Genomic DNA, 54,506 nt, shown 5'->3' with positions numbered 1-54,506 from the left:
AGAGCCCCAGAGACGCTTTCAACCTCTGGGGTGTGGAGGGGACGTCGCTTGCTTAATGGTGGTTGTGCTTAAAGTAATGCTCATCTCGCAGAGAGCTGTTGTTGGTTGTGCCCAGACCCATGGGGGACTGTTCCCTTTTGCATGTGGCAGAGGTCGCCTTGAGGGTGGTCTGTACCTCGGCCCCTCAGGCAGGAGCAGCTCCCGGGCCCTGACCAAACACAGTGCTAAAGTGATGGGAAGGAGCCGAGGCTGAGCAAGTAGCGTCTCGGTAATGTGGCATCAGGACTGTCCCTTACAAGCAAGATCAGGAGCTGCCGGGGGATGCAATGACCCCCTGGAGCTGCAGAGTGAAGAAACTGGGCTATCCGTGAGGAGTAAAGCAGAAGGTGATGAGATGCGGTGGCTGAGTTTGCTTCTTGGGCATAACGATTGGAAAACAGCTCCTGGCTGGGCAGGAGAGAGGGGAGAGAGGAGTCAGAGTTGGTTGGGATCCTGCCTGCAAAGTGAACTCCCCCTGGTGACTTTGGGACTGGGCTGCTTCTACTTGTTGTAGAAGACAACACTGTTGTGAGGGGATTGATAAACAGAGCAGTGTTTTCTTGTTCCAAACCTTCTGCGCAGTGGAGTAATTCTGGCTCTTTTAGGATCCGATCTCCTGTAAACAGATATCACCTCCTGTGACCGTGCCAATGAGTCATATGTTATGAAAAAGAGAGATATTAACTACAGGTGCAAAATAAGGAGCAGATGGAAAGCTTAAAAGATGCTGTTCTTATGCAAATGACCCTGGGTGCAGAAGAAAGAAAGAAATGCTGTAAAGAAATCTTATGTTAAGCCTTATTGTAAATCTCTGATAAATGGTTTTTGGCTTCAAGGCGTAGGAAGGAGACAGGCATGAGAACAGTGTCTGCACACAGTGATTCTAGAGCAAGGAGGCGTTTATAAATAGTGGCTTCTGCCTGCAACACCTACTCCACATAATCTCGTATATGAATATTCATATGCTTAATTACAGTAGTAATTTCTTGAAACAAAATGGGCACTGGGACTTGTGGACAGCATGCAGGTGTTTGTGTGAGGGGAGACTGGAAAGAAATCATCACTGGGGCTGAAAAGCACGTTCTGAAATGTAATTACGGGCGGGATTTGGCCTGTTTGGGCTGTCCCCATGGAGTCCTGGTGTGGGTGAGCACTGCCCTGTCTCCACCAAGAGCCACAACCGACAGCTGAGGTCTGTGGTTGGCCATAAGGTTTGGGTTTGTAGCACTCTTCAGCACAGCAGATCTTCCAGCAGGGGAATAAGACCTGCCTAGAATAAGCTCCCTTTTCGGTGGCATTGACGATGTTTTCTTCAGCTCCAGGCATTTAACAAAGCGATGTTTTACTGGAACCGCAGCGACTGGGAGATAAATGGACTGGCCATTATGTGCTGTGCTGCTCAGACAGCATTAGCTCCTGCTGTCTGGCTGAGATGTCTGACCAACACACAAGAGCTGAACTCCAAGTGGATGAAGGGCTGTAGCGTTGCTCAGCGAGGGGGAAAGGATGGTCAGCACACCACCTCTGGGGTGGCTTCCCTGAGGCTGAGGGCAGGAGCAGGCCTGGTTTGAAACCTGTCAAATACAATCTAATGTAGGTTCTGGAGAAAGGATTTTGGACAAGGTTTGACCTCTCTCATGCCAAAAAAAAACAACTCGACCCTCGCCACTGCTGTCTTTATATGGCTATTCCAAGCTCGGGCACCAGTTAGCAGGACACCTACCTGAGGAGAAGCTAGGCAGCTCGAAGGGCTTATGTGCTCCTGGGTGGGCAATCCTGTACCCATCTCCAGAGGTGGCTGTGGCAAAGAGCTGTGCAGTATTTCCCCAAAGCTGTATAAGCACTATCTTAACAGGCTCCTGTATGCAGCCCCCTGACCAGGCAGTGTCCTGTGGGTATCATGGCATCTCTTAGGATCTCCTTCAGCAAAGCAAAGCAGAGAGTAGAAGCTGGGGCAGGAAGGTGGTGGTCAGCTCTGCTACCCTGGGAATAGGGAACAAGCTTCTAGGCTTGGGCAACTGCAAGGATATAGAGTTCTTGTAGGATTCAGCATCTCCCTTGAGGTTGTAACTGTACTGACACTTGCACCGCCAGTCACAGGCATCAAGTTGAATCCTCAGATGGGATGCAGCACCTGCAGACAGGCTTCAAACAGGTCATTCTCTTCATCTCCACTGAAGAGGAATAAGGCCTTTCTCTTTGACCAGATGCACCTTCCAGTTACCAGTAAGTGGTCTGATCCCAAACCTCTGCAGGGGAGCCTGTGCCAACAGCTCCAGCTTCCCTACAGAATTGGCATCCCTCCTTCCAAAGGTAACACACTGGATGTCTCTGTTCTAGACAGGCTGCAAGCCAGGCTCTCTCAGGGATGTCTGGAAATAATTGTAGGTGTCTGTCTTTTGTCATTTCTGATATAAACTGGCTCTGGGTGAAATTGCCCAAGCGTGAGCACAGCTTTTGGGTGCTTATCCCACTGCTAATGTAATTAGTACTAGCAGCTAGAGGGTGACTTATTCTATCTCGAAGCTGCTGCAGACAGACTCCCCCATCTCCCTGAACTCTGGTGATAAAATAGACTTTAATATCTATAATACATAAAATAGTCTCTGTTTGCTGACCTTACTGGGGTTGATACCTTGGTTGCTGAACACGTTAAGAGAATATGAGGTGACTTAAGTAGAGGGGTTTTAAGGCAAAAGGTACAAGACAGAGCACGTTTCCACCTGAAACACACCTATGAATCTGTCCGGGCACTTGTATTGGATCTGGCTGAGATGATGGGGAAGATTAACTTCCCCATAGCAGCCCTCATAGTGCTGTGTGTTGGTAGCTAGAAGGGTGTTGATAACAGCAGTGTTTTGGCTACAGCTGAGCAGTGCTGGCACAGCATCAAGGCAGCCTCTCCAACATTCCCCCTCACCAGTAGCCTGGAGGCAGGCAAGATCTTGGGGAAGGGCAGAGCCAGGACAGCAGACCCCAGCTAACCAAAGGGATATTCCATACCATATCTGCTCAGCAATCAAAGCTAAGAGGAAAGAGGGGCATTGGTTGCTTATGATGTTTGTCTTCTGAAGCAACTACCCTGTGTCCCAGGAAGTGGCTGGACATCGCCTGTTGATGGGAAGTAGATAATAAAATCTCATTTTCCGTTACTTCTGCACATGACCTTTGCTTTTGCTTTCTCAAACTCCCTTTATCTTGATCTATGAGGGTTTTTTCCATCTTCTTTTCTTTCCCCCCTGCCCTGCTGAGGAGGGGAGTGAGAGGGCAGCTTGGTGGGCGCCTTGCATCCCAACAAGGTCAACCCACCGCAGCAGTATCTCTTTCCTCTTCTAAATGCCTTGCTCGTGAGTTAACCAAGCTGGCCTGTTTACAGCTTCCTTCTGTCCTCTAGCACAGTTTCGCTTGGCTCACAGCCTAGCCCTCCTGACTCCTGGTGACCAGACTTGAAGCATGCCCTGTATCCTGTGCAGAGCTGCTGAAATTCAGGTAGTTTTTAGATGCTGACTGATGCTGGCTATGGCTTCTATGCAAGGTGGGTGGTAGATTTGCCTCAACCAATTCTGTCATGCGTCTGATCACCCAAAGAACTGATGTTACCATAGCCTGGGCATTCTGAGCTGTTTGGGGGTTCACAAAATCCAACTGCCCAAATCTGCTGGCAAGTGCAGGAGACTCTTCCTGGTCTGAGACTCCTGGCCCTGGTTTGATCTTTGAGCTTTAAGGTAGAAAGCCATAAGTAATGTCCACCTGGAACATAACTAAGGACCCTGCAAGTGGTACAAGGGCCTGAACTCTGCCACCAGACCCTCTGCAAGGGGGCTGCAGCTACCCTGTGAGAGGTCACATAGAGCCTGGGCCAGCTGGAGGGGACAGGGATGACAAAAAATCACATAAGCCTGGAAGAGACACAAGTCAATTTGTGCTGCATTGTGTGAAGCAGCTGTGGTGTTGGCATAGCTCAGTGGGAGCACTGGGGTTTTATTCCATTCACTTTTAAAGGGGTTTCAGCAAAGAAAACAATGCGTGTGCTATTCTGAAGCCTAACCTTGATGGCCTCAAGTCACTAGGGCTGCAGGCACAGCTTTTTTGACGCTGTAGCTGTAGTGCAGGGGACCCATCCAGCTCAGCTCTACTTGCTGACCCTCCTGATGTGCCACCAGTGTTTCTAACAACTCTCTTGGGGAAAGGGGAGTTGTGAACGCAGGCAGCTGCCCTTACTGTAGCTCAGCACAGTCTTCTTTCTTTTGGGCCTGTCACCCAAGTGCTGCTCAGCCTGCTTGCCCTCATGGGCCCTGATAATGCTTAGCCAAGCCTCCCAGAGGAAACCCAACCTTTGGCTGAATTATTGATGCCCTGGAATGCAGCACTTCTCTTCCTGGAGAGCCAGAGTGGCACTTGACAAAAGGCTGCTCTGCATTATTAATCATGTCACCAGCTTCCCTGCAGAGCCGCGGGGCTGGTGCTCAGCTGGGTCAGCTGCAGGGACACTTCCTGCAGGTCAGGATCACTGGAGCCTCTTGGCACTGGCATGTGATCCCAGGATGCAGATCCTGGAATAGGTTCAGGGCAGGGCTGGGGATCTGTCAGGTTTTAGAAAACAAATGTAGTAGCTCTGCCACAGCAGGATGGAGGAGCTCAATGTTCTCCCCAGACATTGCAGTTGGATGTGCTCTGCCTGCCTCCATCCCAGGTGGATATGCACCAAGCCAATGGGATAAAGCCAAATAACACTCCCATTTGTAGCAGTCTGGACTATTTGATGCTGCAAAAGACAGCAATGCCTCTAGAAAATACTTTTAATCTGTCTTTCTACAGTCAGGAGGCGTGACTGTGTGTGAGATCAGTTCATCTGTCCTCCTGCACCTCTTGGCCTCACAGTGAAATCTTTTGTCTGTTCAATGGGAGGGAAAAACAATGAAATCTCTGTAAGAGTTATGAAAACAAGTTCCTGGGAATAGAAATCCTTCATGGGGGAGTTCTGCTGGAAGTGTTTGAGTAGCCAGACTTCATAAACTGCTGTTCTTCTACCCTGCCTTGCACTGAGAACACCGACTTGGGCAGCCAGTTAAGAGGGGATCAGCAGCTGAGACCTGTTGCTGCCTGAAAGCTCAGATCTCCACTTGCATCAGACAAGAACTAGCTCATAACAAGGTGGTGTGACTTACCCATAATCTCCTTTGCTGGCTCTGTTTTCATCAGAAGCTTCATCTGATCTCACTGCACGCTGCTCCTGCAAGAGGTGGTCCTGCTCTCCCCTGCATCTGATGCCGTATTCCCAGTAGTGATGCGAAGTTGGGAGAGTTCTCTGATCCGTCTAAAAGTCACAGTAGAGACCAAGTTCAGCTGGATCAGTGGCTCGCTGTGCACAGACAAGGAGGTAGAAGTATGCTGCAGGGGAGGAAAAGAGCATCCTCTGCAGCACCCTGCAATGAGAGGTACCAACTGCCCCAGGCTGTGCCTGGGCTCCGCAGCAGAGCTGATTTCTGGGCAGGGGTCAGGAGATACACACTAAGGGAATTAAGAGCAAATGGAGTAACAGCCTCCCATGCCCTTGCACCCACTTCATGACATTCATGCCCTGCTTTCCAACTCTGAAAGCAAGCCTGAATAAGAGACTGTTTTCTGGCCTTACCCTTTGGAGCCATGGGCTGTGGCTGAGACTCCTGCCCATCCTCCCCTTCTGGCATAGCCCCCAGGCTTGCAGTGATGGTGGTGCATGTCCTCAGCATTGCAAGACAAACACATTTATTGCCTATCTTGAGATAAGAACTGAGTTCGAGCCCTAGCTGCTCTCTGGCCAAGTGCTGTGCAAGTTGTTCCACTGCACTGGGTGAAGGGGCAGGTTACAGAAAAGAGTCACAAAGGACATTGATGCTTGGAGATGCTGCTTGTGAATAGAGCAAAGGACCCCAGAGCTGGACTGATTCAAGAGGCTGGCAGTAGCACTGGAAATGCTGGAGGGCTTCAGCAGTGATCTGACTCTGCAGTAATGCTGTAAGAAGCTGACTAAATTCAGCTGATAAGAAACTAGGTTTAGGCTTGACAGCTCCAGGGCAGATGCTGGTGCAGGATGATGCTGAACTGCAGGAAGAAGAGCTGGACTTGAAAGTGAGATGAGATCTGAGAAAGCTGTCTGGGAAAGGGGGGCAAAGAGAGACTGTTATGCCGGCATCAGAGAGTTATAGCTCTTAAACAGATGACTCAAGAATTGATGCCAAATACCTGGGAAGCCCCAGTTTGCTGCATGGCAGTGACTCAGCCCAGCCTGGCAGAGTCTGAAAACAGCCCTGGGCTTCCAGCAGCGACAGAGGGAGAGAGCCCCAGCCGCTCACACATGTCTGGTAGTTGTGTGTGTCCCTCAAAGACAATCACAGACATTAGGTGCAAAGCAATACAAACACCCTCTCACCTTGAATCTGCTTTTAGCCCTGTCCAGCAATAACCAGGGGGGCAAGACTGAGCTGAAATGAAGTGCCAGGAACCAGGGGCTGCTGGTGCTGAGGAAGAGAGCAGTAAAGCAATGCCTGATCATGCATGGCTGCGACTCCTCCATCCCCACTGGGCTGCAGGAGGGAGCGTGACTGTCCTTGCACTTTAGTATGTGTCACCACAGACATCTGGCAAAGCAGTTCGGTGGCTCTAGCTCGATTCTCGCCCAAACAGGTCACTGTGTAAACATACCTGCAGGGCTTGTGTATCTCTGACATCTAGGAACATTTGCACAGGACTGGTAACAGGACTCCTAAAGGCTCTTTGCCTGCCTCCCGTGCTGGTTCCCAGCTTGCTCCTTATCTCACTTTGTTCCCAGCATTGTACTGGATGTGAACAGGGCTGTTGGGCAGCCAGAGCTTGCCAGAAAGCCTGTCAGGAGAGGCAGCAGTCACCAGACTGAGACCCCATGAAGAGGGCATCTCCCCTGAGCTGTGGGATAGGGGAGGGGAGAGAAGGTGCAAGTGGCAGCTCAGACAGGAGTTGTATTTCATCCCAGCCAGGCTTTAATCTCTTGGCACCTGAGTGTACCAACTATTGTACAGCAACTCAACAGTGGTACCAGAAGCCCTCGGGCTAAAAGGACAACTGCATCCTCAGCTGTCCGAAGGGGTCTTTTAGTATGATCCAACAAGATGCTGGTTCTGCCAAGAGCAGGAAATTATGCTTAAAAAATACACTGAAGTTGGCAACTTCACTGAGAGGAGCAAGTAGAAAGTGGGGCTGGGATGAGAGGGAGTGGGCTCTTCTCTCAGACATCCCCCAAGGAAGCAATGGGGGTGTTCAGGCTATCCAGACTGACAAAGCTGCTTGCGTCCAGGATGAGAACACTGAAGCCTTGCTTTTCCCTGCTCTTGGTGTTAAACTTAAAAGGAATCACAGAGGGAAGGAGAGTCTGTTGCCAGTATGAATCAGATTGCTGAGAGAAGCCAGACACTGTTATATTCCTCTCAATACCCTGCTTCAGAGCATGTCCAAGAGGAAGAGTCACTTGCTGGAAATATCTTTACCTAAATCCTGAGTTTGAGCCTCTTTAACCATCAGATGCTGAGGTGGCAGCTCACTGCCAGCGAGGCAGGAGGTGAGCTGGGACACAGTGCTCACACCCTGGCAGTGTGATGGCTGGCAGAAGGCACTCACAAGCCCTGTAGCAAAACCAGTGTGTACATGCTTGTCCAGTAAGGTGAGAAGAAAGCTTGACTCCTGAGGTGTTAGTGGCATTCCCAATCCTGCTGGGTTTGCAGGACGTAGCGGTGGTCAGGAGGAGGTGAAGGCAGATGGCACCTTCCCTCACGTCAAGGATGTCTGCTGCTCTTCTGCATGAAGTTCTGCACACTTAAATGGATCCCTCACAACTAGAGTATTTTCGTACCAGACCTTATTAGAAGTTACTTATTCTGGAACACTTCTCAAACCTGGACTCTATTTTTAGCTCAATGCTTGTTCCATTCTTGGGCAAAATTTGTTCTCTTCCCATGAAAGAGGCCTGGGAACAAAGAATGACACCTTGAAGGCCTTTTAGGTCTACGCTAAGGTGAATGCATGAGGCAGAAGAAGCTTCAGTGTCCCTTAATAGTCCTGTAGCACACTGCAATTTTGCTTTGGTAGAACAGACCTTCTAATGACTGCCTCCTTCTTGCAGTTCACTGAAGAAAAGCTGGGCCAGGCTGAGAAGACTGAACTAGATGCCCACTTTGAAAACCTTATGGCCAGGGCAGACTGCACAAAGAACTGGACGGAGAAGATCTTGCGTCAGACTGAAGTCCTGCTACAGCCAAACCTTAGTAAGTTCAGCTTCTTCTAGTGCTTGAAGGACAACTACCACTTGCAGCTAAGTGTTAAAGACATGCCCTCTGGCAGATAGCCCTGCTGCATTGAGTTTGGGGGGGGTTGGAAGGGACACCTTCTCCTGGTGCTTGCTATTCAGTGCATTACTAAGGCTTGCATGGAGTGGGTCCAGCTCCAGGGGCCTCTCCTTCATCCTCCATCCTGTAACCACCAGTGGTAACCTCATTCCAGGTGCCAGAGTAGAGGAATTCCTCTATGAGAAGCTTGACCGGAAGGTGCCTTCCCGGGTCACCAACGGGGAGCTGCTGGCACAGTACATGACAGAAGCAGCTAATGACTTTGGGCCAGGGACACCTTATGGTAAGTGAGCCCTGGGAATCCATCCCCTCCTGAGAGAGCATCCCCTTGACTGTTTTGGGGTAAGACACATGCAGGATGCCTCTTGAAGGGGGCACAGTGGCCTGCTCCCCCTGTGGCAACCTGCCTATTAGTGTGTCAAAGCTGAGGCAAGAGAAGGTCTTCTCCAGCACAGAAGCAAACAGCCCACCTGGAGCAGGAAGTCAAGACTTACTCCACAGCAAAGCACGCTCCATGCTGTGTGGGGATGGGTCTCCCCATTCCCAGTACTCAAGTCTGGCAGAGCTAGGAAAGAAATAAAGACACATGGATCCAGGGTAGGTAATGGAACTGCTTACAGGACACACAAACTATTCCGTGCTATTTCTGTGGCTTTCTAAACTAGCCTGGACAGAGAGTTGCAGTGAATGGCTCTAGCTTTGAGCAGTTTAAACATATCTTTAATCTAAGGTGATACCCAGTTGCACAGTTTCTCTAGACTCTGAACAAGAGAAGCAGCCTTTAAGTGTGTCCTGCAAACAGAAAAACAGACTTGGAAAGGTTGGTGCTTGTCTACAAGTCTCAACAAGGCCCTTCCTGACCACACAGAGCATCTTTCTGCTCTTAAATCCTAACAGTTGCCCCTTCCGGGGGGAATTTGCAGCCGACCTACAGAGAAGGTCTTAACTTGCATCTGTCCTTGCCTCTGCCATCAGCTTTGTTACTGCTCTCCAAATCAATAGCTGTTCAATAGCCAGTCCTGTTCCAGGCAGACCAGCTGTAACTGCACCTACAGCCAGCACTGCCTCATCAACTCATTCTTTCTGCTCTGGTGCTTTTTAATTTGCTGCTCTGTTCCTGGGCCTCTCTTATGAGGCAAACAACATTCATTCTGTGCAAGCAGGTGGAGCAGTAAAAGGACATCAGTGGAGCAAGTGCCTCGGCAGATAGATAAGATCAAAGCTGCCCTGGGAGCAGCTGGGAAGAGGCCTCAAGCAGACTGTAGTTAGGTCTGAAGCTGGTGTGGTGCAGGCATGGTCACCTTGCCTGGGCAGGGTACACTGTGCCTTTGACCCCCAACACTGGAAACTGGTGGCTCGGGATGAGTTGGCTGAAGCCAACACAGTGTTAATTGCGTTCTCATGGAGTTTAAGCATTCCCAAAACATGTAGATGAGGCCCCCAGTGCCATGGGTTAGTGGTGGCCCTGGCAGTGCTGGGGTAGTGGTTGGATTTGATATCTTAAAGGTCTTTTCCAATCTAGTTGATTCTGTAATTCCTGTTATTGCAGGGAAGACCTTGATAAAAGTTGGGGAGACTCAGAGGCGCTTAGGTGCAGCAGAACGGGACTTCATCCAGTCTGCTGCCATCAACTTCCTGACCCCGCTGCGCAACTTCCTGGAAGGGGACTGGCGAACCATATCTGTGAGTGTGGCAGCAGGGAAGGGGAAGCTTTCACCTTGCTGGGCATGAGGAGGGTGGGGGGAGAGGGAAGCGGCACTGGAAGAACTCATTTTCCTTCCCTATGAGAAAGGACTCTCCACCTCTCCCCTCAAAGAATGCAAGGATGGGGGAATAACAGTGCTGGATCTCCTCAGGGTTCCTCTGTGCAGGGAAGGATTGTCAGTTGATGTGCATGAGGAAGGCAATTCCTTTCCTGGCTCCTGCACCTTGGTGGGCATCACCCACCCATAGACTGCCCTATTCCCAGAAGGTGAGCCTGTATCCCTGGCAGCCAGGCTCAGAACTCTTGCTAATGAGATGAATGTAGCAAATGCTGCTTTCTCCCTAGCACTTTTTATAAGGGAATAGATTTGATTCCTAGATGTTACCTTGTCCCTTTCCTTCTCCAAAAGCTCCTAAGGCTGCTCTTGCCCATTTTCTGTCCCTTCCAGAAAGAGAGGAGGACCCTGCAGAACTGCCGCCTGGATCTGGATGCCTGCAAGGCCAGGTTGAAGAAAGCCAAAGCTGCCGAGGCAAAAGCAGCGGTAACTGTCTCCCTCACTCCCCTCTCTGTCCTTCTGGCCCCAGGGCTTGGCTCACATGGACAAAAATTAGGCTGCCCTTTCATGTCCTGGCTCTGCAGGCATGGGTGGGGGAGTTCCTTGTCTGGTGTGCAAGGGAGGTGGGAGCAGGAGCCATGGACCTGTCCCTGAGATGTCCTTCCTGCTGGAACAAATAGTGAGCTTCCAGGGTCTGGAAACTTCTGCTTGACACAGGTTTCTGCCTCCTGACTGATAGTGGTTGATGTGGTTGATTTGTGCTAGTAACTAAGGGCTGCATCTTCTGAGGACTAAGTTTCCCTGGGGACCTTAAAGCAAGCCAAGAGAGTGCTGAGCTGGGAGGTGTGCACGGGAAACGCATGCTGAGGCTCTGCAGCAGCCCCAGGCTTTCACACGAGTTAGGATTCTGCCAACTCAGTCTTCCCCAGGCACAGTGCTGCAGGAGCCTGTAAGGCATGGCCAAGGGTCAGACTGGCCACCAAGAGGTCCTTCCTTCAGCCTCTATTCAATTCATTGTGTGGTTGAGTTCCAGGCTAGTCCTGTCCTCTACCCTTGGGGAGACCATGGCAAGTAAACTACCAAAGGTCTCAGGTCAGAGCAGTGCAGAAGGGGCTGGTAAATCAATCAGTGCCTCTATCTGCAGGCCTGAGCGATGGGGACAAGCACTTCAAAGTGCATGTCTGAGGCTGACACCACCTCAGGGTGTTCCTGGCTTGGCTCTCCCTGGTCAGAGGCGGTGTAGCAGGAGGCAGAGAGGATGTAGCTGGGCACTGATGGGTTCCCTGGAGGACCTGGTTGAAGCAGATTGCCATCCTATAGTGCTCTGGCTGTTGGCACAAGGATTTGCCAAGTTCTGCTTCTAGCCTGGGGCCAGGAGCTCAACTACCAAATGTGTGCAATCAGAGCAGGCAGGAATCCTTGTCAGTCAGTCTCTGGGACAGCAGCCTAGGAGCCCTGCCATGAACCTGTTTTCCAGCCATCTGCTCAGCTGGGCCTCTTGCCTTGCAGCTCCCTGGGTGACCAACTCCCAGGTGTTTTCCCCCTTCTCCAGCTCTAACTGCATATGTGCCATATGGGGAAGCTGTGCTAAGCTCAGCAGCCTCCTCCAGCAGGTCTAACAGAGTGCTCAGACCCGTGTGGGAAAGCCCTGAACAAAGCTCTGGGTGAATAAAAGTGATAGCTGCTCTTTTAAAAGAAGAAAAGCTTCCCCTCATCAATCAGGTCACCCAGATACATTGAAGGTAACTTCAGGGATCACAGATTCCCTTCTGAAGTGCTCCCAGTCTCAGTGGAAGTGGTGGCCATTGCTTTATCTTAAGCTCAAATCAGAGCAGGAATTCAGACACCTCCTGTTCTTCCTCTATTTTCACCCTCTTTGCTTCCTACATGAAGTGGTCCCAAGGCCTCTCAGCTGCACCCAGGCCCTTGGGTGAGGGACTTCCCTGTTGCTGGAAAAGAAAGACTTGGTTTCCCACTGGACCTGCAGTGCTGGGGCGGGATCAGAGCCAGTCCAGGCTTCCCAGGGCGCTCCCCCCGAGCCATGTTTCAGCCACTCTACTTTGAAACAGAGATCACACAACAGAAGAGCAACCTCAGCTGCTGTTGTGGGCACCCATCTCATACTCAGCCTCGCTTAAAGGTGGGGTCCCTGGCTGCCTCACTAGCTACTACAGGACAAGGCACAGGTAGAAGCTCCCAGCACAGCAGGGACCAACTGCTGCCTCTGCTCCAGGCACATTAACTCATCATTAGACCACGAAAGTACCCTGTGGCAGGCCTGGAGCCCTGTGTCGCACCTCTCCATCCAAGCTGGCCTCAAGTATGGCCCCTCTCCCAGCTCACAACTCTCTTGCTGCTCTTCCCCTCTGTAGTGCAAACTTGTGTTCTCCAACAGCTTCTGTCTCGTGACTGACCCTCCACGTGTGCTGCTGCCCAGGCCTGTGAGCTGCTGTTTGCGTGTCTGGGCTTGTGCATTTCCCTTGGACGTTGTGCTCTGTCCTTCCTGTTGATGCTGTTTTGTTTACTAACCTTTTTGTTTTGTTTCTTTGTGATTTGCTCAGTGTGAGGGAGATGTGAGTATTGACTGTGCTAACAGTGCCGTGGTGGGTTGTTTTCTTTGCCACCTCTCATTGTCTCTTTCCTATTTTAAATGAAAATTCATACCTCCCTTGTCTCATTGGGACTGGCCCTGGAGCATGTATTGAGCGTGATCAGGGCTGTGGCTGCCTGGGGAGGATGCTCCAGAAAGGTGGGAGCATCCACAGCTGCTTGCAGCCCCTCTGGAGCATGCACTGGTTCCATCACCACTGCTTGCAAGCAGTGCTCAAGAGAGGCAGGAGCTCCCATAAAGACTCACTCAGGCTCCTCTGGCTGCAGGCAGGAGGAGGTTGGGTTGGGTGGCGAGTCCCTCTCCTGGGAGGGAGGCAGCCAGAGACAATGACAGGCAGGTTGATCTGGTTGTGGTGCTGTTCTGTCCTCCTGGCTCTAGGGCTCTGCCCATTTTCCCCATTACAAGAGTGAAAAGGGGAGGGAGGTGGGTCCCTTTTGACCACTGCTTGCAAATACAACTTCTCCATGCACAGGTGTCCAAGAGCAGCTTGCCTCCTTCATCCCATGTGCTATGACTAGTTGTGGGACTCCCTGGAGACCAGGGAATGGGAGGAGGTGGCTCTTAAACTTAAAGAAACGAAGCATGAGAAGCTATTTCTGTGAAACATCTCTTCTCCCCACAGGGAGGAGTCAAGCCTAGTTGCTGTGCTGGCCTCAAATCTCACTGGTGCATTTTTCTCCCTGTATTCAGGTTTGACTTGTAATAGGAATCCTCCTTATTCCTTCCTCCAGCCATCCCCAAACCTCTTAGATGGTTTATAAGAGCTCTCTTCTTGTTGGGACTGCCTGACTGCTCTGCCCACACTGCTCACTCATCCCAGCAAGCTGCTTGGGACCCAGCAAAGTGGGTATAAGTAGATGTGGGTGAGCTGCAAAGAGATTAACCTGAGAGAGGAAATGTGGGGCCTGAGAGGATTAACCACGTAGCTGGGTTCCAGCTGGATTATGTGCCAGCCTTGCACCCAACCGCTGCCCAAGGAGGGTACCCTGACCCACAGAACCAGGGTGATGGTTCTGATGTGAGCTAATTTGCTGGCTTATAGTTTTGGGTAATGCTACAGCCAAAGGCCATCCTAGGAGGAGGCCTAGTCTTAGCTCAGCTGAATAGAGACCATGTTATGTGGTGGTTAGTGAGCACACACCTGAGTGCGGGTGGACTCAATCCCTTACATTCCCAATGAGGAAAAACTCCAGAGTGCTTAAGTAGTCTTGCCCCAGGTTTAGCTATGGAGAAGGTGGCTTGAAGGTTTTCCTACCTCTGGGATGAAAACTCTTGCACTGCCTTTGACAGCAGCAAGGCTTTGGGCTAGATCTGCTTTGGCTAAGCCATGCCCCTTACTGAAAACAGCAGATCTGTCTGTTAGGACGAAACATGCCCAGAGGCTTGACAAGAGTGAGAACAAGATGTTTCTTTAAAAGGCACTGTGGAAAGGATGCTCTGGCACTAGTAAACATGCTCACCTTAAGGACAAGGCCCTGCATGGAACACTTCTAGGGCTGTAGGCAGGAAGCAAGGGGAAGGAAGGTCCTGCCCACTGGACTGAGCCAACATGACACGAGCAGCTGCTGGCTGCAGGGGAAGGGGAAATGCATCTGGGGTTGTGCTGTCTCATCTCCACTCCAACTGGCTGCTGTACGAGCAGATAGCTCCAAGTACAGGCAGAGTTTCTAACAGCAGAAATACCTGCTGGCTGAGTGACTGCATGAGCCAGCCCACCTCCCCTTGCACAAGCCTGGCTTCCTCACACCACTGCCCAGACTGCTGGGAGACCTCCCTCCTGCTGCCACAACAATCTGAACTAAGCTTCCAGCAGAGACAGGAGAAAGATGCTGGTCCCTTCCTCTGTCCATTGCCCAAGTGACTCCTGTGGCCTCCTGTGACTTGTACATGAAACTCTATTCCCCCACTAGGCTGTGCCTGACTTTCAGGAGACTAGACCTCGTAATTACGTTCTCTCCGCCAGCGCCTCAGCGGTAAGATGCCTCCCCCAGGTGTTGCCTCTCCGACCTCTTCCTGCCCCTCTCTCCACCTGACTTACAAATCAGACCTAGTGCTCTGCTGTTTTCAACATTTTAATGTGACATGGGCTGTCCAGGCTTCCTCTGACTCCACCTGAAGGACACACATCACCCCTGGAGGGGTGCGTGGTCAGGGTCTGGGCGCTTTTGCTCCTTGGTTTGCTTTCCAGTTTCTCTGCCTTTCCTGTTTCTAGTGAGAATCTGACATTTTTATTGCTAGTGGAGCAATTAAAAGGAAAAAACCTCAAAGGTGAGCCTTTCTGGGTGGTTCCAGCTGTACACAGGCAATGACACATGCTTGGCTGTGTACTGTGGTGTGATCAGTACTCGGAGGCTTTGTACCTGGTCAAGAGAAGCAAAGGTGGAGGCATCTCTGCCACCCATCGTGTCAGAAACACAGTCTGGCAGAGTGGACTTGTCTATTCTGCAGATAGAGGTCATTTTTTTACCTTTCATCTTGGGGCCTGTCTGTTGGTGGCTGTTCTGCAGTCAGATGCTCTGGGGGGGGAGGTGACTAGCCCGTTGCATCTCTACTGTGTTGCACTGAGTGGTTGTGGTCAAGAATTGACTTTCCGTGCTGTGTTCATGGCTCCCCATTGCACAATGTCACATTTCTCCTTAAAATGTTGAAAACTGATCATCTTGCTTCCTAAATAGCATTCAGAACAACACTGATGCCTGGTCATAGTGCCTTCCATATCTGGGAGTGGAAGGGTTGGGAGTGGGATCTGTAGGTACAAAAAGGATAACCCAGCCTTCTAGCAAACAAAAACATCATGGAAGCAAGGTGGATTTGGTTAATGGGAAACTCTTCCCATTTGAAGAAAGAGGTATGTCTGAGCTGATAGCATCAGTGTTAGTTCCCAGGGGGATCTGTCCTGACCTTCTTGGAGAGATGCTGGGATCAGAAATAGCTTTGCACTATAGCTAGAAAACTATTTCCATAGATAACAGGCTCGATGATGAGACTCCTTAGGAAGAAGCTGATACTGGTGATGCTGTAGCAATTGCTCAGCTTTTCTCTCTCCTAGTTCAACTAGCAGCGAGCCTGTGGCACTGGCTTCTCCCTTGGAAAGGTCTGTTCCAAGGACAGCACAATAATGGACTAAAACTGATCTCCAGGAGAATTGGAGGAGAGAAACTGGGCTTTCCCTGCCTCTGAATAGCTCTGATTGGACAAGGATATCCTGATCATTCCCAGAGGCTTTCTAAAGCAGACCTGGAGGCAAGCATTTGCATAATGCGACTCAGCACCTTGCAGAGTGCCCAGATGCTCAGTTGAATGTGTCTAGTCCTCACCACACTACAAGCTGATCTACTTTTGCTGTATGGCAAAGCTGTTCTGGGGAGCAGGCGCCAAGTACAGTGTCATAACAGAAGTAGATTATTTTGGGGGGGTGGGGGTGGGGGGAAATTCTTAGCCCATAGGTGTCTGCCCTGGCACATCTCTGCCTAGTTCAGTGGTCCCTCTTCAGAGCTCTGCTAGAGAAGCTCTGGCAGCAGCAATGGTGATATCAGGCAGCTAGCAGGGCTCCAGGAGCCAGGCTTGCTCTAGGTGAGCAGCCAGCACTGACCTTGATCACTACATCATGGTGATGGTTACAGAGCAGGGCCTCGTACCAGGAGTGCTGCAGGAACCCTGCTGGCCTGGCCAGCCATGGTCCTTGTGGCTTCCAAACCCATCTGTTTCAGAGGCTGCAGTTGGTGGGTAAGTGCCACCTGAGCTCCAGCTGCACCAACAGGGGTGACTTGAGTAACAACTGGCATCTCTGGTTAGCAAACAGGGGCTGAGCCCAGGCTGCTCCCCAGCTCCGTGCAGGCAGCACTGCTATGCGAGAAGCTCTCTAATCCCAGCACTCAACCCGAGGGGTCAGGCACCGTGAAGGTAGGAGCTCTTCATACTGGTGCTCTGCTTCTCTTCCAGGCCAGAGTCCTTGTGCTACTTTAGCCTCAGTGTGTAGTGACAGTATAGAGCAGTGTTTGCTGCTCAGCTTGCTGTGGAGTTCTGCTGCTTTCTGGAGGAAGGGATGGTTTATGCCCAGGTAACAACTCTGTCTCCAAGGTGAGCAGACAGGTCAGCTCTCTCCTCTACAGGGCTCTGATTGGGATTCTAAATTGATGTTGTTGGGTTCTGGAGAGCTGGATAACACACTGCTTTTACTTCATCCCCTTCCATAACAGGAGGGCTTCGATGGAATTAAATCCACCTGCAGACAAGCACCTCCCTTGTTTGTATGTGTTGGAGACTGAGGAGCCGTTTCTCCTCTCTCCAACATGGACCTTCTGGTTTTGTGCAAGGTTTACATGGGCAGCGTGAGCCTCAATATCCCTTTCTCTCAGACCCTGCCACTTGCCATGCACTGTACTCCCAGGAATGATTCCAAGAACAACACACTGAGTACCTTAAAGAGAGTTCCTCTGGCTTGAGCTGGGGTGGAGGAAGATGGGTGCAGATCATGGCGTGTTCTGCTCTGTGAACTGCCTGACAAGAGCCACACGGTGCCTTAGTCTAGGGGCAGACTTGGGCATAGCTGCACCCCAGAGCACCACAGGGACAGGGCTGGAGATTGCACAGCAAGGCCAACAGAACAGAAACAAATCTGGCTACAGACTCAATGGCTACTGCAAGGATTCCCACCATCTGCCTTCCAGAGCCCTTAGACTGAGAAGAGGAAGGGGTTTGTGTCCACAGGCATGGCTGCAATTACCCAGGCACTATTTAAACCAGTTCCCGATTTGCAGTAACAAAGCATCCTCCTAAAGCTCAGAGCAAACACCCAGCCTCAGGGCCCTGAGCACCGCACAGGGACACCCTGTGATCACAGGGGGACCAGCTACACTAATTCCACTCAGGTCAGAAGAGACGCCACTCGGGCTACATACCATGGAACAGGAGCAGGCAGCAAGCCAAGGAGCCTGGTGCAACATCTTCCTGCTTCAGCCCTTCACCAGAGCAAGCACCTCCTGCAGCTCCTCCTTATATTGGCTGGTGAAGTCTCCTCCCCTGGGGCCACCACAGCCCACCTGAGGCAGCTGATGGTGAGCAAACCTCCACAGGGTTCACCTGGGGGACCTTGGCTCTACACGGAGCGTGTTCCCCCTCTGACACCACAGCATCCAGTGCAGGGCTCCGCGTGCCTGCAGTGCAATCCAGCCCTGCCGCGGTGAACGTCCCTCACCTGCAGAGGTGACGTTAGAGGGTGAAGCTGAGGTCCTCAGAGGCCATCCCCCCTGGCCCCACTGATGTGGGTGTTACTGATGTGCTCCCAGTTGGTCCAGGGTGATTCCTCTTCATGTTACCAGGGCTGAGGGAATAGTTGTCTGCTGAGGAAAGGCCAAGCCGAGGAGCTCTGGGAAGGATCAATGTGTTTTTCTACCTCTTCTCTCTCTTTCCCATCGCTGTGTGTGACTCTTGTTGTCAACTCTTTCATGTCCTGGAGCCAGATCCCAGCAAGCAGCTGGCAGTGTTGTGCTGCCCGAGATGTGCCCCCAAGGTGAGGAGAGGAGGAAGGAGTAGCGTGATGTTGTGCCTGGCTCAAAGGCAGCATCCAGCCACTTCTTCCTCCGTGCTGTACCTAAACACGCCTGTCGGTAGCACAGACCTGGCTGGATCATGATCCCATTAACCTGAGCTCTCTGGACCAGTGGGTGCAGAACACTGGCCTCTGTCTGGCTTGAGCTCATGGCAGCTCCCAGGCCCTATTTGTGGGCTCAAGCCTCTCACACTCCTAAAAGAAGGGCTCTCCTTCAATGCCAACCTCTGCAGGCTGCAGCAAAGTTGCCGTTCAGAGGACTCTGCTGCTTGAGCCTCCTGGAGTCCTCTGAAGGCAGTTGCTGCAGCAGCCCTGGCAGGGAGCACCATGCTGCAGGCTCTGGTGGTGTGGACTTGCTCTCCCATCATAAAACTGAGCTCATGGGTGCAGGAGTGAGGGGAAGGGGCATCAGTGTGGCAGCTGCTGCTGGGTGAAGGGCGAGCTTGTCCCTGGAGTTGGCCTCCTGTGTCCACGGAGCGTCCTTCCCCATTGGTGTTAATGCCGAGTGCTTCCCGACGTCTCCAACACTGATCTCCTTTCCTGTTGCTCTGTGGCCCCTACAGCTTTGGAGCGACGAGGTGGAAAAAGTAAGTACCCAGCTAAACTTGTGCTCAAACCTTCTGGGGGTGATGCTGGTGCTCAGGGGTGGGGGTGCCGTGACTCCTTCCTGCTCGTGTGCCTGCATGCAGGCAGGGGAGGATCAGGGGGATGTTGCTGTCATCAGCCCCATCCTGGTCCTGCAGCCGTATGGTTCCGTGCAGCAGTGACTTGGGAAGAGCCTCCAGGTGGGCTGGGGCTGTACCCAGTGTCAGAGGCAAACTGGGCGCGTGTTTGGATGTGAGAAAAGGCAGTTCTGCGGACCCTGCACCGGTGTCACAGAGCAGAGGTGATGCGATGTGCTGTGCGGTGCCTCAGCTCTGCTCCGGTGGCAAAGGCCCTGCCTGCTCCTGTTTTGCATGTGCCATGCAGTAGCCTCTAGTAGCCCCTTGCCTGCTTGTCCTGGGGTCCGAGCGGGAGCTCTGAGCAGAGCTGAAGCAAGGACAGAGGGTTCCTGTGAGCAGCCCCAGGTGCCAAAGGGAACAGCTCTGTCAGGAGGGCAGGGGGCAGGTTTGGAGCTTGTCATGGGCTCGTTTCTCTGGGTGAGCTGTGCTTACCCTTCTGAGCAGATCCACGGAGGCAGAGTCCCAGATCTTGTTCCTGGGCTCTGCGCAGCGAGTGTGACTTGTCCATGAAGATGGATGCAGGGCTGCTAGTGGCCTAGAGACCAGGGTGGGCTCTGTGTGGAGCTCCAGCATGGTATGGAGCTTCCAGAGACCCCTTCTGGGATCCCATTGCCTTTCATACCTCAAACACCCCCAGCTGATGTTAGCCTGAAGCCTGAACTACGAGGTGGTAGATGGCACGTTCCTGCATGCTGTGCATGATAGCAACTGCAGACTGGCTGTTTTGAACCAGCTCCTCTGTACTTCAAATCCTTCAGTCCCTCAAACATAAGCTGACTGCAGTCAGCTCCAAGCATGCAAGGCTCTGCTCCTCTATCTTTGGTCTGTCCTGGCTGGATAGAGCAATGTCAGTAATCTTCAACACTCTCCATGTCTTGGAGAAGCACAAGGCTGGAAGGAACCTCCCAGGCCACGGTCTGGAGCTGGCTCTATAGGAAACTACATCCTGCAACTGCTCAGAGCTGGCAGGGAGAGGGTCGCATCCAGGCAGTGCCAAATGGAGCTGGATCTGCCTGACACAAGTTTCAAATAGCTCTGCTGCCACTGCAGTCAGGAATCTCTTGGTGCTTAGGAAGGCGTTGCACTGACATTTCCTGTTACATTCCCCCTTCTCCTTTAAATAATCCCTTTCATAGAGAGGATGCAAGAAAATAGATCAGTTGTAGCTTAAAATAGACAAATCTGATTAAAAGGCAGTGAAAGCATTTCTTTGTTCTCACTTAGCTGTACAACAGCCCGGGTAACACTGCTGCCAGATGAGGGATGCAAGGGGCAGCAGCAGCTCCTCCAGCTTGCCCTGCTCAGAAGGCTGGGTCTCCTCTGGGGTGCCCCAGCGATGGGGCCACTGCTCTGAGAGCATCAGCCTCTCTGGATTAGCCCTCTGGTCACAGCACAGGTTAAGAGGGAACTGGCCTGTTCCACTTGGTGTTAAGGAGCGATGCACACTAGAGAGAACAACCCTGCCTGTTTGTCACCCTCTGGCAGTGGCAGGGGAGAGCAGGCACCAGAGCTCCTGCTGGCTCCAGTGCTTCCGGAGCTCTTCTCTTTGCAAGAGAATTGGGTATTCTGGCACTGCAGAACTGCCCCAGGGTAAATACACTGCTTGCTGATGGGGGAGAGAGGTTCTGCCTGGTGCAGGTTGTCTCCAGGATCAATCTGCCTTTGAATTCCCATGTCTGCTGCATAGCTGCCTTCTATTAACCATTGTTTAACTCCTCCTAGCTCAAAATAAGTAACTAGCTCCAAAGGAGAGCCTTGGGTAGCAGCTGGATTGGGATGTTCATCTTCACTGCAGAGAGAGCTAGTAACAGCAATTTGGTAAATGCTCCCTGGCCTCAGCCTCTGCTCTGTGGTGATAAAGAGGATACCAGCAGAAGCTGCCCTCGTGGAGAGAAACTCAGGGATGTTGTCACATTCCTGAGCCTACAGGCTCAGAAAGAGGGGGTTAAAAGGACAGGTGCTGGCGTGGGACTGGCTTTCCACATACCTCAGCATTATCAAAGCCTCTCCATCTTCATGTTCTAGTCTTGTGGGAGTAGGAGCTTCCTGGCTTGATGCATCAGTCTTGAGCTGCACTGATCCAAGGCAGGATCAAGTTGAAACACAGCCAGAGGCCTCTGGGATCCTCACCCAGGGTGTCTTGTGCCTGATGCTGAGTGTCAGAGGTGCAAGTGCTGAGCCAGCAGCACACTTGTCTTAGTGCAAAGGGGGGTTGGTGGAGGGGTAGGTGGCTGTTTCCTCCCCTCTGGAAGAGGCAGAACAGGGTCCTGGTGCTGTCTTGAACACCCTGTCGTGTTTCACAGGCAGAGCACGAGCTGAGGCTCACGCAGACCGAGTTTGACCGTCAGGCCGAGGTGACACGGCTCCTGCTGGAGGGGATCAGCAGCACACACGTGAGTAACGGGGTAACTGGGGGTGATGGGGACTACAGGGACTCTTGACTCCTTTCGAGGAGGATGCCAGGAGGATGATGGAGCCCTGCACTGGGAGTAGAGGTAGGAGAGGTCATAAACTTGGATGCTACAACAGCCTCCTCGTAAGACCTGGAATGCTCAAACTAGAAACATAATGAAGCTTGCACAGGCAGTGCCACTGGCATCTGCAGTCCTCAAAATGCTTCCCAGCCAGGAAAACCTTGTTGTTCTGCCCCTAGAGCTGTGGGTTAGCCACAGGGACATGGCTGGAGTGCCAGAAGCAGCCTCCTCTCCGAGATCACACGCGGGTCTATGCAACATTCCCAATCTTAACAGATTAGTGTATTCAGCAAACCAAGTAACTCTTTTGAATACACGAGTCTGCTTCCCTTGGGGTAGGCAGTAGCTGCAGGAGAAGAGTTCCTGTGCCTGGTGACCACTCACAGCCCAAACTCCTGCTCTCTCCAGGTGAATCATCTTCGCTGTCTCCATGAGTTTGTGGAGTCTCAGACCAACTACTATGCTCAGTGCTACCAGTACATGCTGGACCTGCAGAAGCAACTGGGCAGGTGAGACAAGAAATGGCTTTTACTTCTCTGAGGGTTACCCCTAGCTCTGGCCTCCTTCCCCATCCCACATCAGAGAAGTTATAAACTCCCTCTAAGCTCTCCCAGTGCTTCTGAGCACACAGACTGGAGGCCAGTCCTGGTGGGAGTGCCTCTAGAGCAGGCTTTGCCATTGGATTCATCTGGGGTTTTTACATTCATCTCTCATGGTGGCCATGAGAATTTGAACATTATTCCTCTAAATGAGTTAAATCACTTGGGAGGCAGATTGCTGTTGCCAAGCAGCAAGCCTGAGCATGCTCATCTGCAGCAGGAACCAGGTCTGTGCTGCAGGCTGCACATCCCATGGGCATGGGCAGGGATGTTTTGTCTGTTACCTGTCGCATCAGCCTGACCCAGGAGGGGCTGTTGTTGCCTCTCTCTGATCACTTACTACTCTCGTTCCATTCTTTTCCATGCTGGCAGCTCCAAAGGAGAAATGTAAGTAAGATGTTGCACACAACTTGCTCTAAGAGCTCTCCACCTCAGCCTCCACCTCATTGGAGAGGCCAGAGCTGCACTCCCTTAGAGCAGAGTGGGCAAATGAGATCAGTGAGGCTGAGCTCCATTGCTGACTCTTTAGAGAGCCCAGAAAGCTTGGGAGCCTCCAGCTGTGGCATCCAGTTTAACAGCAACAGTGCCTGTCCCTTTCCTAAAGGACGATAAACAGATAACACAGAGCACGTGAGAGCAGGGCAAGGACACGGCACCACGGACCCAGTAAAACAGCCACAGCTCCCAGACCAGCTTTAGTGCCACGCTTCAGTGTCGCACTCTGCAAGCTGGGTGCCAGTCCTGTAACAGGACACTGGAATCAACATAAGCCCACAAATACATTACCTGTGGCATTTCCCCAGCCAAAGGGCAGCACAGATACACTGCAGGTGTTACCCGAACACTTGAGCATCATCTCTTCAGTGTAAGCACTGAAAGCAGCTCGCTCTTGGTTCCTCACCCTGGAGCCTCACTGAACCGTTCTTCTCCTGTGTAAGATTTTCAGGCACGTTTGTAGGCAATGCAGAATCCACCTCTCCTCCCCCAGCTGCTGCCTCTCCTCCGGCGGGTGCTGCTGCCACCCTCCCTGCTGTGCCTACCATCCCGGTCGTGCCCACCATTGTTGGGGTGCCCAATGCCGTGGCAGAGGGTGTGCTGAACCCAAATGAAGTCAAGCCTCCGGCCAGTGGCACACGGAAGGCCAGAGTCCTCTATGATTACGAAGCAGCTGACAGCACCGAGCTGGCGCTCCTTGCAGACGAGGTTGGTAGCTTCCCTTTGGGTTCAGTGTTGCTGTAACTGTCTAACAGCCCCTTGTGTGCTCAGCATGCTCTTGGGTTACTTTTCCTGCCCCTAAACCCCCTGTTTTATGGAACTGCTCATAGTCTTTTTCTTGACAGTAGTACCCACTGAGTTGCAGTGAGCTTGTGCTCATGGCTATCTGCTATTGAAGAACATCACCTCCATAACTCCTTTGTACCTATTGGAGTCCAGTTGTACCCAGCTAACCAAATACCCCAATACTCAGTATCGTCACTGTCAGCTCACCCTCAAATGCAGCCTCCTGACCCAAGAGCAGTGGGTAACAACCTGCTGGTCTAATCATGCTGAGAAGAAAAAGGAAACTCAGCAAACTGAAAACTCTTTTGTTCACTAGACTGAACTTGGTATGAAGAAGGGATTGGCACCAGCAGTATCGTGCCACCCTGTGTGCAAAAATACCTGAGATTTGGAGAATGAAAAGGCAACAGGGACTTCACTGGGCAGATTCCTGCAGATCTTCTGCTAAAGCTGCTCACGGCTGCAGGGAAGGGGCACTGGTGCCTGCTGAATGAGCTTCAGGCATTAATGTTCTTTCAGCATCCACCAGACTGAACTTCTCAGCTCTCTCAGCAGAGTCAGGCCCTGTCTGACGCTGTCTTCTCTCCCCAGATGATCACTGTGTACAGCCTGCCAGGCATGGATCCCGACTGGCTCATAGGGGAAAGAGGGAACCAGAAAGGGAAAGTTCCTGTCACTTACTTGGAACTGTTAAGTTAAATGTTTCCAGGAAGAAGAATGTACAAGCAGAATGCACCCCTCATCTCCTGGCACTCCTAATGCGGACTTCTTCATCCGAGACCATTGCTCTCTTCAGGGTCGACACTCCATTGCTAGTATGGGAATTGTGGGAAAGGAGTGGTAAACTGTTACAGGAAGGTTTTGGGAAAGGGCTGATGGCACCCAGGACTGGATTCATTCACTACCAGTGCAGCTGCTTTGGGGTTAGTCTTGATGGTGCAAGATTCCTTGATCACTTGTTTCTTTTCCTACCCTACCCCAGTGTCATTTGTCAGAGTGGCTTTCCCAGGGCGAGCAAGCTGTACCCCTCAGCTCATGGGGTTTAAGTTACACTTCCCTTGTGCCTGGTGTGGGTTGGTGCCTGTCTGCCCCTCCTGTCCTCCCTCCTCAGCAGTAGAATTCCCTAAGTCAAACCATCAAGCATTCCAGTGGGAAGTGTCCCACACCAACCCTCCTATGGTCCTAGCTCTTAAGGCAAGGAAGCTGAATTCAAGAGCCCATTAAACCCAACCACCTTGCTCACCAGTGGGAGAACAGGATCAGGAGGCTCTTCCAGAGCTGTGCTTACTGTCGTGGTGCCTGATGGCTTCAATCTCGACTGTCCAATGAAGCTGGAAGGGAATTTCTTTGTGAAGACCAACCTAATAACATAGGGTCTGTATGTCAAAAATCAAACCTCAGTGCAAGGGACCATGCATCTTGCTTGCATTTCCCCTGAGAAACTGCTCACAGATTGCAAAGAGTTTACAAGCCTTTTTACAAGCTTTGCTCCCTGTGGTAATTGTCCAGCTTTTCTTTCAGTGTGTCTGGTCCAGGCATGTTTTAGCCTGACTTTATTTCCCCTTGGATCACTGATTTAAGTAATGCTTCCCCTCCCATCGCAGCAGTGAACAGACTTGGTGCAGAAAGGGATAATCCCACTTGCTGTTATCTCCAGCCACGAGCTGCTCTTGGCCATACCCACACTAAACAAGCCAGGCTGCCCGTGGTGGTTTAGCTCAAAGGGAGCGCTCAGGTGTGTCTGCCTTTTAATCCTATAATGAGCTTTATAGCTAGAGCTCACCTAGAGGACTCCTGCTGCTGTGTATCTAGTTTTCCACTCAAGCTGGATGGAAGAGAAACTCGCCTGCACCAAGCTCTGTGCTCGCAGCCTTCCCCTCGGTATGACAGAACTCACTTTGCTTGTTTATTGATCTTTTGCACTTTCCCCACTGGTATCGTGACCACTCTAATGTAACAGGGCACTGAGCACCTCGGGGGGGGGCTCACGGGTTTCAGCTCTTATTTGCCAATAAACAAACTGCCTGAGCTCCTGCCTCAGTGTCTGCTGTGGGGTCAGGCCTGTCCCTGCTCTCCAAGCAAGGGATGCAGCGGGGGTGGGAGCGGTGCCCTTCTGCTACCCCAGCCTTGGAAGCTGCTCATCCTTCCTGTCCCAGCTGGAACTCTCACCACATGCCTTAACATTGCTAATGTCTTGTAGTCCCCTCGCAGATGGCACAGCTCAGTTGTACTTACACACTCAGGAACAGCAACTCCTCCTTAACCTGAAGCAAAACCACAGCAGCAATACGACTTTAGGTGCTGAGAGACTGGAGATGCTGTTCTAGATCTAACGGGCTTTGTTGTTGTTATGGAAACTAGATCAAAAATCCTAAAGCCTTGTCCCTAGCACCCAGCTTGGAAGGAACTCCTGGGAAAAGCAGCTGTTGAAGTGCTCTGCAGGGCAGCAACAGTGCTCAGGTTTTCCAGTTAAATGAAAGGGAATGGGGGAAATAAAATCCTGTTACTTTGTTAGTTTTACAATTGCCCTGATTACAAGTACCACAGTTGTAATCCCTCTTGTAGCCCTACCCCTATTTCCCTTCCAGCTTCCAGTGTCTGTGCCTTTCCCTCAGGCCAGTGACATCCCCCCCTTCCCTGTTACTCATCTCCCTGGTGTGTTAAAGAGGAGGAATAGTTTTAGCCAAACCAGCAGCAGCTTAATGATGCAGAAAATGGTGTCTCATCCCTCAGAACAGCCATCAGGAAGGCTGGTCCTGGCACCAGCACTCCCTTCCCTCTGCATTAGGAAAGAGCACATGCAAAATCTAGTGCTGCTCCTCACTGGGTCTCTACAAGCAGCTTACACTCTCGTGCTGCTCACTGTAGTCATCTGGGTGTGCTGCCCTTGGCCAAAGGCTGTTTTGTGCCCCTTTGTGGCTGAGGGGCAGGAAAAGGTACACTTCAGGGCTGAACTGCTGCTGTCTGAAGTGAAGCTACAGCTCTAAAATGCAGCTGTAACCAACAGCATCCACTGCTCTTTGCCACCTGGCACCAAGGACTCCTGCCTAGCACCGTAAACTCTCATTCTAGTGCCTGAGGAAGTATCTAGAAGAATGTATTCCTTCTCCCTAGACTCTCATTCTGTTCTTGCACACTAGCAGAGATTAGCACACTAACTTCAAAAGCTGTAACAGAGGAAAGATGCCTATCATAGCTGTAACAGCCCTAAGCAACACTGAACTTGCTTACGTGTCCTGGATTCCAGCTTTACTTCCACTCCCCGTAACTACCTGTCACCAATTTGCCACCTCCTTTGCACTGTTCTTCACCTTCAAACCTCCATCTCACACTCAGAGTTCCCCTGTGGCAGAACGTTACTGGTTACAAGTAACCCCACCTAAACACCGTCAGGCTTAGTTAGCACTGTCACACCCTCACTGCAGCTTTTAGAAGGTAATCAAGCCCCTCTCCTACTTTAAGACCACTTCGCTCCAGCCACCTAGTTCAAACCTCTCCAAGGCCTGCAGGGCAAGTGAAACCAGATCAAACACATGTATTAGAATATTGCCATCACTTAGGCACAAAAAAATACCAAACTCAAAGCAAAATAATCAATTTTCTTCCTCTAGTCTCTTAAAACCACCAAGATTAAAAGGTTCTGACGGGTGAAGCAATCAAGCGTCTCTTTAGGAAAGAGGTTACTAGTTCACAGCTACACTGAAATTTGATTTCTTACCTTAGAAAAGCCTGTCTAGATTTCAGGCTTTATTTTAAGCAATAATCACTGACCTCCTCTTACTGTCTCCATCATGTGTTGAGCCTTAGGACCTTGAAGAGTCTGTTGATCTATTAAGAGCTTCAACAGCACAATTCAACCTCACTGCAGACAGTGTCTTCTAGCTTGAACATGTGCCTTCCCCTGCCACTGCAACAGGCAGAGCAGCATCTTGGACCTGAGCACGGAGTAATGTGTGTGCATGGGCTACACCACTGTGTGCAGGAGGAGTATTTTATAGTGATGCTCATTTAAAACCTCCTTCAAGTTCCCCGACATGAGAGTAAGAGAAAAGGAGAGGGTGGGAAAGCCAAAGGATCCAACCTTTGATTATAAATGGCTTCAAGAGGTACCTGGATTATCGCTCCCAAGCCACAACTCACCCCACCATTAGCTGGGGCTTCAGCCCAGCAGAACTACTACACAGAAGATGCAGAATTGGTGCCACAGGCTGCTGTGTCCCACTGAAACCACGAACCCAGCTGCTGTCTATAAAGGTTTTAATATCAGTATAAATAGGGCACAGTTACAAAAAACTGCAAGACTGGAGCAATGGAATTTTGCCTTAAAAACTTTGAGTGAGGCCTTGCTCTTCAGAAACACACACAACACACAGACTGCAGGGTGAAGGGAAGGCGTGAGCACACATACACCATATCTTGCCTTGAACCATTCAGTACAAAAATAGCAGTAGAAAGATGGTCTCTGAATTGCTGGCTGATCCCTTGGTTGCACCTCAACTGGGCTCTGGCTGGGAGGAAGCGGCAGATTGCACCTGTGTTAAGAGCAGAGTTAATGCCCAGCAGAAAGTTTGTCTCCTCTCTCCATCCAGCCACAACTTTCCCAGCTGAGGTACAAGCTATAAAAATAAAGGTTTTGACTGCTCAGCCCTTGCCCCCAGCTCAGCAGATGGAGCGGGCAGGCTGTGCACATGCTGACCCCCAAAAGCTCTTGGCTTTTCTTACATTCACTCTGCTACTGGGTTGCAAGAGTTCATCAGGATCTCGCTGCTGATGTTACAGCTCTGTTTGCACCCCTGCCCACACCAGGCCTCCCTCCCTTGCCCAGTCCTTGTTACGAGCTCTCTGCCAAAGGTGATGCCTTCTGTGGTGGATGTGAATCGTTCCGCTGCAAGTCCTGGCAAGGGAGGCGGCGGCAGGATCGCATCTATCTCTGCACATGCCGGACGAAGGCCTGCACGAGCTGAATCAAAGGCTCCTGCCCCTCAGGACCCAGCTTGGAGGAGGCTTTCCCTTGGGGAGAGGGTAGGACCCCGCTGGCAGGTGAAGAGGGACCACCCCGACGGAAGTAACGGGACAGGCTGGAGAGCAGAGTACTCTGAAAGCAGAAGCATACAACACATTAGCCTCTATCAAACACAGGTCCCCCTTCCCTCCCCCCAGGATGCTCCAAGCTGTTAAATCATACTGAGGAATGGGCTCTACTGGGCAGACAAACAACCTGCTCCCCCAAATCCCATTTACACCGAACAGGGTCCAAGCTGCTCTCACCAGCTCAGAGCTGAGCTCCTGTTTCATGCGCTGCTTGTCACGGGGATGCACCGCTGGGTCTCTCAAGTACCGAACGGCCTGGGAGATGAGCAGGTAGAAACAGTTCTCCATTGTAAACATGAGCAGAGACCTGTGCAAAGAAACACACAATCAGCAGGAGACCAAAAGGTCAACACACTCTGGTTTCATGGTTAAAAACTCTTAAGGCTTCATGTGCTGGGTACATATGAGGGAACGGTTACTGTTCGTTCCTCTCAAACGCCGGCTGTCAGGGAAGGCTGACAAAAAACTACTGGTAAATAAGCATCCAACAACTCTTTACCTGCATCCTCAGTGGGATCACTTGGGATGGGATGGCTTCACACACCCTCCCCTGAAAATACCCTGCTTGCTTTGGGGAGCTTCTGATGGGCTATCTGAACTCCTCTGCTTCAGAGTGAGAAGCTCTGAAGCTACACAAATGCCTCTAAACCTCAGCTCTGATCCAAGGAGCATTAGGTTCTGTTCCTTGACCATGACCAAATCAAAAAGGTAAAAACTTACTTGAGGGTTTTGGTTCCCTCTTGCATATTCAGCCCTGCAGCCTGAGGGAAAGGTTCCTTCTTCTTATCCAGCTTGGAGGAAAAAGAAGACAAGCATTAGAGACAGGAGATATTCCCATTCTTTGAAGTATCAGCTCAATGAGCACGCTGAGATCACTGCAACTGCTGTGCTCCCCCAGACAGACAAATGGCCAGTACCTCTCCCAGCATGTTAAGGGCCACGTTGACTGTGGCAAGGAGGGTCCCAAAGGAAGGTGCAACATCTGAATCAAAGGCTGGTGTGGTGAAACTCAAAACGAAGAGCACGTTGTACTCAGCAAGGTCCAGCGACTGTGGAGAAAGAAAAGAGAAGTGACCCTTGAGGCCATGAGTATGCTCTTGTCATGGTATTGTCATGGTAACAGGGATACCCAGTCCCTGCATCATGCTTTTTGTATGGAGAACTAGTAGCACTGAGATCAAATCTCAGGTATACAGGTAAAGAGCAGCAGAGTGTTCTGTACAGTATTGCACAATCAGACTGTCTGGCTCTCCTCACACAGATGAACCTTCTCCAGGTCCCAAGCCAAGTAATGACTGTTTCCAGATTGTTTTCAAACAGCAGGCATATGTGGCTACAAGCACAGGAAAAGGCAGTTAACTGTCCAAAAGTTAGCAGCCAGAATCAAGGCTTAAACCTTCCTTTCTGAACTCGGAGAGCAGGCACTGGGTCACACTGACACAGGAGGATAACAAGGGGATGTCTTCTGTAAGAGTGGCACACTGAGGATACAAGTTAATAGTCTGGGTTATTAGTCTGCTCCAGCAAGGTCACACAAACCACAGCGTCGTGCAGATCACACTAAAGCTCAGCCAAGCCTTCCTTTCACACTGATCAGTGCCTGATCCCTAAGGAAAACACCTTGTGTCCTGCTTTGTGAGCAGAACAACAGATGGATGTCTGGTGGGCTCATTCTCTCAAGCAGGACAGGCTGTGCCTCTCTACACACACCCAGAACATCACCTGACATGCTGAAAACTCCCCCCTTCAGGGAGCAGCTCCTCTCCTCTTTCCTCACCTGATCAAGGAGGATCTGGCAGACGTCGGGGGTGAAATGGCGCAGGGCAGCAAGACACTTGCTGAGGATCTTCAAGAGGCTGTACTGCACTGTAAGCAGGGCTTTCTGCTCTGCTGCCTCTGACTCAGGGCTGGGATGTTTGGAGGAGGCTTGCGGGTTACGCTGCACTCGGGGGGTCACACTTGCTGGAAGAGAATCACCATTTTTTGTCTGTGGAGAAAGACAAAACCCAAACTCTTCAAGGTCTTGGATACAAATATGATTATTTTGCACTAAGATGAATACTTGGAGGGAAAAAAAAAAGTGCTATGAACAAAGGGAATGTGGAAATAAGGTACCCAAAGTCTGTCACTTGCTGGAAGCACAAAAATCTACACTTAGTGTGCTCTAAGTGTACTGTGCATTGGGGGAGGCACTGCATTGCAGGGAGGCAGCTGCAGAGGCTATTTAGATTCCATGTCCTGGAAAAAGCATTTCTAATCAACACAGCAATTTCAGCAATGCTGAAACAACACAAGTAGCAATGCATCATCTCCACCCCATGAATCTAAGGATTCCCCAAGAATAAGAGCTCTCTTCAACAAATTAAATCAGATCAAGGACACCAGCTCAACAGTAGCTTAATTAATGGCACCACAGAGTACTACAGCAATGCACCCTTCTTGCTGCAGTGTAGGCAGCTATAAAATGGTAACAGCACCATTCAAACGCTGGCTGCTGTTTCTCCAGGACTGGCTTTACACAGTCCAGTGTTTTTCAAGTCCAGACTGCTCTTTGCACATGAGAATTGCAAATCCTAACTACTGATGATTGTCAATGATCACCACTAGCATTACTGACATCAATTCAATACCCAAGAGCCTGGATATTGAGTAGTATTTGCTTTTTAACCAGGAGCATGGGCATGCAACACTCCTGATGTCCAGTTTGGTTCACGGTCCCCGTCCTCACCTGCAGGTAGTGCTGGAGCATTTTGCGGCTGTGCAGGAGGGAGGTACAGGCTTGACACAGGTAACACAGATTCACCTGAAATAAATAAGGGAGGAATCTCTTAAAAGCTCAAGGCCCATCTATTCACTACCATTGATGGAAGCTAGAAAATCCACTTAAACAGAACACTGTGATCATAAAGGATCAATGCAGCGTCTTGCTTTCCTGATACTGAGAACTGAGAGTAAGCCACTGAATTCCCCAAGCTACCATTTCCCTGACCCCAGCAGTTATTTTCCCCACTCAACTCAGACAAAGTACTGACAGAACAGACAATTAAATGACCTCAGCAACAGTTCCTATTGAGAGCAGTAATAAAAAGGTGATACAGTGCCATTTTTTCTTAACACATTCAAATCCCTGCACCCCAAGGCAATGTTTGATCTACAGCAGTATCCTCATTCCTACCTGCATGTCCTTCATAAGCTGTGGCAGGTGGAAATGCCACTCCTTTGTGAAATTTGAGAGCTGAAGAATGAAGCCAACAGTGTGATCAGCCTCTTCCAGACAGGCCAAGCTCTGTACTGTCCGTACTGCATTCAGGCACTGAAGAGGAGAGAGGAGGAAATCAGGGCAATTTCAGTTGCAAAATGTCAGCAAATGACAGTTAAATCACAAAAATCCCAATCCCTTCTCTAGAAGAAAAAGCTGAAGATTCAGAGGATCTGCCCTCAGGGACAGAGAATTCATTCATGAAAGTGGCTGCACAGCACATGGATCAGACTCACAGAACTTTATATTCTTAGTCAAAGGTCAATGCACTTCACACTGTGAAATGAGGAGGGAGCTGTTTGTCCACGGACCATGCTTATAAACAGAACTCTTCAGCACACCTGCACTGACACAACCCACTATTTGCTGACCCGAATGGTAACTGAACCTTGATCATAACATTTGCATTATCTGAGCAAGGCTGAACTGAAGCCACCTCCAGGAACAGCTCCCATACGTTTCTTTCCAGATCAGCCAGCCACAAGGTGAGTTCCCATCAAACTCCCACTTCTGCTACTGTGTTAACAGGCCTATTAAACACCTGTAGCAAAGTTATAACCCCAAGAGCTCATCTCAACGATGGTGACTGCCCAGCTCTAACAAGTACCATAACGATCATCCCTGCCTGACCGCATGGCTTGGATATTCCATCCTCCTCCTGCTACTGAACTATTTCCACTGTAAATCCTTCTGAGGCAGGAACCTCTTTTCAGTGCTTCTGCACTTGCTGACATGTTCCCACTGCTGTTGCAACAAGAAGCCAAGCGAACCATCACAGAGGAAGGATGTGATGTACCTGAAGAATCCTCTCTTGATGGACACCGACAAAGTCCAGTGCTTCTGTCAGGAAGTTGTATCTGAGTGTTTTAAGCAGACGTTCCATCAGTGACATGGAGAGACGATAGACCCCAGGCCAGGAGGGGGCATCCAGAGACTTCCGTGATGAAGCAGATGTCTGAACAAAGCAGATACAAAGATAAACGACTGCTTTACACTCCTGCCCAGGATGGTACTTGCCACAACCCCATCACACCATTTTAGCTGTCTCCAGTCTCTAGGGGTAACTGCTCCAAGCATCTGCAAGGCAGGGCAGGGCAAGCTCTCCTGGCACATTCCCACACAAAGGAAGCAGCACCCACCTGAATGGATCCATTAGTGCTGAGCTGGTACACACTAAGGAGGGGCAGGCAGACACTCTGTGTGACACCAGCTCCAGCCACAGCTGCTGCTCCCTACAAGGCACAGAACCAACTACTGTTAAAACATGTGTGTATCTTCGCTGTCTGAGACTAAAGAGACTTATTTTGCATGAGATGTTTCTGTTCTTTGCACTGTCACCACCCTTTCAGAGAACTTCCATCTGCACACACTTCTATGTTGATAACAATTCAGTATCCAGAAAAGCAACACTGTTCTTCCAGTAAAATCTAACCTGCATAACTGTACTGTGAATTCCATTTCAACAGCACCTGCTTTGGTACACACATAATCTTTGGAAAGGGCTGGCTTTGGAATGCCCTTGCTTTCACCTAAAGCTGAATTTGTAATAGAAAAATAATGCTTTATTGCAACTAATGAGAAAGCAGGTCCCAACACTTAATGCTGCTTTAACTAGAGGAGGATAATGTGCATTGTGAAGTATACGTTCAGTGAAAGTGCCTGCTCTAAATTACAGGTCTGCTCTGGCTCAGCTCTTCTATCCAGGACACCCCATTATCAAGAACAAGGCTAACTGAGCAGACATACACACAGGACCTACTGTTTGCAGCCTCTAAAAAACTCCTTTATCTACAGATCATTGTTCAGCTGAACTGCAAACAGAATAACAAGCTATATGGTTCCTATTAAAAATGTATAGCTATATGCCCTCATTTCACTGCACCTCTCACCTGTTGAGTCCTTGCTAAGGTCAGCAGTAAATGTAATGAGGCCTCTGTGAAGTGCAGGTTTTGCTTAACTCTCAGGCTGATCTCCAATGCAGCAAAGATAGTAGGAAGCACAGGGACTTTCCTAGTAACCTGTAGCCAGTAGTCTCCATCTTCATCAACTTCACAGAGCTCTTTAGCCAGATGCAGACCCAGAACACACACCTGCTGTGACAAGGAAAGGAGAAGTAGGCATAGGCTTGAAATGGGTACCAAGAAAATCTTGAAAGCATTTACTAACACAACCTAAAGTTCAATCTCAGAATCATAAATTAAGGCACTTGGCTTCCCTCACAGGCAGCAGGCTGCAAGGGGAAGTTGTTCCAAACATACATGGAACTTTTGTCTACAGAGAAGAAACACACTGCGAAGCAGGTGAAAGGTTCTTTACCCCATCTCGCTGGTCTTTGTGTTTCAGTCGAGAGGAGTCATCTGTTTCCATGCTGTCCTTGTCATCTGCAGCATCTCCCAAGGTCAGGCTGTGTCGAGTCTGATCAAAGAGCGCAATGACCTCATCTTGGAGTGTTTCACACACGCTCAGCACCAGCTGGGAGTACTGTGGGATCTCATTCACTGTGACACACAAACAACAGGCCACAGTTAACACACAATCCTGGTACTCAGGTTTCCAGTTTAACTGATAGCATCATTAGGCCACATTTCTTGGAGTTAGTATTTATTCTGTTTTCACTTCAAAACCTACTAAACAGAATGTGAGGAGCTGTGACTAAGTTAAATGATTAGGTCTAGGAGTATGTACTAAGGGATTAGATGCTCATCTGGATAGCAGAAATATGTGGTTTTACCAAGAAATCATATAAACTCATGACATCTCAAAGCACAAATCAAGCACTACTATGGACAGAATACTCCACAACTGCTCACTACAGCATTTCCTACCCATTGCTCCAGGCTGCTGGTACTGGCCCATGCAGACTGGGTGCAGTATATGTTCATTGAGTCCACATAAATACCACATTCTTACCAAAACCATCATAATAAATTGCACCACCTTTTACCAGCACAAATGGAAACTCAAATTCAACAAAGAAAAACATTAAAACCCAACCCAACCCTCCTATTTATTTTCTGAAACACGTGGACTTGCAGGCCCCAAAGCAGTGGGACAAGGAATACACAGAAAGGCAAACTGATACATTCCCAACACCACAGCTGCCTTTGTATGTGTTGTACAGAGAAATAATGCCCATATTCCACGGAGGGTCAAGTGCTACTGCAGTGTAAGATGCCCCAAAAGTGACAGAGGTAATGACCACACTGGTTTCTCTGGTTTGTAACAAAATGTACCCTCAGAAGAGTTTCTTCTGTTTGGGTCTTTTGTTATCTCTCACTAGAAATCCATGTCAGAGTCTCAGCCCTACATTAAGGCATTACTGTGACATGGCATTTCCAGGGTGTCCCTCCCACACCTCCTGAGCTGTCATGCCTCCAAAACCTGTCATGTCTCTATCAAACACAGAGGTTACTGCTGGGGAAACACAAGAGAAGGGAAAACATCCACATTTTTTGAATGATAAACCTCTTCTCTTGCTAAAATAAGTTACATCAGGTAAGAAACAAGTAGAGAAGTCCCACAGGTCAGTGACTATATCCAGCATCCTGTACTACTACTAACACCTTCACCATGGAAACTCTAGAGCATTGGGATGTATTCAGCCATGGCAGCCCCAGTCTTGCACACACACCACCTCACCTTTCATCTCCTTCATTTGCAGAACAGTGATAAGAGCTGAGAACACTTTGGCTTTGGTTTTCTCCATCATCTGCTGATCTGCCTGGAGTACTCCCTCCAAAATCTGCGTCAAGGAGTTTATGATTTTATCCACAGACCCCAACTCACTGACAACAAAAAGGGAGAGCTCTTCAGATTAGACAACATCTCTCAGTAAATACATCACCTGACTGAGCTGTGTGGATTATAATTTATGTGATCCACACAAATAAAAGCAGTTCTTCCAAGTTTAAGTCACCACCTGAACCTCACTACAGACACTCCACAGTACAGTGAAAATATAGGACTAAAAGGCTTTTTTGATATACTTTTCACCAGCAAACAAAAGCCAAACCTTAAATGTATTGCTACAAGAGATTTCAGCAATAACCTACAGACATGAGCCATCCCAAAAGAGAATTCTATGATAAGGCTTCAGTTTCCTCCCCAATCACCAAAGGAATCTCTCTAGAGCAAAACACTTCCACATAATCTCCCAAGTTTTTATATTTAGCAATGACAAGTAACTATCCAAACAAAATACCTACCCCTTCCACTGTTTGAGCAGGATCAGAAGAAGGGTACATAGCATAGACCCCAGCTGCAGACAGGATACTGACATGGGAACTAGGAGCTAAGAAGAAATACTGCAAGAGTTACAGTCACAACAGTCACACGTAAGACACTTAAGAAATCCTCAGCCCAAGCACCACCACCAAATGACCAGGTTTGTTCTTTAGCAGCTACCAGCATTGAGGGAAGCCGAGTCAGGACCCTCTGCAGGGTCAGTCACTAATGACTGACACACAAAATAAAGATTTATAAGCAGCTCATCAATTCAGGGAGAGAGACACTGTTTCAGCCCAAATTCACAGGATCTAAAAAACCCATGATGGCAGACAGCTGCAGAAACAGAAGTCCTCATAGTACAAAGAAGATGAGCAACTGGGAAATCAAAGAACTGACAGGAAGTGCCACCTACCAAAACTCTGGTGCCATTGAGCACATCCAGAAACAATTGCTGATGAACTGCAGAATCAGTCAGGTGCATTATATCAGCCTAAGATCCACAGGAACAGAGATCAGTCAAGCACAACAAAAGATGCACCTTCTTAGCAACCTAACATCAGTCTATTAGTTTCATTTGTTACTTTAAAAAAAAATCACTAAATTTACAGCTGCTGAATGATGCAGTTTGATAGAAATCACGGAAGTATAACATTAACAGTTGACAAGAAGTCAGCAATGACTAATTTCTGTTAATGGTGCATCGCCACCTCACTTGAGTCAGCCAAATCTCTTTGGGATTCCAGAATTGCTTAGAATTGCTATTCAAATTATGTGCCACCTCCCTCCTCTGCTCAGAAAGACAACATGCGTGTTTTGAACAAACAGCAAAACACCACCTACTCTAACCTCTTGTACTATCTTGTGCTGTAAGCACATAAACAGCAAAATTGAAAGAGAAACAGTGAATTCTTCATTAGCGCTTAGCTGGCCCTATGAAGTTGATATTGTCGAATTCAAAAGGTTCATTTCAGATTGTCATGAGAGGTAAGAGGCAGCTCTTACGTGGCTCGTAGAGATTATGAGCAGCATCCGCCAGGCTGAGATGAGCATCTGATACTCTGTCATGAAGGCACAGCTGCTGCCCTCTGTCTCTGCCACATGCTCTGCCAGTAACTTCACGTATTCTGACCAGTAGGCAAAGCGCTTTTTGGTGGAGAAGTTCTTCAGCGTGTCTTTCAGGGACTGATCCAGTGAGCCCCTGACCAAACACCAAACCAAGAGGAGAAGTTATCTTCATTTATTCTTTGGTCAGAAAATATACTTCTTCTGAGACTCAGGAAAGCCCAGGACACAGCTTGCAAGTGAAGGTTATTCCACATATTAGACCTGTGCAGGGAATCCCACTTTTTGCATTAAATGCCAAGGAAAAACATGATCCCTGAAGAAAATCTGTGATTTTATTTTTTTTTTAAGCAGAGATTTTAGTCAATCCTGAACTTTTCAACATTTTAAAGGACAGTTACGTTCAGTAAAACAAAGTGGGAGAAAACTACTAAAATGTCATTCAGCAATCACTATACGAGATGTACTTAGCTTAGCTTACAATTAGGTTTAATAAATACTGTATATTCTCATTGCAGGATACAAGGAAAATACTAACATCCTCACCTACCGGCTGCAGAAAGACTGTAACATCTCTTTCTGCAATTGGCAACTGCAAGAATCTCAAATGCATCTTTGTCATTTGTTTATAAATCACTATTCCTCCCACATTTTCACAGGATTACATGTACTTTGTCCCTCAAAATCTGCATGGTCTAATAGAGATTTAACACACACAACCTAGGTAAAGTAGAGGGATGAAGGAGAGACTACCAAACACTCACTTGACAACATAGTAGATCTCCAAACAGATGATTTTCATGATTAAGGCACAGGTATCCAAGACGCTGAGCTATAAAGACAAAAAGAAAAGCAAAATCTGAGTACTGAGCACTTTGCAAAGCCAGAAAGTCTTCACTTCCTCTCCTGTGTTTAAACCACCTGATTGTACCTGCTCTCAGAAAACTGAAAGCAGAGAAAAAGGCTCACATATCACCTAGAAACTTCAGAGAAGTACGTAACTACCTTCACTTCGTTTGGCTGTAACTCACCTCTGATGATTCTGAAGGCGGAGGAAGGGTTCCAAAGAGGGGATTAGTTAAATTTTCCCAAAACTTTGGCCTGAAAGATACATACAGAAGTAATATCAGTGATCTCCCCCATGCCACATGCATAGCAGCATTCTGACTTAATAGAAAATATGCTTTGGTAAATACAAGCTCTGTATATATTTGCTTCTAAACACACACGTAGGGGCTTCTCATCTTCTTTCCTAAGAGACTAAGTTCAAAGCCCACACGCTGCATGCCCTTACAGGGCACATGAACATTAAGATGTAAACATCCCTGAAAAGTCTGATCAACCATTGTTTTGGGAAAAAAAAAAAAAGACAGGAAAATGCCTTGTAGAAAACCAACTCACTTTGTCCGCAGCACTAGCATGGCACTATCGCGACGGTCCTGCCACAGAGCATGCAGGAAGGCAATGGCAGCACGGTGCAAGAGGGGAGGGCACCAGTACCTCTCCTGTTGTTTGGTATCTATCAGCTGTAAGACTACTTGGAGGCAACTCCACTCCCCTAAGCTGAATTCCTGAAGCAAAAGGAAACAAGAGAGCTTACATCACCACAGAAACACTGTGTAGGCACCTATTAAAGCTTTATTCCTCTTGAACAATACACAGAGAAATAAATCTTGAGCACATGATGCCACCAAGTATTTTGTATATGACTACAAGGAATGTAATCATAACATAAAGTAATAACAAATGAGCTAAGCTAAGATTTTGTAAGACCAAGTGCCTTCAAAAGGTCCCAACTCAAGAAGACCTTGAACTGCAAAGCACCAGAGTGTGTATTCTGGAAAACTGGTATTGTTCACTGTACCTCAATCTTCAGCTTTCTCACTGACTGGCCACTGTCACAGTGAAGAGTGGGCCTCAGGGATCTCTGGTCTGCCCCAGTTGATGTTCTTATGTTAACTCAGTGTTTGCCCTGAAATAGTGAGGGAATTCTACCTTTGACCCATCACTGCCATCCTTCACTTCCAAGTTCAGGAACAGCTCGATGAGCCCAGGTTGTGTCTCCACTGCAACTGTGAGGAACTCCAGTATCATGACCTTAATACGCATGTCCTCCATCTTGCTCTCTAGATGGATGAGGAAGGCATCGCGGATGGCAGCAGCATCACTACCAAGGCAGGCATAAACAGACATGGGAGCAACCTGCAAAAGGAAAGAAACACCAGAAATAACCAACCTCTCCAGAATGGTTCTTGTCTATATAAAAGGCAATTTTCATTTCAAATTGAAACTCCAAAATATTTGGTATTAAATCTATGAACATAGGTGAGGGAACTCAAAACTAAGTTAATGTTAAGCAGGAAGAAACCTGCAAAGTGACCCGAATTGTCCTCTTCGGCAATTCTGTTCCTATCCCTCACCTATTCCTCAAGGGTTCTGACAAAACAGCATAAAACAAAGAGGAAAAAAAAGGTTTGGAATAATGTTTCTTGAAATAAATAAACCCAGAGCCAGATTTATATCCTTTAATAAAACTGCAAACACATTCTCAGAAGTGCAGTAGCTGGAAAGAGCAAGTCTAAGAGGAAAAGCTAAAAGATCCCAATAAAAACTTAAACAAGATACTCTTCTTGGTAAGATACTTAAGTTCCAATTAAGAAGGTGTAGAAATTGTATTTAAGAGTGTGTTGAGAATGTTGCTCAAGAAAGTGGAAAGAGATCAATTGGAGGTGCAAAGATGTTGCAGAAAATACCCCACTCATGTGAAGCCTCTCAGTGAGATGCTGAGTGACTTCTGAAACAGCAGAAGATGATGTTCAAAAACTGAAGGGCCCTTTATGTGATTTATAATGTGCTCCACCTTACTGCTTTAAGCCCACACTGCCTGCAACTGACTTGCATCAAGCTCCCTGGCACAAAAAAAGCCTGAAGAAATGATCCTGAAATAATTTCAATGATGGAATCAGTCACTGAAAGGCACTGAAGGGCAAAGGAGCAGTTGTGTGAGTCTCATCTTACCGTAGCCAGTCGTTTGAGCAGCTGGATGGCCAGGCGTGGAAGAGCAGGGTCGTGCCTGTGGTAGATATATTTGGCCAAGACTGCAATAAGATTGTTTCCATGAGCACCTGGAGAGAATGCAATTAAAATCAAGGACAAGAAAATGCAGAAAGATGTAACTATTTACCAAATAATGATTTCCACAGCAGGAAGTGAGAACCAGGTCAGTCTTCCAACATTACAAGAAGCCATATCTACTTTAGAAGCTGTCCCAGAAGAGTGCCTTAGAGGAGGGAGAACAGGCTTTCTCACATCACTATAAACCACTTTTGGAACCTTGCAATCTTATCTACTCTTTGTAATGAGACACACACTGACTATTTGCAAGTAACACAGAAGCACAGCTGCCCCACAGAGGAATACATACCATGTTGAGTAAGTGCCTGTTCTAATGGAGACACCACGCTAGAGGGGGGTTTCAACCTGATGACATTATTGGTAACTGAGAACGCCAGTTTAACTGTCTGGATCAGCAGCTGACCATGGCCTTGTGACTCATCACTGTGTCCACAAAAAGAAACCAAAGTAAGAAACTGTATTGACAACCAACATTTTATCATTTGCACAACATTCAAAGAGGAAGATCCATCCTCCATCAGTCAGGGGTTGTAAGACACCACAAACAAGCTGCTGAAATACAAACCCTCACACATCCACCCAAAATCAGTGGCTACCCAGCCCTGAGTTTTCAGCAACAAACAAAAACAACAAAGAGCCTCACAGCCTACTGACAAGGGTTTTCTTCCCTCCTTAGGATACAGAGATTTAAAGTGTATTAAGACAGAGGGAGAAACATTTACAGAACCAATCTCACAGAAATTATAGTGAGCCAAAACTGCATGAAGAGATAAAACTGGCTCTAAGCCTGTTTTGGTTTTTCCCCCCCCCAGACTTTCCTTATCAGCTAAACATTCTCAGGAGACATTAAAGCCAAGGCTTCTCAAATAGGTCTCACTTTCTTCTCAGCAAGTCTGGATTCGTTCCAGACTTGTTTTGAAAGAAAAAAACAGCAGACTTTATCAGAAACAATGTGCTAGCAAGTTTAACTGGCTATGTGTCAAGTAAAATTGGCCAGGAAAAGAGAACAGAGGAAAGGAGAGGGATTCAGCCACAGCTAAAGCAGAAGATCAAGCCTTCAGAAAGCCACATAAGGAAGTTAAGGTGCTCAACACCAAAGATATCTTCAATACTCCCACAGTACTTCAACTACTTCAGAACCATCCTGAACAGACTGCACATTCCTAGCACTTCCAAAAATACAGTTCAAGCTCTACTACAATTTATTCATGACCACAGCTTGATTTGCACTCTGGTGTTACCCAAAGACACAGAACTACTAATATTGGCTCTAATTCTCTTGCTTCTAATTCATCTTACAAATTTGAGTTCAAGTGAATTCCGTATTAAAAAACTGTAACTGCTAGCAAGCCTTAAACAACTGAGCACATTTACACCCACCAGAAGCTCCAAATGGCATTTAGAAATAGCAAACTAAAACAACTGCATGAAATGGAGAGTGTATAGCAAAGACTACATATAGACCTGGAACAAACAAGGCTTGTTCCTCAGACCATACAAAGGCAGGCTGCCATGGCTAGCTGCTACACTGACCCCTTGTTAAACACATCAAGTCAAAGCTACCTTTCAAATAGCATTTGCTTCTTTCCTCACACTGCTGATATGAAACACACCACTCACCTGTTACACTGGGAGGTCATTACCATATCAATAGTATCCACACCAATTCCCATGATGTTAATGACAGCTTGCCCTGCTTCAGTGTTGGCCAGGCTGAAGATGCACAGGGACTGAAGGCTGGGGGCATTGCTGTGAGACACAAACAGCACAGGACATATCACTTGCAGCAGTATTTTACCACACAGCACTTAGAAAACTACCACAAAGTAACCTCTTAATTTCTACACCCCCACTGACCCCTACTTTACTGTCCCTCCTACTTTCTTCAGAGTGCATATACCAAATAGGAAAGTGGATGGCAGCATGTCCCAGGAAATCTATTTACTGTTTTCTCTCTCTTCACCAGATATTACAGAAACCAGAGTGGTTTGCTCTGTCCTTAATCTTTTCCTACTCTTTATGCACTCAGTAACATAGAAAAGAGCTGAGACCAGCACTACACAGCTGTAACAGTTGACTCCTCAACATTTGCATTCAAAACCTGAAACAAAACAATAGTGGATTCCTGCACTGTAAACCAGGCTAGTGCAGATCTGAGATGCATCACTTGTCTTACCTACTGCGAGGATCCATTTCAGGGCATAAATTCAGTATAGCATGAATCAGCTGCAGAATCAGGCACCCTAAAACAAGATATGAAATGGACTACTGAATTTTTGGGAAGATCTGTTGCCTAGTTGCTACTCTTTTCAAACAAACCACAGCACCTAGCAATTCTGTTAGATGTACAAAGCAAATCCCAGACGGCTGCTACAAAAGGTATGACGAAAAAAGGAAGGAAAAATTCACACATTCTGTCTGAGAAGGCAGGAGACCCTTTTCATCCGCTCCTCCTCCTTCTGCCCCCTTCAATATCCTCACCAATTTTCTCTCTCACTCCATGAGAGTTGTAACGCCACTTGTGGTAGTTTGGTAACATCTCCTTCAGGACAAACACAATGCAGGGCACAAGTCCTTGGCTCTGGGTGCTACCAAGTTGTCCCTAGGAGAAACAGAAATGTTATTGTCCCACTTCTGATTAAGAGGACAAGAAAACTTTTGCAGGAAGATATGCCATATGTCTTCCAAGTGTGAGCAATCGAGCATGAGGACATAGATTTACAAGTGACATATTATTTTGTAGATCAGATGAATCAAAACAGGCTTTTTGAAAGAATCAGACTGCAGAGAAAGCACAAGGAGTAGCACCGAAGGAAATGTCAACCAATGATCCCTCACACATGGATCTCAGACATGGCTGTATTGCACTTTCCTATCATAACAGCTTACAGCTGATTTCCCATGCAGACCATTCCAGAAGCACTCACCCTGACAAGCGTTGTTATCAGGTTCAGGAAGGAGATGGTAACATTGTACTCGCCCTGAGGCTGTTCTATGCTCATCAGTAGGTTTCCATAGCCTCCAGCATTCATTCCCTCTGCACTGTCATATGAGCAAGAGAGTTTAATGAATAGCAGGATTCCGAGTGAGACATGCCAGACACAAAGATTTCACACTGGCAAAAAGTTCTTACGACATCGTATGAATAGGTTAGACACCAAAAACACACAGGGGGAAGGGGTGACAAATACCTAATAATGTGATTCATGCTGGACACTGGATTGGCAACAAATGGTAAGAAACCCGTGTGGTGAAGGTCAGTCCAAACCTGGAAGAGAATAAGTACAGCTATTCCCTCTCATTCCCATATATACATCTACTAGTTCTCAAACCCAGCAAACCCAGGTCATTTCCTCACCTTGGCTGGCATCCGAGCAGCCAGTACTGTCAAACAATTGACACAAGAAGCAATAACATCCACAGGGGGAGAGATTACAGTTGTTAGCCTACAGAAGAGAAATAGTATCAATAAAATGCACTGTGTTCTAGCATATATACTGTCTTGTTAATCAAAAAAGCTTCTCTCACCAAGGTACACATGTATAAAATCTAAGTAGGTAAATACAGACACCAGAGTCTGCACTTCCAGTCTAGGCTTGCTGCCTCCCCCTCACACCTGAGTCAGATGAATTTACGGCAAGAGGCAAAGCTGGCAAGACAGCACTGTCACAGCAAACAGTAATTATGCAGCAGAACATCAACTCCCAGGCAGTTAACACCAGAGGAGAGTTAATAAGTACAACTGTTTTAACACCTGGAAGTTACTGCGCTAATGATATGTTTTATTCCCCTTTCATGTCAATATAGCTACTAGTAAAAAATGCCTTTAAATGGATAAAATTGCACAACATTCAGGAAAGAAGTGGAAGAAGGGGGTATTCTGCTGCATCAAAGCATTGAGCAGTGCATAGCCACAAGAGACTTGAGAACTGAACGCCAGTCCTGGGGAGTTCAAGCACCGAGACACACTTCTTGCAAAGCTCTTGGCAAAATGAGTAATTTTGAGCCATTCTTCCAGCTCATTGTACCTTCTCAGGTGCCAGTGACTTCCTGCCAGTCAGTGACTTACCTCTGCAGGAGCATGTAGATTCGTGATGTGATGGGCAGAAGGCAATCTGCTATCGATACATCAGTGCTGATGACTTTATGAACCAGGTCAATTATTGGCTTGACCCTCTGGCAATGCTGAATCACATCTGGGTAGAGAAAACTAACACTAGAACGCAAACGCATACTTAAGCAGTAATCAGCTCTGGAACAGTGCACATTAACCTCATCATACAGCCCTACGAGCATTCCCCATGCCAAAACCCATTTATTTTACCCATCTCAACTTTTCTCTCATCTAATAACTATCTCATCTCACTACATGCTCTTGGCCTCTTGCAGTGAATTATACAGTATTATAATAATAATTAAGAAGTCAGGTTTCTGGACAAGTATTTCATGCTCTTTTGAAAGTAATCAGAGCTGTTCAATCCTACTATTAACCTTAAACTGATACCAATTACTAATTATTTATTCTCTTTTATACTCCCAACCTATCTCACCTGCTGTCGATACAACGTGAAGCAGCATCTCAATCTCACAAGTAAACAGTGTCCAGCTGCTGTAGGAATACTCCCATCGTACTACATAAGCCCGATCATCCAGCACCACTTGGCCCACTGTTCCCTGAGGTATCCGCAGGTTGGTTTGACCTAGTCCTTAGGAGAAATACAGCCACAAGTTTACCAATGAGTTACACCCCAATTTCCACAAAGTACTTCAGTAAGAAAAGGTTAAGTGCTCACCAAGAGGATAGAGGAGCTTTGGAGTCTGTCTGCGCCAAAGCGTGCCATCTTCATGAGAGATCACATCAGGAGGTTTATGCTTGTACAGTTCAATATAGAAGGACATTTTATCCAGGAAACTGTATACCTGCACACAGAGAGAGCTTAAACCATACAGCCTTAAAAATTAATCAACCAGGCCATCTCCAGGAATAGGCAAGTTCTCTTGACATGTACAAGATCCTTCCAATACATCAATCATTATTAGACAGCCCACATGTCCAGACGTATCTCATCTAATGAATCAGGAACTTCTTATAAGTACAACCTAAAAAATTAGGCAGTAACTTCACCTTCATGAGTAAAGTTTTCTAGGAGCCTGCAACAGCACAGAACTAAAAAGCATTCCTGTCCACTGTTTGACAAAAGCTTAATGTCTGTTATCTAAAGTTGCAGTTAAGATAAGCACATGTAATGGAAAGAATCACACAGCCTTATCACACAGCATGCTATCCTTGTCTTGAAATCAATCATCTCCTGAACACCAAGAGAGATGCTGTACCTTTTTTGCAGTAGATTTATCAGACACAAGGGCTTGCAGCAGCTGAAGGAGAGGAGTAAGCTGATTGGGGAACATTCCGCACACACTGTCCAGGATAATCCCCAGACCTGCAGTAGGTTCCTGGTGGTGAAAACAGAAAACAAATACTTTATTACTAAAAAGAAATGCTAAAATGGTCTCAGTAGAGCACAAGGAAACAGTTCCTTTTTAAGTTGGACATTGCACACTAATCATGCACAAAAGTATCACTCCAGTCCTTGCACAGACTAAAGCATGAGGCAGTGTGGAAGTATAAGGCAGGAAATAAGACTGTAACGCATCACATATCATCCTAATTCTGTGACAACAGAAAAATAAGCATGATGCTTTTGCCAGCAGTTAGTTCAATCCTTGCAATCCCAGCCCTGGTTTCAACTATCACCTATATTAAAACTTGTTCCAGTATCCTTCAAGAGTAAAGCCAAGGCTGTACCTAAAAGGCAGGAAAGGGCAAAAGTAAATCAAAGACAGATGCAAACGAACTCTAGCTCCTCAGGCCCTCCTAGAAACTAACTAAATACAATCAGTCTGTTCCTTTCCTAAAGGGGATCTTTTATTAAGTTTCAGTTATAAGGAAGGTAAGTCAAAGAAGTTGCCAACACACTCACCGTCTTCCAGAATAGCTGAGGAATGCTGCTAACTGTCAGAACTTCACATGCAACGTCAATTATATCCTTCAAAAGAAGAGAGGATGGAGAAAATAAGTTACTTTACACAGAGGAATTTCATCCCAATCAAATTCTGCCACATCTTTGGAATTTAAGTTATCATGTTTACCAGCCAAGATGTAACCACTTCCTCTAGTCAAAACAGAATGAAACACCCAACATTCCCCAACCCAGAACACTCCACCAGCCTAGAGCCATCCATCATGAGTGGACTGGCCAGGACAAATACATCCACCATATCTGCAAAGGGCAGATGATGTCTTCTCAAACTTGGAAATGAAGTATGTATTATTTCCATTGCTTTGGAAATAACACATTAACAATTAGTTTCAAACCCATAGGACTTCCAAGTGCAAGATATGTTCTTTCATTATTAATCAGCCAGTCTGCAGAGGTGTTTACTAGGTTTGCATTGTGTGAACGCAGCAGGAAAACCAGCAGATCACTCCTTTAGATCTAAATCACAAAGTCTGCAGTCTCAAATGCAGGATTATGATTTAACAAAGGCAGTCAGCATCACTATGACAGGTTATTTTAAATTAGGTAACAGAGGCAAAGACCCTTGCATGCTTACCTGCTGATTGCCCAACGTATGCAATTCCAGTGATGTCAGGACAAAGGAAATAAGTCCATAAATACACAAACAAGCAGTGCTGGTAGCACACTGGAAAGAAAGAATACAAACTCTGTGTTCATGGAAGTCAAAAAGATTTGCTTCCACTAGTTTCTATGTTAAAATATTTTGCTTTCATACATGGTATTGTCTAATGAAACCATATACAGAGAACAGTGCAGAGTTAAATCATCTAATACTCAAGATGCACAATGGCACTAGAGAGGCAAATCAACCAATGTGATCAAATGCAGTCTATTCTGCTCAAAAGAGATGTAGTTCCTCAACTCCCAGAAGCTTTTTATTATTCTTTGGGCATAAAAATCTGTCTCATTTCAACTTGAGTTCTGATCTTCAAGATGCTAAAATGCTAAAACATCCTTTACTGCACAGTCAGCTTAAAACCAGATTTAGTCGCAAAGAACATTGGTTCAAAATCATCTGCTTCCCATCAGACCCTTACATCAGTACAGCAGCAGCTAAAAACCTTCAAGAGCTTACATATAGATTCTAAGAAACTCACATTCTTCCCCCCACTGTTCAGTGATCGCAGCAGCTTTGTCAGATACTGGAAAACATTCAGTTGGATGGCAGTGCTGCCCATTCTTCTGATAACATTTGTTGACTCCTCTGGGTTTAGAGTGTGACGGAGCAGAGCCCAGGCCAAAAGCACTGGAGCATGATGTGAGACATCCCCTAACTGCAGCAGCTGACTGTCCATCTCCTGCACGGAGAGAGGACAAAAGCAACATAATTGAGATCTTCTGAAAAAAGTTAATATTTGGCAAGTATACAGCTGATTGCATCTTCTTGCTGTCACCTTTCCCTTGCAGATAATTATTCCACACATGCAACTGACCAAATTATATACCTGCAGCCAGTTTGTTGTCCTACACAGTTTACTGCCTTACAGTTAGTCTATCCTTAGTTGTTCTCTGTCCTAAAAGCACGGACACTACAGATCTTTTGTTTCATTCCCATCTGGAAACTTCACAATGCCTATTTCTTTGCACACATCTTTCTTTACAGAAAGGCCCAGGACAACCAAGGAAGTATAAGGAGGAGAGGAACTAATTTTGTTCTTATTTGCCCCAGAGTGTTATGCAGATGCTAGTTCCTGCACTTGGTCAAGAAACTCAAGGATCAGAAACTTACAGACAATCTTTAAACAGTGCTGCTTGGGTAATCACAGTATGTCCTGTATCCTTAGGCCTGACAAATGGTTACTCTGACAGTGCTTTACCTGGTGGATGCACTTATTGGCTAATTTGTGCCTGTCAGTCCTGCCATCCAAAGCACGCTTATGGAGGGAGTCGATTTCCATGCCTTCCACCAGAATAAGAGCACTAAAGTAGCTACAAACAGGAGAAGAATAAAAGCAAGTAGGTCAGAAACTTTATTGAAGAAGTTTAATTTCTTTTTATTGATAAGTGGTCAGAACCCAACCTTTACTTTGCTTTTGTTCAGCTGTTCTTTAAAGCAATGAGAAATTCCATGAGATTAACAGCAGGTAATCCAAATTTTGTCCTGAAATTCTAGTATATGACAGATTACAATCTTCAGAACTATCATTTCTATGTTGAAAAGACATAGAAAAGGTCACTGAAATTTGAAGATAGCTTTTCCCTCTTTCTAACTTTCTGCCACCTGGCAGAGTGTTCATTCCCCCTGGCTACAGCTTAAGTTATGTTGCATGCAGCAAAATGAAGACACTACTGTCGTTTGTAAGCAGACACACCACAGCTTGACCTGAGGCAACACAGTTCACAGCACAGTTCGGGGGTGCTAGCCTCCATGCAGGTAGCAGGCAGAGTACCAGCACAGGATTGTTTTCATTGCCACTCTTACAAGAGGCAGGATTATATACTAGATTAAAGCGAATATACAGACACTTCTCTACTTTGCAATCACACCTTCATTTTGCCACAAACCTCCAATGTGACCAGAGAAGCTATTTTACCTTCATCACAATAAGCTTAGCTTGACACAGTGGTGATTTTAAGAGGCAGCAGCAAGAACTATAAATGCTTTTTTCCCTCCTGAGGAAAACGACTGTTTTGCTCTGTAGTCACCCACAAATACACAGGATACTTACCCAATCCGATCCACCAGGTGATCCATGCTCTCATCTACCAAATGTCTGTTGGTCTGTCTAGTGCCAAATCCCTGTTCTTTGAACTTCTTTGCAAATGCCAGCAGATCATCAGGTGACATTTCAAAGTATGCATGGTAGAGGAAGATGACTTCCAGGAGCATGGCCTGTTCACGGAGGCATTGCACAAACCAACGGGAAACCTGACGTTCTGTCTGCACAAGGAGAAGTTCTACCATCACATGCTGAAGCTCACAGGTCAGAGCAGTTGGAAATTAAGGAGTGTTGAAGCATTTCAATGGCTTGTGTAGCCAGCAGTTTGTATCAGTGGCAAGGAGAGCCATTATAAACACAGAGTGTGCTGATGCAGAGAGATTATGGACAACTACACATAAATGGATCTGTTAGCCTAGGACTATCAATGGATTTATGTACGTGCCACACAACTGTTTCTGAGCAAAAGTGTGCTCTGTTACAGAAAAATTTTAGGTTTCTTGGACCAGGAGAAACATCCTTTCTAACTGCATCTGCACATCCACACTTTCCAACACATGACATATAAGGGAAGACTTTAGAAGTTCGATAAATAATAGCAAGAAACAAAATACCATAAGATTTCCATGTGTTTCCCATGTAGGAGCTTCTGCTTTGTATAGTGCTTCAAACTGTTTCCAGTAATTAGGAACTAGTTCCTTGTCCAACTTTTCAACACACTGGAAGTATTGAGCCTTAAATAAACAAACAGATAAAGTAACTTCTCTCATGCACACTCAACTGTCTTTTACAATCACAAGTGGACAAGGTTACTCTACTCACCATATAAGGGTGCCTCTCATCCTGAAAATAAGTGAGTAGTTGGAGGACACAGCGCAGAATGCAGATCCTCTCATCATAGTAATAGTCAGCAAGCTGTGAATATATAGTGTCATCAATTGGTATCAACTTGGTATTGTGTCTAACAACACTCTCCTCCCCCATACACTGCCAAGGCCTTCACCACAAGAACATAGAGTGCTCAAACATTACTAGGTGGAATTTCAACTAAGCAGTTTTTAAGTTACTGGGGGGGAATAATTAACTTTACAGAACTCAGTAAAACATGCCCACAGGGACATGCCTGTAATTACACTGCTAAGAGAGAAAACTTGGAAAAGAAAGGCAAAAAGAGAGAGATGATCTCTCTTCCTCATCCTGATTATCCTCTGTCAGATATGATCAGCGGTCACCATTTCAGTTACCCCTTCAGACAATAACATATAAGCCTACAAGCTTTGGAAAACAAGGGAACGTACATCTGCCCAGCTAAATTCCTGATATTAAGCCTAAAATTTCTTTTCTGTAGCAACTATTAACACTGTTCAAAATGATCAAAGCATTTTCTAAATCTCGTTCTTTGTAGAAGGAATACTTCAACTATTCCAAGATTTTATGGATCCATAGAAACAAAGTTGGTTCTCTGGCAACAGATCTTTTCTACGGATACCAGTGGAAATTACTAACCTTCAGCATCAGAGCCTGACTCTGCCTTTCATCCTGAGAAACTGTCTGTAAGCAAAACACAACAGAACAAAGAAGTAGTTACTGCAGAAATACCTACTGACAAGATACACATTCACAAAGAAAAGGACTGAAATAAAGACATTTTTTCTTTCTTTTCTTTTGGAATGACAGATTCCAAAAGCACAAAGCCAAAACACTCATTTTTAACAATGTATTTATTCTTCATCTTCACTCTCATTCACAATCTGCAGCTTTCCTGTGTTCCTGTGATAGAAATAGAAGCTGAGTTCCTGCAGAGAGATTCAAGCAGGTACTAGAAAATTAAGTTCTGAATATACATTTCCTTAGAGCAGCACTGGAGCAATGAAGGTTCAAAGAAAAGCTACAAAGCCATTTCCAAATCAGAACTCAGACTCACATGTGACCATGGGCATCAACAAACTACTGGTATTAAAGAAAGATGTAGATTAAAGAGAACATAAATGGAGCTACAGACCGGTAGGGAGTCCCTTGTTCCTCTGTAATCCTCTTGAAGATAACACTGTAACAAACGCACGCTCTGCTCTTCATCCAGACCCTGGAAAACCAGAAAGATAGAGATGCTCTGAAATGGATAAAAGACAACTGAACTCATTCAGGATGAAGATTTCTCCAAATATTCACGCAGCTCTTCTCTTCAAAACAAGTAATTTATAAAACATGCCAAAAGACAGTTTCTGCATCAGGCAAATGCTTTAGTTACACTTCTGCTTAAAGCAAAATACAGAAGCTTTGATGTCACTTAGATGTAGCCACTTTAGCTTCAGCAAAAGGAGCATAACTGTCATTTAAATAAAGGTACCTCCTTTATTCAACATCAAGAGGCTTATTTAATTATCAGAATCCTACTAACAATGCATTCCAAGTGCAGGGATTAAAAATAACCAGAAAGCACCTTCACTCACCAAAAACTTGCTGGCCCTCAGGCCCAGCTCTTTCAGTGGAGCATCTACACTTTTATCAGCTTTTACTTTTTCTGCTGAAGTCGTACTAAAGAAAAAAAGAAATTTTAGTCACTAAAAATGTATCAATCCCAAGAAATGAACTGCATCAGGTTTCATTTCAGACTTCTCAGTTTTACCTGTTTAAACTGAACATTTGCTTTTTCCTCAACAGCCTTTCAATATTTCATACAACAATATTTTGTAACCTTCCCACACATAAAACTCAAGAGTGTTCACAATCTTATTACTGTAATGCAGGCTACATTCATTCCACCTTTCCCAGTGAAGAACTCTGGATATCCCTCTGGGATGACTGAGTGCCAAAAGGAGTCACTTCTCCACAGGCTGCACACTTTCACATGATGGCTGCAGCTCACCAGAGGTAAGGGTTAAGAGCTACCTAACATGAGTAATGACAGCAGAAACTTGCTGTTACTTCTTTCTGGTCTGCATTTCATACCCCAAAATGTTATGGAGTTAAGTGCTTTCTCTTGCTACTTCTCTCCTGAAAGCTCAAGTCATGCAAGGGAGTAACCATCTACTTTTATGTAATCGGAAAGAAATAGTCTACATGTTCGCTACTTATTAGGAGGCCCCATTTTAGATGTTAACTCCTAAAATCAGGAATTACTATACCTTGGAGGCTTATAGTATGAAAGTCCCTCTGACAATCTCTGCAAGTGATTGTTCAACTCTGACTCAATCTGTGCCTAAAAAAAATAAGAGAACCAAATACTACTGAATAGTTTCCTCAATGTACACTGCTGAGAATCAGATCTGTTAAATTTAAGTGAAGCAAAGAAATTCCACCACCACAAAGAGACAGGAACAACACAAGACAAGCATCTATGATTCAGACTGATTCAAGGTACATAATTGCACCAGGCAGCTCACTGCCTTGCCTAATCACGGGAAGGGAGAGGAAAGAGGAGGCAATGGACTGGATTCAGAAACATCTGGATTTCCAACCTCTGGGCAAATTCTTCAAAGCACACGCTCCATCCCTGAAAATAAAGAAGCAAGCTGTACCATTCATGAATAGCCCAGGACAGCCAGTCTAGCAAGTAGCACTTGTGTCAGCTTCAGAAAGGGAATCACCTTTTCACATACACCCTTCCAGGTCATGAAGCAGCTATAAACAAGGAGTGGAAGAATGAACAAGTAGCAAAGACAGAGGGACAAAAATTGCACTGAGGAAGAGAGGAAAGCAGCAAAGGATATTTTCACTAATATTCAAAGAGAGGTACAAGTGATATATTCAGCCACAGAGTCCATTCAGTGATGGGCAAAACTGCTTAGCAGGACACAGACTTACTGGTTCTCTTAAAGATGATCTGCCCAGAAGAACTCTCCATAATTGTCTGCTGCTCCTGCAAACGAAGGGAAAAGTAGGAGAGTATTTTAATGATGAACACTATTTCAGCTTACACCTTTTCAAACCTGTAATTACCTCAGAGCACATCACGCTGCAAGATAAGATATAAGAAAAATGATTTAAGGAACATTATTGTGAATGCTCCATCCCTGGCAGTGTTCAAGGCCAGGCTGGATGGAGTCTTAGGTGACATGGTTTAGTGTGTGGTGTCCCTGCCCATGGCAGGGGGGTGGAACTGGATGATCTTAAGGTCCTTTCCAACTCAAACCATTCTATGATTCTATGATTAGTTTTTACCTGAACAGTTTCAGATGCCCTGGAAAAACCCAGGAAAGACCCAAAGAAGGTGACAACTGATACAGCAAGACTTGCAAACTCATATCAAATCATATGTGTTGCATATCAAAGCATCACATTTGTATCAGGTTGCTAGCTCAATATGATTTTGCTACTTGGACGTTTGAGGTTAGTAAGAAGAACCTAATGAAAGTACAGGGCAATATTTGATTCAGTTACATTTGATGCTCTCCTCCAGACACATTCTTTCATAACAGTTTCATCCATCACTTCAAGTGCAACATAAAACTGGGTGAACTGAAAAATCCCAACACCTTTACACAAAGGTAGAATGATTTGCTACAGATCTTCTGATTTACCCTTGGTTCCTGTTTCTTCCTGAGCACTGTGCAGAAAAGCCAATCTGCACTATAAGGTATTAAAGATCAAATCCTGGCATACACATCCAGATAAATGAGTCTCCCTACAACAGCTCTAAAAGAGGCTTGCCAAGAAAATGAGCATTTCAGGAACTTAGACAAATGATGAACTGTTAGCAACGTAATACAAACCAGGAGTTCACCACCACCGCTCCCCACGCAGAGGCTGTCTACGAAAGCAAGATCACTCAGTAACTTTATTTTTAGAATAGCATCATCAAAATAACTCACTATGGCAGTGAAAGTCATCTGCAGCCTGTGGTGCCACCTAAATGCATGACAAGACCTATCATTTCCAGTGCACACTTATCAACATAACTTGTACCTGATTCCTCGACAGTCCCTGTGCATGAGCTAAGTAACCTCTCCTGGCTTGGTCAGCCACCAGCTGTGGGTGCAGCCTCACAGCCCACACACAGCACCCAAAAGCCACAGGGTTTTACTGAGAAAAGAACCACTTTATAGACCTGAGCAGCAGCCCTGCAGAGCCAACCCTCTACTTGTCATTCCCTCCTAAGCTCTCCTGGGAATTAAACAGACTTGTGGTCTGTGGCCAGTTCACTAATTAGACTCCAAGCCAGCCAAGGAAGGAAAGTTCTTTTTATGTGATCACACCTAACTGTGGTGTTCTTGTCCCCATTAGAGCTTATAGACATTCGTTTAATAAAACTCAGACATCTAGGGACGCTACAATAGACATCCAAAAAGTGCTCAGGGCAAATGAGGGCACTGAAAGTGATCAATGAACCTGCGACTCATCGGATCGCTTCATTGTACATCTTCCCCCCTCTCTATTTTGACTCGAACACTTGTCCAAAAGGCGAAAACTAACCCTTGAACGCTTTGCTCTCCATGAGAGCAGCTCCGGGACGCGGGGGGCGGCCTGACCCCCACCTCCAACACCTCAGCCCACACCGAGACTTCAGCTCCACAAAACCAACAGCTTTTAAAGAACTTCTATTTAACGCTTCATCCTCTGCAACGCGGCAGAAGAGAAAGGCAGAAATCACTAACGAGC

General features: G+C 47.2%; 2 protein-coding genes across 2 annotated transcripts; one reads left to right on the top strand and one right to left on the bottom strand.

Moving 5' to 3' along the window:
* Nucleotides 1-8,152: 8,152 nt before the first annotated feature.
* SH3GLB2 (SH3-domain GRB2-like endophilin B2) lies at nt 8,153-24,555 on the top strand. The gene is made up of 8 exons (XM_010020105.1): nt 8,153-8,315; nt 8,551-8,679; nt 9,946-10,079; nt 10,550-10,642; nt 21,344-21,433; nt 21,923-22,023; nt 23,052-23,316; nt 23,986-24,555. Exons 1-8 carry the CDS (start codon nt 8,153-8,155, stop codon nt 24,091-24,093), a joined length of 1,083 nt encoding a protein of 360 aa, XP_010018407.1. The 3' UTR covers nt 24,094-24,555.
* Nucleotides 24,556-27,634: 3,079 nt separating this feature from the next.
* NUP188 (nucleoporin 188kDa) lies at nt 27,635-52,767 on the bottom strand (the record flags this gene model as incomplete). Its single annotated transcript, XM_010020106.1, has 43 exons — nt 27,635-28,489; nt 28,663-28,792; nt 29,206-29,276; nt 29,403-29,534; nt 30,263-30,472; nt 31,214-31,288; nt 31,661-31,798; nt 32,541-32,699; nt 32,884-32,976; nt 33,634-33,834; nt 34,061-34,242; nt 35,384-35,529; nt 35,950-36,035; nt 36,384-36,461; nt 36,974-37,169; nt 37,798-37,865; nt 38,065-38,134; nt 38,435-38,604; nt 39,029-39,235; nt 40,052-40,158; nt 40,458-40,591; nt 41,789-41,917; nt 42,345-42,411; nt 42,650-42,770; nt 43,096-43,210; nt 43,360-43,436; nt 43,527-43,614; nt 44,238-44,364; nt 44,719-44,874; nt 44,962-45,088; nt 45,503-45,622; nt 46,150-46,215; nt 46,784-46,873; nt 47,346-47,546; nt 48,066-48,177; nt 48,918-49,129; nt 49,523-49,642; nt 49,731-49,823; nt 50,415-50,459; nt 50,911-50,991; nt 51,359-51,443; nt 52,034-52,107; nt 52,713-52,767. Coding segments are annotated over 43 exons (5,185 nt in total), but the record flags the coding sequence as incomplete, so codon positions are not given.
* Between the last annotated feature and the right edge of the window lie 1,739 nt (nt 52,768-54,506).

This window comes from Nestor notabilis, unplaced genomic scaffold, assembly GCF_000696875.1.
Source record: "Nestor notabilis isolate BGI_N333 unplaced genomic scaffold, ASM69687v1 scaffold21148, whole genome shotgun sequence".
NCBI lineage: Eukaryota > Metazoa > Chordata > Aves > Psittaciformes > Psittacidae > Nestor > Nestor notabilis.
This window is presented reverse-complemented; position numbering and strand designations above follow the sequence as displayed.

Excerpts from the sequence above, each read along its gene's own strand:
- SH3GLB2 (XM_010020105.1), top strand. The coding sequence starts at position 8,153 with ATGACTGCCTCCTTCTTGCAGTTCACTGAAGAAAAGCTGGGCCAGGCT. Across the intron at positions 8,680-9,945 it reads TGGGCCAGGGACACCTTATG|GGAAGACCTTGATAAAAGTT; the intron begins GTAAGTGAGCCC and ends CTGTTATTGCAG. Across the intron at positions 10,080-10,549 it reads GGGACTGGCGAACCATATCT|AAAGAGAGGAGGACCCTGCA; the intron begins GTGAGTGTGGCA and ends TGTCCCTTCCAG.